Consider the following 69,871-nt stretch of genomic DNA (forward strand, 5'->3'; position numbering starts at 1 on the left):
ACAAAAATGTTGAAAGTCTTAAGTACTCAGCCTTTAGGATTCTGACTCAGAGGACCCCCATGGAGCTCAGAAGCATCTGGAACCAGACTCAAACTGGCTGACTTAACCTGAATACCACCATTTCTCTGGTTTTATATTGTAGTCTTCTGAAAAGTTTGTATGTATAGGTGAATTCAAGTTAAACTGTATTATTTTAATCAGAAAAATTTAAAGTGGTAAACTTGTTTTGCTATCTATTTCAGTGTAAGTGACCATGTATAAATCAACTGTAGCCAAGAAATTCATTTGCAAATCATGTATTTTAGAGCGTATCTTCTGGTCTTCCCTGTTCTGTAGTTCTCACCCAGCCTAAATAAACATGTTTCCTAGGAATGATTATCTTCATGAAATACTATACATAACAAATGATTCTATATGTCTTAATCACTGTGCAACAGTAACTCTCTGGAATGTGTGCTCAGAGTTCCAACTTGGAAGTGCCAAGCATGGTGGATGTTCCTATTGGTGACTGTACACCCTGTACTTTTTATTTGGACAAACAACAACACAGGCTGAAATATATTAACATTTCCATCTCTACGAACTTATATGCCAGGAAAATAAATTAATACACCAATGTGAAGACGAAATAGAAAAGAAGAGCCATTTTATAAATTACTATTTCTGATTTTTTACCAAAAAAAAAAAAAAAAAAGCCTGATACTGGCCTACTGCTAACATTTGTGAGGCCAGAACAAGAGCACAAGTGGGATCCCTGGCCCACAGCTCCACCTAGCTCCATTTACCACCCAGAAGGCCTCATATAAATGTATTTGGAGCAACTAAGCCACAAGTTCAAGCTCTGTCCACAACCCTCCCTCTTAGCAAAAAGCTACCATGTGGGCATCTTTTAAGCCTAGGGGTGTACATACCTGCAACAGAAGTCTGCCCTAGAGAGGACTGACCTGGGAAGAACTTTTATAGATCTGAGAATAAGTGAGGACTATATGGGCAGGGAATTCCAGGATTTAAGACTCCTAAGACATGATCTAGAAGGAGGGATGGAGTCCTTGTCTCCCCAGACTCCTTGCTACATAGAGAAAGGTGCAGCCAGAAAAAGGCCGAGAGTATGGCTCTCTAAAGCTTGTGAGCAAGTAATGGCCAAGAATATATTTCTTCCAACTAATGTATGACTGACTAAAAGGATGAAGATTTTGGAGGATGAAATATATGAGAAGATGAAAGGAAAGGAACTGTTGCTCCATGAAATCCCAGTCTAGGAGAGCAGAACTTTGCTCTTGCTTCCCTCAAAGCAAAAATCAGCTGCCTTATCACTTGCCTGTAAATTTTTTTTCCTAAGGAGAGCTCACAGCACTGTTTGCTGTGATTTCAATACTGAATAGGAAATACAGGGGAATAATCAATAATCCTTCCTAAAGAGTCAGTTGTTCTTCTTTTACTTAGAATCAATAGGAAAAACCATCATAATTTTTAAAATCTAAGGATTTTTTTTCCCAATGAATGAAATAAAGGGAAATCAAGATTTCACCTATAATAGGAAATTTTGTTTCAATATTTATCTTTGACACTATTGTAGTGGTTTTAGAAAAGGTGGATGTAAACTTTTAATATTCATTTCAGTAAGAGTGGTATTCTTTACCTCCCCTTGAGTATGGGTAGGCTTGTGACTATTTAACCAAAAAGAGACACTGGAAATGAGACTATTTAACCTTTTTTTTAAAGATTTATTTATTTATTTATTTATTTGACACATAGAGAGAGAGAGAGAGAGAGGGAGTGCATAAGAGAGGGAAGAGCAGTCTCCCTGCTGAGCAGAGAGCCAGATGTGAGGCTCAATCCCAGGACCCTAGGGTCATGCCCTGAGCTGAAGGCAGACATTTAACCAACTGACCCACCCAGGCACATGACACTTTTACTTTTGATGCCAAACCATAAAATGCTATATAACTGCTACCTTGTTTGCCAGAATAGTTGCTCTTAGAGCTCTGCACTATCATGTAAGAAGTTAAGCTGATATGGGAAACAGAGGCAGAAGAAAATTTATTAAATTTCCTTACCTACTGACAAGCCCTTAAAACAGGCAGAGTGACTCTCCTCTAGGGACTCAACTACCCCACCTTAAGGCTTTGCTAAGGGCAAAGGACAATCCTAGCCTGACCAACCCTCTACCCCCATCCAGGATCCTGTAAGTCTACTTTAACAATTCCTTTGGAAACTTTATCTCTAAACCTCCAAGATGGTGTCAACAATCATTCCCAAGCATAGGACCCACTGATATACATATAAAGGGTCTCATGAGAAGGTTTTATTACTGGTAATGAATAACCATTTCCCCAGACAATAGCTAGCCCCTCAAGGTCCTAGAAACCTTGCTTCCAAAATTCCTTAGAGACTTACGCCATCCCTAACCCCCTCCCCAACTTACCAGTATATAATAGGCCACTCCTCACACCCCCGGGGCAGCAGCTCTTCCTACCCATGGGTCCCATCCCCATGCTTTAATAAACCACCATTTTGCACCAAAGATGTCTCAAGAATTCTTTCTTGGTCATTGGCTCTGAACCTCACCCCACCAACCCTCACCTATGTTCTAGAACTTCATCAAAGCTACAATGAGGCTGCCATGCTGTGAGAAAGCCCAAGCTACAAGGGAAGAACATGTAGCTCCCTGGTTTCCCTTACAAGTTGAGTTTAGTCTTCAAGTCAACACAACCTAGGCTCCCAACCTGAGATTAAAAATGCCCTAAGGAAATTTCAGCACCCAGCTACTTGAGATCCGAGTCTTTCCAGTTGAATGCCTTAACATCACAGAGCAGAAAGAAGCCTTACTCGCTTTATTTTTGTCTGCATCCCTGATCCACAGCAACTTTGAGGATAATATATTTCTGTTTTCCACCAGTACATTTTTAACAGTTTGTTGCATAAGAATAGGTAACAGATGGGTGCCTGGGTGGCTCAGTGGATTAAAGCCTCTGCCTTCGGCTCAGGTCATGATCCCAGGGTCCTGGGATCGAGCCCCACATCGGGCTCTCTGCTCAGCAGGGAGCCTGCTTCCCTTCCTCTCTCTCTGCCTGCCTCTCTGCCTACTTGTGATCTCTGTCTGTCAAATAAATGAATAAAAAATCAAAAAAAAAAAAAGAATGGGTAATAGACAACAATTGCCTCAGTGTATGTATGTGTTCTAAATATGTATGAATATATGTCAACTATTGCAATAAATAATTCAGCTATTTATAACTAGATTATAGAGTCAAATGTATGTTTAGTGAGATGGAAGGGACAGGAAGGCACTAGGACTAATACTGTGGGACAAAAAAATTTAGAAAAGGAGAGAAAAAAGAAGAAACTTTCTTCCATTTAGAATTTTTACAAACAGCCCTTATTCATCTGTATCATGACTTTGTTAATCATTTCACATGGCATTTGATTATCAAGTCAAAAAGAGACAATATGCCTTAATTCAGTTTGAAAATCATTCATACCTCTGTAGTGTTTCATTATATTTTCACTTCAGAAACTCGTCATATTGGCATTCAGAATCCCAGGTTCTTTTGTCTCTAAAAGTAAGCCACAAAACATAAAATTTGACTTGTGTTTATTTTAGAGGTTTCACTTACTCTTCAGGGGATGGGGGAGTATTAAAAGTTGGCTGCTATACCATTGTTTTTTGGCAATCACATCACAAAATATCTCATTATTACTTATGTCAGGGCGTTCTCACTATCTGGGAAATTTCATGGGAGAAATGCTTTCAACCAAACACACCTTGGTAGTTGAATGGGGCAGATTCAACCCAGCTACAAAACAAGACTTTGCCTAAGGCAATTCAGAAATGCATCCCAGTTCCAGGCATGCCTGTATTTGTCATCTTTCTTTTCTTTTTCTTTTTTGTTTTCTTTCTTTCTTTTTCTTTTTCTTCTCCTCCTCCTCCTCCTCCTCCTCCTTCTTCTTCTTCTTCTTGAATGTGTTCTTAGGTACATTTATAGCAAATTAATCATATTTAATTTTGTTTTCTTAGAGAAAAATCTAGATGAGACATTTCTAGACAAGCAAAAAGCCAAAATGATTTTTGGAGATTAGGCAAGTCACACAAATGTGTAAAGCAACAAGAGGGAGTAATGGGGCTTGTGCTGAATTGGAGACTATATGCTCCAACTACAGATATTCAAATTCCTCAAAAAGTAAAGATCAAAGAAACAAAACCCCAGCACTAATGACAACACCAAGAATTCTGCTGGCTAAACAAAATACTTTGAAAGTAAAATTCCAGACATGAAATTCAAGTTTTCCACTTCATTGCACACAGTAATTAGTCCCATCTTAAAAAGTGAATTATTATATTAAGGATGCAAAAATGAGACAAAAGGGCTTTTTATACCTAAAAATTAAACATTTTATATATAATTCTTCAATGTAATGAGAGGAACACCAATTTGTTTAAATAACTACATATCTTCTATGAACTAGGGAGGGTCTGCTGCTTCCCATTATATTAAAAGTTGATAACCATTTTGATTCAAGTGAAAATCATCACAATGAAACATAAATATAGATTATGCCTATTTTATGCCACAATAACATAGGGGTAAAGAAAGTGTTAAACACACATTATGAGAACACTATTTCTTCTCTATTCATTTCATCTACTTTGCAAGAACTATAGTTGCTCTTACATTCCTCCAGGATTTTTCTGGTCCCTGGCTCCTGTTGTAGTTTCTTATTTCCTCTCTTTCTTCCCCACTCATGGAGGCATATCTCCTCTGATTGTCATTGTAATCATTGTAATCATTGACAGTTCCCATCTAAAGGCCATGATTCCTGACATGATCAGTATTTGGGTAAAACTAAGAAGAAGAAGTTTTTTAGTTGTATCTGACTTTGTGGTGTGAAATTCTGAATGACAGGGATACAGGGAAATCCAAATAATAGTTCCCATGCAGCACAAAGAATTACTCCACCCCCATACTCTGGCTCACCATCTATAAGCCAAAGCTTGGGCTTAGACTTTCTTTTGCTATTGAGTAAGAATATTTAAATCTTTAATGCCACTACAAACATAACTATGCAACTTGCAGGTAAGTCTAAACTCACTATCTGTATAACCATATATTAGAGTTTCATTATAGCAGAAAGATTTTTGGGGGGTATTTGCCAATGTCATCTTTTCTCAAAACCTCTACCAATAAAATCCAGGAGACAAAGCTTCCAACTTAGAAGTTATAAGCCCACCCATTTATGACTCTTATCAACAAAAATTTGGAAATATATTTATCTCAAAGTTTAACAAAACAACAAGACAATTGTCTTATATTCCAGAATCAACAAAATATATGAATAGTACCATAATCACTTTTCCAATTTATATTTGTAAAAAACCTTGCAGTTAAAATAAATATATTCCACAACCCTTTAGTGAATGCTTAGCTTGTGACTTTACTGTGCTAGGAACTGGGGGAAAAAATAGAAATAGATAAGAGTCAATCATTTATAGACAAAGCAAATTACTTATGTATCAACGCATAATCCAGAGTGGTAAGAAATACAAGAGGTTAAAAAATGTGTTCTGTGTTTCAACAAGAAAAGACAACATAATAAACACATGATACATACATGTATATAGAAACTTTCTTACTTAAGACTGTGACTTTCGAGGGAAGAGTCAAGATGGCGGAGAAATAGCAGGCTGAGATGACATCGGGTAGCAGGAGATCAGCTAGATAGCTTATCTAACCATTGTGAACACCTACAAATCCAACGGGAAATCGAAGAGAAGAAGAGCAACAATTCTAGAAACAGAAAATCAATCACTCTCTGAAAGGTAGGACCTGCGGAGAAGTGAACCCAAAGCGACGGGAAGACAGACTGCGGCGGGAGGGGCCGGCTCCTGGCAAGCGACGGAGCAACGGAGCACAAAATCGGGACTTTTAAAAGTCTGCTCCACTGGGAGACATCGCTCCAGGGGCTAAACCGGGGGGAAACCCAGGCGGGGTCAGCATAACCCCAGGTCCCGCTGGGTCACAGAAGGACCGGGGGTGTCTGAGGGCCACGGAGCTCGCAGGTATTGGAGCGGGGAAGCCGGCTACAGCAACAGAGCTGAGGACTGAGCTCTCAGCCCGGGTTACCTTGTGCTGGTTGCAGGCTGGGTGGGCTCGGAGCATGGCTGGAGGCCACGGAGATGGAAACGACCGGGCGCTTTTCTCCAGGTTCCAGCAATTGACTGCTTTCCTCAAGGCGCGACCGCAGGCCAGGGAGGTGGGGCGGTTGGGCTCTTTTCTCTGAGGGTGCTCTGAGGAGCAGAACCCCAAGCTCTTGGCTCCTCCGGGCCGAGAGGTTGGAAGGCCACCATCTCCATGCCCATCCTCTGGAACTCTATGGAAAGCACTCAGGGAACAAAAGCTCCTGAAAACAAACCCTAGCGGATTACTTAGCCCAGCCCCTGGAAAGGGCTGTGCAATTCTGCCTAAGGCAAAGACACTTGAGAATCACTACAACAGGCCCCTCCCCCAGAAGATCAACAAGAAACCCATCCAAAACCAACTTTAGTCACTAAGAACAGCGGAATTCCACAGCAGGAGAAAGCAAATCTTATCTGGACAAGATGACAAGGTGGAAAAACTCACCTCAAAAAAAAGAACAAGAGGCCATACTGAAGGCTGGAGACCTAATCAATATGGACATTGGTAACATGACAGATCTAGAGTTCAGAATGACAATTCTCAAGGTTCTAGCCAGGCTCGAAAAAGGCATAGAAGATATTAGAGAAATCCTCTCCGGAGAGATAAAAGCCCTTTCTGGAGAAATAAAAGAACTAAAATCTAACCAAGTTGAAATCAAAAAAGCTATTAATGAGGTGCAATCAAAAATGGAAGCTCTCATTGCTAGGATAAATGAGGCAGAAGAAAGAATTAGTGACATAGAAGACCAAATGACAGAGAATAAAGAAGCTGAGCAAAAGAGAGACAAACAAATACTGGACCATGAGGAGAGAATTCGAGACATAAGTGACACCATAAGATGACACAACATTAGAATAATTGGGATTCCAGAAGAAGAAGAAAGAGAGAGGGGAGCAGAAGGTATATTGGAGACAATTATTGGAGAGAATTTCCCTAATATGGCAAAGGGAACAAACATCAAAGTCCAGGAGATGCTAAGAATGCCCCTCAAAATCAATAAAAATAGGTCCACACCTCGTCACCTGATAGTAAAATTTACAAGTCTTAGTGACAAAGAGAAAATCCTGAAAGCAGCCCGGGAAAAGAAGTCTGTAACATACAAGGGTAAAAACATTAGATTGGCAGCGGACCTATCCACAGAGACCTGGCAGGACAGAAAGAACTGGCATGATATATTGAGAGCACTAAATGAGAAAAACATGCAGCCAAGAATACTATATCCAGCTAGGCTATCATTGAAAATAGAAGGAGAGATAAAGAGCTTCCAGGACAAACAAAAGCTTAAGGAATTTGCAAGCACCAAAGAAGCTCTACAGGAAATATTGAAAGGGGTCCTCTAAGCAAAGAGAGACCCTAAAAGTAGTAGATCAGAAAGAAACAGAGACAATATACAGTAACAGTCACCTTAAAGGCAATACAATGGCACTAAATTCATATCTCTCAATAGTTACCCTGAATGTTAATGGGCTAAATGCCCCAATCAAAAGACACAGGGTATCATAATGGATAAAAAAACAAAACCCATCAATATGCTGCCTACAGGAAACTCATTTTAGACCCGAAGACACCTCCAGATTTAAAGTGAGGGGGTGGAAAACAATGTACTATGCTAATGGACATCAGAAGAAAGCTGGGGTGGCGATCCTTATATCAGATCAATTAGATTTTAAGACAAAGACTATAATAAGAGATGACGAAGGACACTATATCATACTCAAAGGGTCTGTCCAACAAGAAGACCTAACAATCTTAAATATCTATGCCCCTAACATGGGAGCAGCCAACTACATAAACCAATTAATAACAAAATCAAAGAAATACATCAACAGTAATACAATAATAGCAGGGGACTTTAACACTCCCCTCACTGAAATGGACAGATCATCTAAGCAAAAGATCAACAAGGAAATAAAGGCCTTAAATGACACACTGGACCAGATGGACATCACAGATATATTCAGAACATTCCATCCCAAAGCAACAGAATATACATTCTTCTCTAGTGCACATGGAACATTCTCCAGAATAGACCACATCCTGGGTCATAAATCAGGTCTCAATAAGTACCAAAAGATTGAGATCATTCCCTGCATATTTTCAGATCACAATGCTCTGAAGCTAGAACTCAATCACAAGAGGAAATTTGGAAAGAACGCAAATACATGGAGACTAAACAGCATCCTTCTAAAATTTGAATGGGTCAACCAGGAAATTAAAGAAGAATTGAAAAAAGTCATGGAAACAAATGATAATGAAAACACAACGGTTCAAAATCTGTGGGACACAACAAAGGCAGTCCTGAGAGGAAAATATATAGCAGTGCAAGCCTTTCTCAAGAAACAAGAAAGGTCTCAAATACACAACCGAACCCTACCCCTAAAGGAGCTGGAGAAAGAACAACAAAGAAAGCCTAAACCCAACAGGAGAAGAGAAATCATAATGATCAGAGCAGAAATCAATGAAATAGAAACTAAAAAAACAATAGAACAAATCAATGAAACTAGGAGCTGGTTCTTTGAAAGAATTAATAAGATTGACAAACCCCTGGCCAGACTTATCAAAAAGAAAAGAGAAAGGACGCAAATAAATAAAATCATGAGTGAAAGAGGAGAGATCACAACCAACACCAAAGAAATACAAACAATGATAAGAACATACTACGAGCAACTCTACGCCAACAAATTTGACAATCTGGAAGAAATGGTTACATTTCTAGAGACATATAAACTACCACAACTGAACTAGGAAGAAATAGACAAGCTGAACAGACCCATAACCAGTAAGGAGATTGAAACAGTCATCAAAAATCTCCAAACAAACAAAAGTCCTGGACCAGACAGCTTCCCAGGGGAATTCTAGCAAACATTTAAAGAAGAATTAATTCCATCGCTTCTCGGCCTTTTGGCTAAGATCAAGTGTAAAGAAGAATTAATTCCTATTCTCCTGAAACTGTTCCAAAAAATAGAAATGGAAGGAAAACTTCCAAACTCATTCTATGAGGCCAGCATCACCTTGATCCCAAAACCAGACAAGGATCCCACCAAAAAAGAGAATTACAGACCAATATCTTTGATGAACACAGATGCGAAAATTCTTACCAAAATACTGGCCAATAGGATCCAACAGTACATTAAAAGGATTATTCACCACGACCAAGTGGGATTTATTCCAGGGCTGCAAGGTTGGTTCAACATCCACAAATCCATCAATGTGATACACTACATTAATAAAAGAAAGAGTAAGAACCATATGATACTCTCAATAGATGCTGAAAAAGCGTTTGACAAAGTGCAGCATCCCTTCTTGATTAAAACTCTTCAAAGTGTAGGGATAGAAGGCACATACCTCAATATTATCAAAGCCATCTATGAAAAACCCACTGCAAATATCATTCTCAGTGGAGAAAAACTGAAAGCTTTTCCGCTAAGGTCAGGAACACAGCAGGGATGTCCGTTATCACCACTGCTGTTCAACATAGTACTAGAAGTCCTAGCCTCAGCAATTAGACAACAAAAAGAAATTAAAGGCATCCAAATTGGCAAAGAAGAAGTCAAACTATCATTCTTTGCAGATGATATGATACTATATGTGGAAAACCCAAAAGGCTCCACTCCAAAACTGCTAGAACTTATACAGGAATTCAGTAAAGTGTCAGGATATAAAGTCAATGCACAGAAATCAGTAGCATTTCTTTACACTAACAAGACAGAAGAAAGAGAAATTGACTAGTCAGTCCCATTTACAATCGCACCCAAAACCATAAGATACCTAGGAATAAATCTAACCAAAGAGGCAAAGAGTCTATACTCAGAAAACTATAAAGTACTCATGAAAGAAATTGAGGAAGACACAAAGAAATGGAAAAATATTCCATGCTCATGGATTGGAAGAACAGATATTGTGAAAATGTCTATTCTACCTAAAGCAATCTATACATTTAATGCAATCCCTATCAAAATCCCATCCACTTTTTTTAAAGAAATAGAACAAATAATCCTAAAATTTATATGGAACCAGAAAAGACCTCGAATAGCCAAAGGAATATTGAAAAAGAAAGCCAAAGTCGGTGGCATCACAATTCCTGACTTTAAGCTCTATTACAATGCTGTCATCATCAAGAAAGTATGGTACTGGCACAAAAACAGACATATAGACCAATGGAACAGAATAGAGAGCCCAGAAATAGACCCTCAACTCTATGGTCAACTAATCTTCGACAAAGCAGGAAAGAATATCCAATGGAAAAAAGACAGCCTCTTCAACAAATGGTGCTGGGAAAATTGGACAGCCACATGCAGGAAAATGAAATTGGACTATTTCCTTACACCACACACGAAAATAGACTCAAAATGGTTGAAGGACCTCAATGTGAGAAAGGAATCTATCAAAATCCTTGAGGAGAATGCAGGCAGCAACCTCTTTGACCTCAACCACAGCAACTTCTTCCTAGAAACATCACCAAAGGCAACAGAAGCAAGGGCAAAAATGAACTATTGGGATTTCATCAAGATCAAAAGCTTTTGCACGGCAAAGGAAACAGTTAACAAAACCAAAAGACAACTGACAGAATGGGCGAAGATATTTGCAAACGACATAGCAGATAAAGGGCTAGTATCCAAAATCTATAAAGAGCTTATCAAACTCAATACCCAAAGAACAAATAATCCAGTCAAGAAATGGGCAGAGGACATGAACAGACATTCTGCAAAGAAGACATCCAGATGGCCAACAGACACATGAAAAAATGCTCCACATCACTCGGCATCAGGGAAATACAAATCAAAACCACAATGAGATACCACCTCACACCAGTCAGAATGGCTAAAATTAACAAGTCAAGAAATGACAGATGTTGGCGAGGATGCGGAGAGAGGGGAACCCTCCTACACTGCTGGTGGGAATGCAAGCTGGTGCAACCACTCTGGAAAACAGTGTGGAGGTTCCTCAGAAAACTGAAAATAGAGCTACCCTATAACCCAGCAATTGCACTACTGGGTGTATATCCTAAAGATACAAACGTGGTGATCCGAAGGGGCACGTGCACCCGAATGTTTATAGCAGCAATGTCCACAATAGCCAAACTGTGGAAAGAGCCTAGATGTCCATCAACAGATGAATGGATAAAGAAGATGTGGTATATATACACAATGGAATACTATGCAGCCATCAAAAGACATGGAATCTTGCCACTTGCGACAACGTGGATGGAACTAGAAGGTATCATGCTTAGCGAAATAAGTCAATCGGAGAAAGACAACTATCATATGATCTCTTTGATATGAGGAAGTGGAGATGCAAGGCTGGGGGGGTGTTGGGAGGAGGTAGGAAAAGAAAAAATGAAAAGATGGGATTGGGAGGGAGACAAACCATAAAAGACTCAATCTCAAAAAACAGACTGAGGGTTGCTGGGGGGAGGGGGGACGGGAGAGGGTGGTGGGGAAATGGACATTGGGGAGGGTATGTGCTATGATGAGTGCTGTGAAATGTGTAAACTTGGCGATTCACAGACCTGTACCCCTGGGGATAAAAATACATTATATGTTTATTAAAATAAAAAAATTTAAAAAAATAAAGAAACAAACAAACAAACAAAAAAAGACTGTGACTTTCCTTTACATTTCCTTCTATCTATCCAGAAATGTGTATGTGTAAAATATGTGACATGATAAAGATGAGGTTGTTAAATCAATGAGGGAAGGGTGATCTGATCAATTAAGTGTATTGAGAGAACTGTTTAGCTAGCTCATTTGTTCTGAAAAGTCACATGGATTCGAAATGTGGCTAAAAGTTCCATATAGGGAAAAAAGCAGTAAAGAATGTGAGGACCATTGTTTAATAGTTGTACCTGGCATAATTGTACCATAACATACCTGGAGGAGCAGAACAGATATCTTGGTGGCCAGAATAGCTGTCAGAAGGTATAAGAGTACACCTGAACAGAACCTGCCCAGTTACTTTCCCCCAATTTACTATAGATATATGACTTTAACCCCCACTTTAGAATTAGTAAGGTAGAAAAAAGAGACTGAGTTAACTATCAGAATTCCTTCCACAGGGAAAAAACACAAAGAAGAGGAAACACTCCCTACTAAAACTCTTTCAATATTTGTTCTCCTTTTTCCTTTGCTTAATCATTAAACTATGATCTACTAGGGTTAAGGTCATTCCTCTTGAATGAGATTAGCAGTTTAAATAACAATTAACCCTGGTGCCTCCTGTGCAAAGCCACTCTTCCAATACTAGTCTATCCTTTGGAACTGCTGATGGGAAATTAGATTTTACCTTTAGAAACCTATGAAATTACCCAAACAGCACATTAAGTAAGTCAACTGAAAAGCCTTTCTATAATTTACCCTATATTCTATTTCTCAACCAAATTAGTCTAGCCCAGTCCAGTCCAACCAATTACCATCAGGTGATCAGAGATTCTGCAACGAAATTAAATGATACAATTAGGATAAAATGCAAAAAAAAAAATGCTAAAAAATGCTAATAGCATAATGGTAACCCTAATTTGACTATGTTCTCATTCTTTTGTCAAATTTCTAAAGGAAGTTGAAGGCTAAACATTAAATCCCATTGCAACTCCAAGCCCAAAGAAACTAAATAATTTTTTTTTCTGCCTTTTGATAGAAGTCCATAATCCAAAGTCCAAATTTCTCTCAATTTGTAATTCTCAAGAGTCACAGCCAGATGGATTCTTAGTAATTTTGTAGATCCTGGGGTTCTTTCAGTAGTTGTAACCTAAATTTTGTTGTTAGAATGACCTAGTTTCTTCAGGGTCTCAGAAAATCTAAGGAAAGTTTCTGATGTGAACTTCATTTAGAAGTTCAAAGAGTTAGTAGCACACAAAATAATATCAGAATCCCATCACTGCCTATACTACATTTAGAAAAAAAACTATTCCCTAAAGCAACTATTCCAGGCAAACATGGGCTTCTGAACACTAATATTTAGTATTCATCAAGACCATAAAATAAACTCGCTGGTATTCAAGGAAAGGAGAAATTATTCCTTGTTTTAACCTTTCCAGGGTGTCAATTACTTTGACAGTTACCTGGATACCATGTGAATTTTTCAGGATTCTCCAGAGAAACAAAGACCAATATATGTATGTATGTATGTGTTTATATTCATACATATACACATTGTTGGGTCCCCCAATAATGGGACCATGGTCAAAGGAGGGAGACTGATACAAAGCAAAAGTCAAGCAAAGCTTTATTTTGCGCCAAGCATCAAGAATCAAACCGACCATCAAACAGACTGGTCAGGGCCGCCCCTTACAGAGAAGGCTAACCTCACAGACTAACCTTTATAGAGCAAAGACCATGTGGTTGAGCCTGGCCACACACAGGTGGTCAATGAGATTTTAACACACAGAGAAAGCTGCACAGTCATGCTAGGTCACACATAAGTGACCAATTGAATTACAATTTACCCTATAGTAGACATTTGAACTAGCCTATCACCTTGGTCAGAATTGGCATCCAAAAGGTGGGGCCCACACTCCTTGGTAGCTAGGGAGACAGTATGCGTGCTCTACTGATTGGATGTCTCCACCTGACCCAACTCATCCTTGCATTTGGGCTGTTATCTCCACCTGACCTGACCCACCCTTGTATTTGGGCTTTTTTACCTGGGACTGGTTTCCTGGACTTGTTTTTAAGTAAGTTCTCCTGGGGAGGGGGGGCAGGGTCAATTTAAGTTTTACTGCATAAACAACAAAATGGCTGTTCAACCAAGGTGAGGCCACTATGGCTAAATAGGCTTTTACAAAATATATACACATATATCCCTATATATCCATATATGTGGATGGGAGTATGGGTGACTGCATATGTGGGATGTAAAGAGATTTTTTTAAGCTTACATATTTATTTTCTAGTAATCTCTGCACCTAATGTGCAGCTTGAACCCATGACCCTGATATCAAAAGTCACATGACCTTCTGACCGAGCCATCCAGGCACCCCTAAAGAAATTTATTTTAAGAAATTTATTCACATGATTTTGGGGAACGGTTAGTCCAAAATCCATAGGTTGGCAGACGAGGCAAGAGTTGATGTTATAGTCCTGAGTCTGAAATCTGTAGGTGTCAGGTTGAATGCTAGGGCAAGGTGTCTATGTAGTTTTGAGGCTGAATTTTTTTTTTTTTTTTTTTTTTTTAGAGGGGCTCCTGGATGGCTCAGTAGGTTAAACTTCTGACTCTTGACTTTGGCTCAGGTCATGATCTCAGGGTAATGAGATGGAGCCCTGCGTAGGGCTCCATGGTGAGCATGGAATCTGCTTAAGATTCTCTCTCTCCCTCTGCCCCTCCCATTCCCCCCCTCTCTCGCTCTCAAAAGAAAAAAAATCATTTGGGGGAACCTAGCTTTTTGTTCTTAATGTTTTTAACTGATTGGAAAGGCCCACCCACATTGTAAAGATAATCTCCATTATGAAGTCAACTGATTAGAAACATTAATCACATCACAAAATACCTTCACAGCACCATTTAGACTAGTGTTTGACCAAACCTCTGGCCAGGTTGACACATAAGATTAACCATCACACCATGCCCTGTAAATTTAAATTAAGCTGTGAACAAATTCCCAGAAAGATGTTGATTTTCACACAAGATTAGAGAGTGGTGAGTACATCAGAGAATCCATCTAAGCTTCTCCTTGTTAAATATGTCAATAGCCAACTTGAAATCATGTCATGGGAGGAGAGTAGACTTTTGAGTTTGCATTCAGCACCAGATGGGTCCAAAGTTAGCTTTTCTACTGCTCCTCTGTGGCTCTAGCACAGAATAAATTTGAGTTAGTGGTTCTACCATTGTCTAGATCCTGCTAAAACCTGATTTTTAGAATATCTTCTTTCTAGAAGATATTTCTATATCTTCTAGATTTCTATAACAAGGAATTCAATTCCTTTGCAGTTAAGAAGCAGCCAATACCATTAGGCCACCCAATGACTAAAAAGCCTAAAGGGATCTTTTCTCTATATGACATGCTTGTCTCAGCTGTTCCAGTCGAGGAAAAGCAGGGCCTGCTGAAGGAACTCGGGGCCATACTTTGTTAAGACCCTATTTTTGATGCTTTTGTGTACCTGCACCTATAACTGAGTCTTTGACTCTACTAAGACAAAGCAAAAAGTTCTGCTGGCATCTGCAAACTCTGTCTCACAGACCTCCATGCCACTCATTTGCTGCCTTTGGCTTGGGTCCTCTTCTGGCTCTTACCAAGACTGTTCTCACTGACTGTACCACCATTGCCCAAGACCTGTTTAGAAAGAACCACTCACTTAAGGTTAAATCATATGTAAGCTGAAATTACCTCTAAAGCCACTATACTGATTTTTAAGGTCATTTGTACTGATTGATACAAAGCTTCTCACCAAAGCTGCAGGGGTCCAAACTGGCCCAATACAACCCTTACTAAAGCACCAAGTCACAAATCTCTCCCTTTATACCAGGGATTAAGGAGCAGAAACAAATGCCCTTTTCATTCCAAAAGCCTCTGCTCATGTTCGCTTTATCTAAAATTTTGTTATCTCATTTCTCAATGTTCTCAGTCCAAACACAAGTGGGTTCTTTACAGATCAGCTAAGACTACTCTTCTTGGCCCAGCTTCTGTACAATACTAAGAAATAAGACAAATGATTAAAGACAAAGCTAGATTATTGCCATTATTATTGACAGAGGCCAAGCTGGAAAATATGATGTTAGGTCTTAGTCAAAGAGAATTATTAAACCACAGAGTTAGGCAGAATTTATCTCTCAAGAAAGAGTACCGGCTCACTCCCAGGAGAAGAGAGTAGCAGTGAGAAAACATGCCAGCCATTCTCTCAAACTTCCCAGTTAGATAAGATATTTCACCTCTCCAGGAACGAAGTGAATAAAGGAGAAAGTAGCAACTCAAAATTAAAACAATCACGCTCCCTTCACTTTGAGGAAATCTCAGAAGTGTCCTCACTATCGCTGGGCAATGCTCATCCATTCACTCACCTGCCCCAGCAACTAATTTTTTATCATTTTGAGATTTTGGCCATCCCTAAAGATGGCATGGCCCAGACTGAGATGGTGTTTCCTGGTGCTTAGCTGGAAACCATGAGAAGCACTATTGTCCTGGGAATCACACAGTTGGGATGAGTTTGGCAGTTCAACTATTTCTTGGTTCCTAGTATGGTTAAATCCTTGGAAGGATACTTTCTGAACCTAAAATCTAATTCTAATTCTAACTACATAGTTAGAGAAAAGTATCTAAAGAAAAGGCTATGGTTAATGCACTCTGTTGAAATAAAATAAAGGGCCAAATTGGTCTTTAGAGACCATCTAGCAAAAGAGTTCCCATAGACCTGAGACATAAAGTGTAGGTACTACATGACATTCCTCAAATTATCTTTTTGTTGTTATTCTTGTGAGTCCATTACATTAATTGTCAATTAAAAGGGGCACAGACAAAATGAGTCTAAGATTTGAGAAACTGAGAGTAATAATAACAAAAATAATAAAGTGAGAGAATGTTGGATACAGTCTGTGGCCAGTTATTGGAGACAGATGACAAGGTATAAAATAGATGGTGACAATTTTAAAAATCTTTTATTAGATTTCTTTGAAGAAGAATTATTTACTTTGAAGACTATATTTCTACATCTTCAGACTTTCCTCTAATTCTGAGCCCTGAGACTAATTATGAACTATTATTATAAAAGAAAGAAATAGTAAGTAAGAAAAGAGAGTCATGAATTTATTGTAGGTGAGGTAGATAGAGGTTTGTTCAGTACATAAGTTGTTTTCCTCTTCTGTATGCAGTCTCCAAGTTTTCTTTTAGTTAAGAAAATAATTCAGGCCTCAGATGCTCTCAGTATATTCTCTGTTAGATCAGTTAAGGAAATAATTATTTTCACATATCTTTGGCAGATAAAAACATATTCATAAATTGTCATGTGCATGATCATGTGAATCAGTGTTTACATATTTTAGTTATTTTCTTACATAGTATTTCAGAGGTGAAAATTTATGCATCTGAACTTCTATAGACCTTAATTTTTAGCCATGGTTGGCCTACATTCTGTCTGAATGAAATTATTTTTATAAATAACAAAATAAATGAGCCTGGGAATTGGTAGGTATACTTAGAACTCTTTTTGTAGTATGTCTTAAAACTACACATATCATATCTAGTAATTTAACCCTTAGGTTGAACTCAAGGAAAAATCACCAAAAATATGTATACAAGAATGTTCATAGGAGTAGCATGCATAAAGAACAAACTGGAAATTCTTTCAATGCTCTTCAAGAGCAAATAAATATTTGTATATTCCCACCAAAAAAAAATGTATAGTAATGAAAATGAAACAAAACTAAAAGTATAAGCAACATCGATAAATCACCCAATTTTAAGTGTTGAGGGAAAAAGTTAGAAAACCAAAAATCCATCTGTATGATTCTAATAACATAAATTTCAAAAAAAGCTAAACCTAACCTATGGTATTGGAAGTCAAGGTTGTGGTTTTCATTGTGAGGAATATTGACCACAAAGAGGCACAATGGAGGGGAAGGCTCTGGTGTGCTGATACTGTTCTGTTTCTTGAGATACGTATCTGGTTACCCAGATGTGTTTATTTGGTCATATTTCTTAGAATATTTAAGTTTTGCACACTCTTCTGAGTGTATATTATGCTTCACAAAATGTAATACTGTGTTGACAATCAAAAATTCCCATATTGCCATAGAATATCTGTAGTACTGAACATTATGCCTTCACCAGTAGGTTGCATTGAATTTTACTTTATTGACTTTGTTATGCATTCCTGCCTTTTACTGGTTTACTTTCCTTGTGTTTTGGTTTTGTTGTAGATCCCCAGTGTGCTTCAAGCACATATACCGATCTATTTAGAAATTTAGCTTTTATCCAATGGAAGGAATAATACACAGGAAATAAACAAAAATGTTAATGAAATGGAATTTGCACCAGTTTTTCAAGCTAGTGTAAGGTCACACATTGAGCAAACTGTGCTGGAAAAGTTACTAATTTCTTTTATTTTGAAATGTATGTAGTATACATTTGGCTAAAGGCCTGTGGTAGAGCTGTATAATTCACTAAACTTCAAAAACAAAAATTCACTGAACTTGTTCCTTTCAAATTATATTAACTCACCAGTTTTAAGTTTTATTTACTTATTTTTTTTTACATTTCCAGATATAAATCCAGTCAGTACAAGAGTGTCTTGATAGCTGTTACATCTATCTATCTATCTATCATCTATCTATCTCTCTATCATCTGTCATCTATCTATCTATAGCTATGTATTTCTATGCATCATCCATCTATCATTATCTATCTCTATCATCTATCTGTATGACCCATCTATTATCTATCTATCCATCTATCACCTAATCTATTATCTATCTATATCATTTATTATCTATCTATCTATCTATCATTTATCATCCTATCTGCCTATCTATCATCTATCCATCTGGTAGTTACTTGGAAAACAATAGTTTGTCTTCATCACTTGGAAAATGCAATAGGTAATATAGCCCCTGAATTACCTTTGGTATTTAAATAAAATGCATAGTCCGAGCTCACTGTCTAGGCTACCTTAGAATCTCTAAGGAGAACCACAAGAATTTTTACTTTCTTTATAAGTGTTTTCAATCTACTCAAAAATTTTGATACTCCTGTTCATAGGACTAGAGAAAGAGGGGAGATATAAGGGATACAAGTTACAAGGAAATATTTTGTCCTTTTCCTCCCCTATTCAAATTTGCATTAGAAGTTTCTCAACAAGATTTATGACAGCATGTTCTCTTCCTCCCTGAATAAGAGAGAACAGGACAGAGTACAGTCAGTCCTCGTTTTATGAATAGGCTGCTTTACAAAAACTATGTTATTAGTCATGTATTTGGACTCTATGCATTGTACCAGAAACATTCCTTTCTAATTAGTGAGTTTTTAAATCAACACTCAAAACATACATTAATTTAGATGAGCTTGAACTGTGCTATCTTTTTAAAAATGATAAACAAATACCAATTATACCATAGCTTATAAGGGGAAGACATTCTCACAAATCTAATCTTTCACAGGTTTGCAGGCAGTGTCTCTGCAACAGTAGGTCTCTGAAAGGGGATAGAGCTTGGAATGTTTACATTGTCAGCTTGGGTATCTTTACATGAATATGTTTATGATAGTATTTTGAGAGTCAATCTAATATCTAATATCCAAAAGAGATTATTTATATATAATTCTATGTATTTTCAGAATTGCTAAGGATGACATTTTGGAGTAAAACAGACTTAGATTGAATCCTAAATTTAAGTTTCAGTTTTCTCACTTTATCTTCTTCCAGTTTTATTAAGCAATAATTGATACATATCCCTGCATAAGTTTAAGGCATGCAGCATGCTGGTTTGATTTACATATCATGTAAATGAGTCCAGTGGGTCCAGCTAAGATCCATATTCTCATATACATACATTAGAAAGAAAAGAAGAAAGGAAAATAAAAAGAAGAAAGGGAAAAAAATTCTCCTCTGATGAAAATTCTTAGGATATACTTTCCTAACAACTTTCCTATTTATAACAAGCAGTGTTAGCTGTAGTTATCATGTTGCACATTACATCTCTAGTACTTAGTTATCTTATAACTATAAGTTTGTACCTATAAGCACCTTCCTAAAATTCCCTCTCCCACCATTCTCTGCCTCTGGTAACCTCGAATTTCATTTGTTTTGCTATGAGTTTGTTTGTTTGCTTTTTTCCCTTGGATTCCTCATATAAGTGAGATCATATGGTATTTGTCTTCCTCTGTCTGACTTATTTCACTGAGCATAATGCCTTCAAATTCTATCCATGTTTTGCAAAAGGTAAAATTTCTTTATATTTTATGGCTATACAGTGTATGTATATATATGTGTGTGTATATATAGATATATATATATATATATCACGTTTTCATTATGCAGTCATCTGTTGATGGGCACTTAGATTTTTCCATGTCTTGCCTATTGTAAATATTGTAAAAATATGTTTACTTTATATACATAAGCAATGGACCCTTAGGTTGTTCCCATATTTTGGGTATTGTAAATAATGCTGCTTAGAATGTGGGGTACAGATATCTTATCAACTAAGTGTTTTTGTTACCTTTAGGTGTATTACCAGAAGTGGAATTGTTGGGTCATATATAATAGTTCTATTTTTAATTTTTTGAGGATTTCCCTTACTGTTTTCCATGGTGGCTGTACAGTCCCACCAAGAGTGCACAGAGTTTCCCTTTTCTCCACATATACAACAGCATTTGTTATCTCTTATCTTTTTGATGATGGCTATGCTAACAGACATGAGGTGATACCTCATTCTTATATTAATTTCCATTAAATTAATTTCCATTTCCTTAAGGACTAATGATGTTGAGTATATTTTCTTGGCCTTTTGTATATCTCCTTTGGAGAAATGTCTATTCAGGTGCTTTGCCCATCTATTATTTGGAGTATTTTTTTGTTTCTTTCTTCTTGTTGTTGTTATTCTGCTGTTGAGTTGTATGAGTTCTTTATGTATTTTGGATATTAATCCTTTACCAGTTATATGGTTAACAAATATTTTTTCTTATTCTGTAGGTTGTGTGTTTGCTTTATTGATGGTTTCTTTTGTTGTGCAGAAGCTTTTTAGTTTTATGTATTCCCACTTATTTATTTTTATTTGTATTTTATTGCTTGTGCCTTAGGTGTCATCTCCAAAAATTCATTACCAAGCCCCATGGCAAGGAGAATTGTTCCTATGTTCTCTTCTAAGGGTTTCATGATCTCAGGTCTTACATTTAAGATTTAATTCACTTCAAATTAATTTCATGAGTGGTGTAAAACATAGATCTGGTTTCATTCTTTTACATATGAATATCTATCCCAGCACCACTTGTTGAAAAGACATCTTTTCTCCAGTGACTATACTTGGCTCCTTTGTCAAGTATTAGTTGACTATATATGCTTGGGTTTATTTCTGGGCTTGCAATTCTGTTCCTTTGGTCTATTTGTCTGTTTCTATGCCAGTATCATACTGTTTTGATGACTATAGCTTTATAGTATAGCCTGAAATTAAAAAGAGTGATATCCCCTGCTTTGTTCTTCTTTCTCAGGGTTGCTTTGGCTGCTTGGGATTTTTTGTCATTCCATACATTCTTTGAGCATTTTTTTTTTTTTACTTCTGTAAAAAATACCATTGGAATCGTGACAGAGATCTTGATAGAGATTGCATTGAATCTATAGATGGCTCTTGGTTGTATTTACATTTTAACAATATTAATTCTTAAAATCCAGGAACATGGGATGCCTTTCCATTTATTTGTGTTCTCTTTGATTTTTTTTCATCAGTATATTATGGTTTTCAGCATAGAGATCTTTCATCCTTCTTAGAAATTAAGACAAAGTATTGTAATTCTTGGGAAGAAAATTCTTTCAACATCAGATGGACTTCAGTTCTTTGCTTGGAACAAATAACAAGGAAGGAAGACCTAATAGAGTTGTCATCCAATAAGTTGTTAACATTTTTGATTCTTTTGGTGATTTTTGATGTTTCATTTTTGTCACATAAATTGGAACCACTTGGGATATATATACACACACAGAGAGAACATACATACATTACATATGTGTTATACACATATATGTATATATACATACATGCACATACATGCACATACACATATATGTATATATTAAGAGATTTATTGCAAAGAGTTGGTTTGTATGATTGTAGGACCTAGTTAGGCAAGTCTGCAATCTGTAAGGCAGGCCTTCAGACCTTAAGACAGCAGCTGATACTGCATTCCTTAAATGGAATTTTTGAATTTCTTCTTCCTCAGGATATCTCAGTTCCTACTGATTGGATCAAGCCCACACAGACTATCAATGATAAGTTCCTATATAAAGTCAACTAATGGTAGATATTAACCATGTCTACAAAATGCCTGTACAAGAACACCTATATCCAAGTTTGGTGAAATAGCTGGGTAGTATAGCCTAGACAACTTGACATATAAAACTGATGATCACATATACCAACCTCAGTGAATTAATATATCAATAGAGTGTTGTGGTAAGAAGGAGTCTGAGGCTACAATTTAATCTAGCATGGAAAAGTGCCTTGATCTTTAATGCAATACATATATGCTATGTTTATTTAATTCACGTCATTTGATGTGTATTGAAATAGTTTATGAATTTGCAAAAAAGAGGTTTACAAATGAACTTTATTAGATGAATTCAAGTGACTCTAAATGTCATCATTCAGAACATGGAGCCAAGCATTGTGGAAGCACTATAGGTAAAAGCCTGTCCTTTTCTTCAATGAACAAAGCTTAATTTGTTGATAGGTAGGTCACTCCAAAGAAATAATGGTGCTTTAGGATAATAACACTTTAGTTAGTAACTTATGGATAAACTATCCAGGGGACAAATACCAAAGACTCGGATAGAAGAAGTTTCTTTGTGAAAGGGTGGTAAGAGAACTCTTGGCTGAAGTGAAATCAGATTTGGGCTTTTACTCTAAAGAAGTAGAAATGTGGAATTCTGGGTGTTTGTGAGAATAAGGTTGGAAGGAAAAAGTCCTGATGTGAACAGAAGCGCTGGTACAGGAAGCACAAAGAACATTCAGGCGCTGATTAAAACAGTTTGGTTATGGAAGCAAGAGGCAAGTATAGCCATAGAGCTTTAGAATATGGAGGAAACATGAACCAATTACATTATTTTACAGATGAAAAACTAAAATCTGATTTGTTTGGTTTTCCAAAGTTTAAGCGTTTCACGAAAGGAAAATCCATGTTTAAAATGCCTTTCCCTTGGGAGTTTTGTGGCTCTTTTCCTTTTATCAATAATGACACCTACTCTGAATAAGTGCTAGTACTTGCTTCAAATGCCCTGATGTGAAATAATTTTTAAGACACATTTTGATTTCTTGGAAAATAGTTTTTGAATTAATTAGTGAGGGGCCATGGATGTGGGAGTAATTTCATCATAGATATTTGCTATTACTATCCTTACAGTATTGCTTTGGTAAGAGAAAAGTAGAATGAGATTATTGTAATTTGTTTGTTTTAAAATTATATAGATGATTGTTGAATAGGAAAAACTATATAGATGATTGTTGAATAGGATAAAAGCATTATTTTAGGAAAATTAATTTGGTGGCAGTTTTTAAGGATATCACATACTTCTGAAACTGGAATTCTAGTAGGAGTGCTACCATGTGGTGTGAAACATGAGTTGATGAGAGCAAACAGTATGTTGGCATTTGGATCAGATGCAACAACCTATAAGAAACGTAAAGGAAAATCTAAATTCTATTTGTTTCTCTACTTTATGTACAATGCCTAGAAAAATACCTGGGGCATAGTTAAAATTTACTCAATTTGTTTGAATAAAGTCCAGTTACACAAACTATTTCCACAATGGAAAATTAGGGAAAATAGAAATTATCCTATCCTACTGGGGAAGGCAGTTAGTGCAGCCTATCTATCACCCAGATTAAAGACTAGTTCAGACAGACACTTCTTTATTTTTCAAAAGTAAACTATATAATCAGAAGTTTGTGTCACATTAACTTAATAATCAAAATAAAAAGGGCAAATACATCATGATTGGCTTTACTTCCTTGTTGTCAAGCGTATTCTAGAAAACTGGAACTAGTTCACAATACCCTTAGGTATTCAAGATTAACTACCACTAAACATATTTCTAAGGAACATACAAACAAATTTCATACTCTGAAATAATTTATAATACATATTATAATAAACCTATCAAAACAACTGTCTCCAAAAACATATATATATATGTGTGTGTGTGTATATATATATATATATATTTATATATTTATATATTTATTTATATATTTGTATATCTCACTCCCAGAGGTTTGCAGTTGGCATTAGATGAATCCCCTGCTGGAGCTAGGGAAGAGAGAAGATACATGCTTGAGGCACTATTCCATCTGCAAATTCACCTGTGAAGGCAAAATACTGTCATCAGATTTTATCATACCTCTCTCGGTTATGGCTCAAGGGGTCTATCATGTGTCAGAACTCTTCTCCAGAACAAGTTAGGCCCGGGGGGCTCAAACCAAGCTTGAGTCTGGGAGCTTGGGTGTGGCATACAAGTTGGCACATGTCGATAGTACCTGCAGGCAAAAGACCCTGCTGTACATGGAGGTATAGATAACTACATCTAAAGCAGAGCTGGAGCTGAGAAACAAATGTTCCAAGGAAGAATTTATCAAAGAGCCCAAGTTGAAAGCCATATGCGTGGGATGGTACACAGAAGGGATATGGGGTCTGAAGGGCAAAGTGGAGATTCAGCCCAGACACTCCCCCTGAGGTAGCAGTTTGGGAAATTCTACAAAAAAAATTCACAAAATGAGGTAAGTGAATTTCCCAGATGGGGACAATCCCAGGGCAATAGTCAATTCTCAGAATTTTGGAAGAGGCTGTTGAGATTAGGGAGGATACTCCACAGGAAGCAAGTTGCAGACTCAGTCCAGGCTCTCAGAGCAGAACTGCAGTTGCCATGGGAGAAACTTAGGGAGACCAATGTAGACAGACCTTTCATCTGTGGAGACCCAGAAATTAGATGCTCAGCAATTAAAATTTTGGATGCTAAGAAATTAGGTATAGGAACAACATTTCCAAAACCTGAACCCCATTATCTAGGACACAAACTGTGTTATCCAAATAGTGGCACTGTGATAAGACAAGCGATGACTCAGGGAACAACTTGAGACCCGGAAGACAACTGTGGAACAGAGAGTCCTGGGTCAAGTTTTCACCAAAGGGAATTGGGGCAGAGCTAGGCAATGTAGTGTGCAAATAACATTTCTTGGACCACGTTAATAGGGAGGGGAACTTCATTCTAAGCCATAACTCACAAAGGTTGAGTAGGATTAAGTACTCTCACTGTTGTCCATACTCGTCTAGGAAAAGGCAGGAATATCCTACAAAAACGTTAACAATTGGCCCTTAATTTTGGGACTTTGGAAACAGAGTCAGGAGCAAAACTGAGACCTGATTGATGACACACACACACAAATCCGTTTTAAAAGCACATTTTCTCCTTTATAAATTGATTTGATTTCCCAAGTCAGGTCATAACTGCCCCCCTTTAAACAAATTACAGCTCTATTCTTATCCAGATTGGTCACGTAGGCTCTTTAAATCTCTGTGCGGAACTGAAGCTCCGTTCCAGACATTTCCTTCTTGTAAATGACATCAAATTTCTCATTTTGGGCCACCGTGAAGTAATTCTTCCAGTCACCTGTTGTCCCTAAAAATAAATAAGAAAACATGTGAAGGAATAATGTATTTCCATTATGAAGGAAATCGAATGCATACCAAAAGAAAGGGTGCATAGAGTTAAAGAAAGACTTTCCTTGTATTTGAATAATTTAAAATGCCATTTCTCCTTCACTGGTCATTCCTGCCATCTAGAAACGTGCTTTAGAGCTAAATAGAACCTGACTTTTTTTTTTAAATGTAATTGACATACAGTATTATATTTGTTTCCATGATACAGCATAGTAGTTTGACACTTATATCCATTAAGAAATGATCAGCATAAGTGGAAATGTCATCTGTTATTATAATATTATTGACTATATTCCTTATGTTGTGCTCTATATCCTCGTGACTTATCTATTTTATAACTAGAAGTTTGTTCCTCTTAATTCCCTTCATTTATTTCACCTACTCCTCCATCCTTTTCCCCTCTGGCAATCATCAGTTTGTTCTTTGTATTTATGAGTCTGTTTCTGTTTTGTTTATTTTTTTTAGATTCCACGTATAAGTGAAATTGTATTGTATTTGTCTTTCTCTGTCTGACTTGTTTCACTTAGCATAATAACCTCTAGGTCCATCCATATTGCTGCAAATGGCAAGATTTTGTTTTACTTATATATTTTTTATGGCAAGTAGTATGCCCTTGTATGTATATACCACATTCATCTACCGATGGTCACTTGGGGTGCTTCCATATTTTGCCCATTGTAAATAATGTTACAGTGAACACAGCGGGGCATGTATCTTTTTAAATTAGTGTTTTCACTTCGTTACCTAGTAGTGGATTGCTGGATTATACAGTACTTCATTTTTAATTTTCTGGGGAACTTTCATATTGTTTTCCACAGTGGCTGCACCAATTTACACCCCACCAGCAGCGCACAAGTGTTTCCTTTTCTCCGCATCCTTGCCAACATTTGTTTTTTCCTATCTTTCTGATACTAGCCATTCTGACAGCTGTGAAATGTCTCATTATGTCTCATTATGATTTTGACCGACTTAAAGATACATTCTGAAAAGGGTTAATTTTCCTGTCTAAATTTATGGACCATACAACAGTTTCCTGAAAGAGGTTGTTTTAGTGTTTCTGCTTGTCATGGATCATAGGGTTTCTATTGAACATTCAATAAAAGGTCAGGGCAGATTTTATTTCACGAATTAGTTTAGGAAACTATACAAAGAACTGGTCATCAACACATATAATCCATGAACTAGAAAGTTGATAAGTACCATTTCCTATGAATTTATTAATGAAGATGGTATGATACTTAAGGGATACCATTTTCCCTGAGTTCACTAGTCTTATACTGTACTTGCATTTTATTTTTTTGTTTTTTATTTTTTTTAAAGATTTTATTTGTTTATTTGACAGACAGAGATCACAAGTAGGCAGAGAGACAGGCAGAGCGAGAGGGGGAAGGCAGGCTCCCCGCCGAGCAGAGAGCCCGATGCGGGGCTCGATCCCAGGACCCTGAGATCATGACCTGAGCTGAAGGCAGCGGCTTAATCCACTGAGCCACCCAGGCGCCCCTACTGTATTTGCATTTTAGATGAGAAGAATAGTATTTAAAGTTAAACGTATAACATTCCTGAACCATCTTTACAACAGCAAAAGTTTTGGGAACAAATTTGCATTTAGTTTCTTATACTTGGATGCTCACAAATATTTATCTGAAAAATAAATTCTTATACTGTAAATGTGTTTGGAGATAAACATAGGCTTTGTTATTTTATGAAATATTAAATATATCCTGTTGAATTAAAGCTACGTTAACCCATGATGGCTTGGTGAAGATTTCAAATCCTTTCAATGAAAAACATCCCTATAAACAATGTTTATTATGGTTACTATACTTTGTTCTCTATTCACCAGATAGTAAGAGCTCTATGAAATATGAAAGTAGTGTATATTTGGAATAGCCCATATGTAAAGATGTCATTAAAAACAGAAAGCACAAATTAAACAATAAGGAGTCATATATAAAGTATTCTAATGATTTTCTATTTTGAGTATTAATTACATAATATACACAAACACATTTGCTTCACTAAGAGGGAAGTATAAAAATTTTTTTGATAAAGTAAATGCTGGCGAAAGCCAAGATTTTTATGTTTTGTTGCAATTTGGGACATAAGTATAACCACTGGACATCATCTGCTCTCTCCCTACTTTTACTATTGTGTGATTAAATTATGACATTTATTTAACTGACATGGCACCCCTCAAGACTGAATATACCCAGCACTTTGTTCATAGTCACTCTGGACCCTGTTTAGAATCCATTTACATGCATGCCTCTTGCATTACATTATGAGCTTCTTAAAGCAAATGCATGTGTCATTCATTGTTGCATGTTCTAGAGAATATGTGCTACATACAGGTGTTCATAAAGAGTGTTTCCTAAACATAAATGAATGAATAAATGGGTATTTTTTAAATGTTTGTTGAGGGCATGAATGAATAAATGAGTAAACAAATCTTGAACTATTTAGATTAAAAAGATGTGGTACTTTTTAATGCATAATTTACAGTCAGAAAAAAAAATATTTCAAATACCTATACGTCATTTACCATAATCCTCCCCCAAAATCTATGTCACAGATCTTATTACTTTCTCCATATTTTCCATGATGTAACCAGACCTTTGGCAGATTGATTAAATGTATTCAAAGTTATAGATTCAGGGAATGGCAAAGCCTGCTTAAACCCCGGATCAATCTGACCACAAAGGGGGTTTTGGTTTTTTTGTCTTTTTTTTAAATCACTTCCAGAGGGGATGTAAAGACCATCTCTATTATGAGACTAGCATGCAGTCTTTTCTACTTGAAGTTGGAGAAACTACAGAATTGAGATACTAAACTTACTTAATCTACCTCTATACCCTAATGAGGTATCACGGGGTGGTATCAGTTTTTATGTGACTGGAATAAAACCCTCCTGGAGGTTACATTCAGATAATCTGATAAAGTGAGAAATTTGCCTTCTATAGTAAAGGAGGTTTGTTTTTTTTTCCTGATTTTTCTCCATCAACAAAGTGTGTTTATGTGAGCATCAGACTTTGTTTAGACACCATTTACAATGAAAAATTTACTTTGCCTTCTTATACCAGAGGTTAGTTTTGAAAAGTTAAATGTAATGTTTTTGAAAATTTAAAAAAAAAATTTGAAAACACCAGGACTATTTCTTATTTTGATAAGTAATGTAGAAAAATGTTTAAAAAAAAATTTAACCGTATAACCCTTTGAAAATCAAGGGTTTTCAGCCATATGTTCATATTTACAGTACATTTCTAGAGTTATGTTTACTTCCTAGCATGCCAATTGAAATTCTACCCCTTCATTTCTACTTCAGTAAAGAATTTTGACAACAGAAGATGACATTATTAGGTGGATGGCTTCTCAAATTTGTTTAAGTTAATAATTTGTTAAATGTATTATTTTTATCATTAATAAAATATTTTTGACACAAATAATATACAATTAGCCACAACATGCAGGATTTGCTTCAGTGGAATCAATAGCAAATGCCATATTCCTCTACTGTAGTCTTTTTATGTTTAATTTGGATTCCATGTTTCTTATAATTCAGATAGTATTTTTAGGGAGCAAAATCTTCCCAGAGGGTAAAGAAAAGTCCGTCCTCCTTGTGAATCCTTAACAAAGTGACCACTGTTTTCTTTTTTTTTTTTAAAGATTTTATTTATTTATTTGACAGAGAGAGAGACCACAAGTAGGCAGAGAGGCAGGCAGAGAGAGAGGGGGGAAGCAGGCTCCCTGCTGAGCAGAGAACCTGATTCGGGCCTCGATCCCAGGACCCTGAGATCATGACCTGAGCCGAAGGCAGAGGCTTAACCCACTGAGCCACCCAGGTGACTGTGACCACTGTTTTCTAAGTGATGTGGAGACTTTAAAGTAGATGGTCCTGTATTGAGTGACATTAATTTATTACTAAGAAGAGGGAGGCCTATGCCTATTTAGGCAAAGATTTAAGATACAGAAATAACAATTTTGGAATGACTCATCAGAATTGACAAAACTACTCCCATTTAGTAGCACAGTAAATAGAAGAAGAAATATGCATCAAATACCCAAGGTATTCTGGTATTTATAGATACCAGGTTTATAGTGGTATAAACATGGGTTTATAGTGTATTATTTCCTTTAGTAATTTCTAATCTAGTTCAGTAATATTTATGGTATGTCTTTTTAGTGTCCTTACATTACAGATGAAGAAATTGGTGACAAAACTGGCTAAGTAACTTGTTAGAGATCATTACACCTCCTTTCAGAGTAATTCACAAGAAAGTGAAAAGGGTAATTAAACTCAGCAAAATATTTACCTTTACGCATAAAAGAGGACTTGCTATGATCCATCACTGTACTTGGTAGATGTGTATAATTCACCAGCGGGTTATCCTTCATCATTTCAAATGAGGTGTGATGGACGATCTTATCTAAGACCTCATCATTCAAATTCTTCTCTAGAAATCTAGCAATCTTCTTAACTTCCCGCTTCAGATTCTATTAGTGGTTAAAGAGACATACCCAAGAAAATGGTAAGCAAAAACATCATTAATATAATGTGAAAACTATAATATTTATAATCTGTTTTCTTAAATGTTGGTTCTGAATATTCAATCATTTTTTTAATTAATCATAAAAATGAAAAAATCAATGATTTATCTTTGGCAAAAAGAGATGAAATATTTTATTTCTCCTAAATTTCATATTTTTAATTTATATTAAAAGTACAATAAGAATAAAGCTTGGACTAAATATTAATATTTGGAGGAAAAAATAACAGCTATTTTAAGCTCAGGTTGTAATCAGATTTGAAGAGTAAATATTTAGGGACCAAGCATGTCTTTACTCTTGCTGCCTTTATTTATTTTTTCTTAATCAAAATTCTTTTCTTGTTTTTAATAATATTTCAAAACAAAAATAATAAATTTCTGAACAACTTCAAGTATGTTTGCCTTAGATTACCTATCTTAGGCCTTGCCAGGACATAAATTATTAAAAATAAGCTCCAGGAGCATCTGGGCGGTACTGTCACTTAAGCATCCGAATCTTGGTTTCAACTCGGTCATGACCTCAGGGTCATGAGATTGAGCTCCAAGTCAGGCTCCACACTCCCTGTGAAGTCTGCTTCAGGCTCTCTCCCTCTCCCTCTCCCTGTCCCCTGACCATACTCATTCTCTCTCTCTCCCAAATAAATAAATAAATAAATAAAACCTTAAAAGAAAACAAAACAAAACAAAACTCCAATGAAGGTACATTAAGTTATTCATTAATTATTGGGGATAGAAAGAGCAAATTCTGAGAATCAATCATTTTCCAGATTCTAATGATATAAACTTAATATCTGCAACTTTTAGGAAGCTAAACTAAATTTTATATGGATATGCCTAGAAATATTTTGAGATGGTGATATCTACACTAAGTTGAAAATCATGAGTCAGAATTTACCATGATGTGTAGTCTGCTGAGATATTGGAGAGTGAATTTCCAGGAGGAAAAATAGTCAAAATACTTGGCAGTATAGGGTCTCATTGTATTTTGAAGGGAGGGAAAAAAAGCAAAGTGGTTAAAGTTAGGTTTGAGTTATTTATAGGAATAAGAGGGACGATAAAGTTGGAAAGATAAATTGAGGTAAAAATGAGAAAATCCGTGGATGTCCCACTTAAGGACTTGGACTTTATATCTCATGCAGGGAAGCCACAACATTTAGTGATATGTCATTTACTTGCACGTGTGTGTTCATGTAAACACATGTGTATGTTTTGGCAGGGAGTTTCTTACAAGAGAAGTTCTGGCAATACTGTGGCAAATACTCAAGGGATATTCCCACTTTTTAGGTGTTTTTCATAAAACCACCTCAGTTTCACAGCTGCATATTGCCTGCAAATTGGAAATTAACTGCCTCAAGCCCAGTATAAATGGGCAATAGTAAAGTTTTGATGATAGATTCTCTATGGGTTGCAAAGAAGTGTGATGGAAGGTGGGAGCCTAGGCAGAGCAGAAAAATTCAGAGGACTCTTTGTTAAGATGTGAGAATACCCTGGGGTTTTCTTAGAAATACTTGGATCAAAGGAAATTTTACATGGGGTGTGGTTTTTGATATGCATAGGAAGACTGATGTCTCTAAGATGTTATTATTGCTCATTCATTTATCTATTCATTCAAGCAATCAATTATTCATACAAGTGATTCTAAGAGCCCCTATGTATGTTATATTCTGTGCTGTGAATGTAGTTACAAGAATGATACATATTGTACCTTCCATCATGAATCTAAAAGTTTAAAATGTATCCTCATTTGTAACTCCAAGCTTTTTAAAATAGAGGAACTTGGTTTCCACATAAAATGTGTGTGTGTGTGTGTGTGTGTGTGTGTGTGTGTGTGTTTGCCTAATTTGGGTAAAATTGCCTCAGACTAGGCCTGGAACCTTGCAGCAGTATTTGAACTGATACTAGCTCATACAGGAGACTAGACGAATTCTTTTGAGTTCCCAGACTATGAGAGAGATAGTGAAAGAATAAAGGAGAGGGATTTGAGTTATAATAGGTAGGGCATGTGAAACAATGGGGCGTGCACAATTTGGTGGAATCATATCCACTATATGGAAGTCAGTGAGAACAATGTATTTTCAAACTTTGAAAATTAATGGACATGTATGTAAGTGATGAGTCACTAAATTCTACAACTGAAGCCAGTATAGCACTGCCTGCCAACTAACTGGAATTTAAACAAAAATTTACAGAAAAAAAAATTAATAGACAAATAAAAATCATTAACCAAAGAGAGAATAAAAAAAAGAAAAAGATTAAATGTTGGAGAGAGAGACAAGATGAGTTTAGTTTTGAATGTGTTCAATTTAAGAGTCATTTTAATAAAAGCATGGGTCTGAGTTAGGGTAGATGTTAAGATGGAGTTTAGGGGAGTCATTAGCACATGAAGAGTTTTGGCAACAGTAGGCATGGCTACCATCACCAAAATGTAGCAAACAGCTTACAAAGAAAGGTGACTAAGTGACAGATGGAGGTCTACAGGAAAGCCAGGAAAATGTGATAACCTACCAAATAAATGTAGGAAAGAATTTCAGCAAGAGAAGGTGGTCACAATAAACACAATGGTTAAAAAGTGTAAGAAGGTAAAAATGTCATGGATTTCACCATTAGAAGTCACTAACGATCTTAGCAAGATTTGGGTAAGCAGGCATGGAGAAGAGACACAATAATCACATCATTTTTTTTCTTTATTCCATAGATTAAGCTGAAAATATATATTAACCCTTTAACCTAGGATGTAATGGGGGAATTATCCAGAATGAATTTCTACCATTTTACCTCTTTCATATCTTCATAGTACAAGAAAAGTATTGGGTGTTCTTCCTTTTTCTTCCACCAGCTCTTAACATGATTAAACCAGGAACCATAAGCCACTAAAACCAGAGAAAGTTTATTACCATAAGCATTCATCAAATTAAAGGTTTGTTTCTAAACAGTAAGTCAAATTATACAAACATTTTGGGGAATTTAGTAATCAAGGGAACTGAATATATAAGGCCAAATAAAAATACATATTAGCCATTTATGGATATACAGTCAGATTAAAAATATATAAAGTACAAAGGAAGCACCTGAAATGAAAATACATTGGCCTCCATATGCGTTTTACTTAGCCTCATATGGAAGGAAACCATTCTACTAAATACTCATAATAACTATCTAAATACTATAAAGAGATATATAAAAGATCTAACTAAAGATTTGGGTAAGTTAAAGAATTTCCATTGTAACTAGAACTGAGAATGAATTCCTAGCAACTGAAAAAACATTTGAGAATATTTTCATCAAGCCAATGTTAAATACCAAATTTACATATTGATGTCATAGTAAAATATTAGATACAGTTGATCTAATTTTTTTAATGCTATTTAAATGTACTTACTGGCTTGGAAAAGCAATGTTTTGATAGGAAAAGTCACACCAGTAATAGTTATTAGTGGTATTAAAAAGGGAAAGTGCTTATTAATTTCAAGCCCAAACCGACCCACCATTTCCAGTCATGAATCTCTCCAGATACTCTTCCCAGGGACCAGGGACAGGTTCCAAATTATTCATTAAGTCGAAATGGTAATATGAGACTGCAACATCCTTGGCATTTCGAGCCAGATAAATCATCTGCAGGGAAAAAAAGAAGAAAACCACATGGATTTGAAATCCATGAAATTAAAAACAGGAAAAATCAGAGAAAATTAATGAAACAACGAGCTGTTTCTTTTTTAAAAAATGAACATACTTGATAAACATCTAGCAAGACTAAAAAAAAGAAGACACATAACTAATATCAAGAAAAAAAAAACAGGAGGTATCACAACAAATCTTAGAGCTGTTACAATTATAATGAGTATGAAAAGATGCTCGATATCACATGTCATCGGGGAAGTGAAAATTAAAGCAACAATGAGACACCACTCTGTACTTATCAGAATGACCAATATCCAGAAAACTGACACCAAATCCTGGTGAGGTGTTGAGCAGCAGGAGCTCTCATTCATTACTGATGGGATTGCAAAAAGGTACTGATATTTTGGAAGACTCTTTGGCGATTCTTACACCACTAAACAGTTTTACCTATAATCCAGCAATCACACTGCTTGGTGTTTATCCAGAGTTGAAAAATAAAGTCCACACAAAAAACTGCAAGTGGATATATAGAGCAGCTTTATTCATAATTTCCAAAATGTGGGAGGAAACAATATGTGCTTCAGTAGGTGAATGAATAAACTGGGATACATCCAGACAATGGAATATTATTACACAGCACTAAAATGAAATGAGCTATCAAGCCATGAAAAGACATAGAAGAACCTCAAATGTATATTACTACGTGAAAGAATGCAATTTGAAAAACCTACATACCATATGATTATGCCTTCTGGCTTTTGGAAAAGGTCATACAGTTAGATTTCTATTCATAAGAAGGTGTAAGTATTTTCATTGCCTCCATGAAAACTATGGAGTCAATAAAAAAGATCAGTGGTTGCCAAGTTGGGAGGAGAGGATAGGTGGAGAACAGAAGATTTTTAGGGCCACAAAAGTATGCTGTAGGATACTATAATGAGATATAGACATAGATATATAGATATATATATATATCATACTATATCATACTATAATGATATATATATGTCATTATACATTTGTCCAAATCCATTGAATGTATAGCACCAAGAGGGAAGCCTAATGTAAGCTATGAATTTTAGGTGATTATGATGTGTCAATGCAGGTTCATCAGTTGTAACAAATGTACCGCACTGGTGGGGGATAATGATAATAGGTATGCATGTGTAGGGGCAGGGGACATTCGGGAAATCTCTTTGTCTTCCACTCAATTTTGCTGTGAACCTAAAATTGCTCTAAAAATAAAATTGCTATAAAAAATACAGTCTGTTCAAAGAAAGAATAAGAAGAGAATTATGGGGGTGCCTGGAAGGCTCAGTTGGTTAAGCATCTGCCCTCATCTCAGGTCATGATCCCAGGGTCCTGGGATAGAGCCCTGTATCAGACTCCCTGTTCAGCAGGGATTTTGCTTCTCCCTCCCCCTTTGCTGCCTCTCACTCAAATAAATAAATAAAATATTTTTTAAAAAGAAAGAGAATTATGAAACACTTTTCATTACAAAAGTCCACAACTTAGAATTCCTCACCCATCACAAACTAGCAAAATTCAGTTAAGTTGAAATAGATAATTAGACTAGCCCCACAAATACTGAAGAAATTGAATTTCAAATTTAAAAGTTCCCTAGAAGCAAATATCCAGACACAAAGGTTTCACTGGAGAGTTTTGTCAAATAACCAAACACGAACTGACGTCCTTAGGTTGAGTTTTCAGAGGAGGCCAGCATATCTGGGATAGCTGGGGTATGATAGCAGCAATTCTGTGCTGAGATGGGGATCCTGTTGCTACATACCTTTGACAAACTTGATTATGTAGATTTAGACTGAAATACATCAATTTTTAACGGAAACACTTTCTCATGTAATTCCGTTCTCATGGTATCAAACAAAATATTTGAGCAATTGCTTATTATGTGCATGACCAAAGGGATAAGGTCACATTAAAAAAATGACTTGCAGTTCGGAATGTACCTTGCAGTTGTTCTCCCAGAAAGACTTAGGAAGGAGATCAATTGGTAGATGCGTCTTCACAAGCCGCGGTGATGGATTCTTTCCTAATTGTTCTATTCCTGGGAAAATTTGAGTTTGATATATAGATACATTAGAGTCTTCAAGGAGCCAGCATTTCCTGATTTTCTCTGACCTTTTAAAATATTTTTGAGAAGTATACAATGCTGCTAAATTTTGAATCAATCACAGGTATTATCAGGCAATATTGCATAATGGTTAAGAGCATAGTGGTGAGGTTAGCCTCCTTGGGTTCAAATCCTAAGTCTGTCGCTTACTCATTGTGACATTTGAAAGTATGCTAGTCTCTGTGTTTCACTTTTTCCATTTCCAAAATGAGAAGTAATAATATCAGTGTTAGCAATTTGGAGTTTTAGCATTGCTTGCATTATTATAAATAATTATGAAAATAGTTTCTGTTTCTCAAAGAGATATGGATAACTACCAATTCTCATAGCAGCCATTGTTCCGCACTTGCTCTTACGGTAGAGACGGTGTTATGTCTGTAGAGCATCACTGTTACACCTGCCTTTTTTCATTATTTCCTCTATGAGTCATATGTACATACGTGCAAAATGAAAATGTTCTGTAATATTTAGGTGTTAGCTGAACTCACCAAAAGCAAACAACTAATATGTGGGAGGATTTGGTTTCAAATCAAGTCACTGGATAAGGGGTATGTCAACTTCCCTGAGAAGGAAAATATCCACTTATTTTGTCTAGTCAGAGGGAGGATGTTCCCAGGAACCTGGATCTCAGAAATAAGTAACTTGGTCAGTCTGGAAGCACTTCTGGGATGCAGGTACATTCAGAATTCCTGACATAGACTAGGAAAAGTGGAGATGACCTTTTTTTTTTAAATTATTTTTATTAACATATAATGTATTATTTGCCGCAGGGGTATAGGTCTGCAAATCATCAGACTTACACACTTCACAGCACTCACCATATCACATACCATCCCCAGTTGTCATAACCCAACCACCCTCTCCATACCCCCCTTCCCCCAGCAATGTTCAGTTTGTTTTGTAAGATTAAGAGTCTCCCTCCCAATCCCATCTGTTTCATTTTTTCCTTCCCTACCCACCAATCCCCCCACTCTCCTTCTCAACTTCCTCATATCAGAGAGATCATATGATAATTATCTTTCTCTGATTGACTTATTTTGCTCAGCATAATACCCTCTAGTTCCAACCACATTGTTGTAAATGGAGCCAACCCTTTTAATTTAACTATTCTTTTAATGCACTCAGTGGCCTTTATCACACCCCAGATATATCTTTTAATGATGTCATATCCTATAGAGTCATCAACACTTAACATCTCTTTCAGATTTCGTATCCAATAAATCTTAGAGTCCTATGCATAGTCTCCTCAATATGACTTATACCCAGTCTCAGCTCTAGATTACCTGTTAACCTTACATATCTTCTCACCTTTTGCATACAAAGGCACACCTGCTCAAAATTGCCTCTGACTCACTCATTCGAAATAATCTTATGCTCCATTTGTTTACAGAAAGTTATTACATATGCTAAAAAGCCACTCAATCTCTATTAAAATATCCTTTCAAAATGTTCTAGGGGCATCTGGGTGGCTCAGTTGTTGAGTTTGCCTTCAGCTCAGGTCATGATCCTAGAGTCGTGGGATGGAGCCCCACTTCGGGCTCCCTGCTCAGTGGGAGGCCTGCTTCCCCCTCTCCCACTCCTCCTGATGTGTTCCCTCTCACTGTGTTTCTCTCTAAATAAATAAAATATTTTTAAAATAAATTTTTAAAAAATAAATAAATAAAATAAAATGTTCTATATGATGTTTACTTGTGTTACAGTCTATTTACTTGTTTATTTATTTGTTGTCCGTTCCCACACTTCTTCCCCACCCCACCCCCACCCCCAAACACACACACTAGAATGGCAATTCGACAAGAGCCAGGACGTAGCTCATTTTGAATGTTCTGTAGAGAACAATGCATAGCACATAGTTGTATCAGCATGCAGTTGTATTAGGAAGAATCTCTTAATTTCAGTGTGGATAGAGTTGACTAATTTAGGAAATAAAGGTCAAGGATGCTAGTTAAATTTGAATTTCGAGTAACAGACACCTTTTAGTGTGAGTATCTTCCATGCAATATTTGGGATATACTTGGGTTAAATAAAATAGCTATTTATCTGAATTTCAAATTTAATCGAGTATCTTGAGTTCTATCTGGAAACATTAATCATATACTTATAAAATTCCACCAAGTATTTTATTATGCTACTACTAATCTGGCAACTACAGCCACTTCATCTAGCATATAGAAATGAGAAATCATCATTTTCCACAACCCATTATTGCTCAATGCCCATGACATGAACTTTTACATTTTTTTAAATGAAGTTTTCCCCTTATCTTTTGTTCTCCTTCACTCCCTCAACTTCATTGAAAGGTTTCTCAGACTTCGGGTTGTAATTGTTTTGCCATGTAAGGTCTTTGATGAACTCTTTACTGCACAAATATGAATGTTAGGGATATGAAATGATATTATACACATTCATATTCAGGTTCCAGAGTGAATCTGAGTGACAATTTACCCTCATTTACCTGCTGAAACTCACTCTCTGTGATGCTGCTTTGATTCTATCAATTTTTCATTTCCTTACTTTTTTTTTTAAGATTTTTTTTTTTTATTTGACAGACAGAGATCGCAAGTAGGCACAGAGGCAGGCAGAGAGAAAGAGGAGGAAGCAGGCTCCTCCCTGAGTGGAGAGCCCGATGCGGGGCTCGATCCCAGGACCCTTGGATCACGACCTGGGCCAAAGGCAGAGGCTTAACCCACTGAGCCACCCAGGCGCCCCATTTCCTTACTTTTTTATGGCTCTGGAGTCTTATTTCATTCTTGCACTACTTTGTTTGCTTGTCCCAGAATAATTATTTTAGCTCCAAGATTCATCATTTGCGCTGGCTTCAGGCAACCACACAGAAGGAATAACACCCTCTCAGTTGGTTCTTCTCTGCCTATGGAAGTAACGAGCTCTGGTAGGGTGGGGAATTTGGATTCTGCTCTTTAAACTGGTAAAAACATTCATCACCATACTTCTGTCTTCCTATCCCAGTTTCCAGCAGCATTTGAAGGCCAGGACTCACTTCTTGAATCCTTCTCACTTGCCTACAGGACACCATACACTTAATTTTCTCTTAGATCACTGAGTAGTTCTTAAAAACTATAAGCCCTATATGATCTGTCCCTGTCTAGTCTCCAGTTTGTTTGGTTTTTGTTGTTGTTGTTGTTGTTTGTTTTTTGTTTGTTTTTAAATCTCACTTTTCCCCTTTCGTTGTCGTTTCGTTCCTAGACTACACCAAGGTCTTTTCTGCTTCTAGGCCTATATACCTAACACTCAACTTCATGAAATATGTTTTCTCCAACTATGTGCATGACTCTACATCTCAATTTAGAGTAGATATCCCTACATGTCCAATCTAAAGTAAACAATTTGTTGTTCCCTATTCTTTGGATAAGTGAGCCCAATAATCACATATTATTGGTTTATTTACTTATTTAGTGGCACAATATTACTATAAACTCCTTGGGGATAGGGCATTGAATTTACTAATCATTTTATATCTAACCTTTGGAAGCACTCAATAAATATTTGTGGGATGAAATATGAATTGTATTAATAATAAATTTATGTTTGAGAGTTGTTGGTACTTCCTTACTTATTCAACTACAGCAATGTTCTAAATTAGAAATTTATTAATCTAATCTACCACATTCGATACAACAAAAGTCAGTAAAAGATAGGAACTTTTTTTAAGTTATTAACCAAATTTTTAGTTATTTTCTACAACAAAACTCTTTCATCTTAGGTCATCATACCTGGATATACAATGAATTAAAGTACAGTTTCTCTATATACCTCAGTGATTGTACTGCTTACAAACTTCCACTTTATCTTACCAAATTGACTCCATTTTCTTTGAATGAAATCATAAATACAATAATTAATATGCTATATAAATAATATTATAGGGAGGAGACAAGAGAGCAGGAGAGTAGGAGACCTTGTTTCATCTGGTCCCTTGAATTTAGCTGGATATCTGCCAGATCATTCTGAACACCCATGAATTCAGCCTGAGATGTAAGAAAATATATCTCAAACTCTATAAGCAGAAAAGCAACTGCTTTTTGCATGGTGCAAGGTGTGGAGTGGTGAATCTGAGGGGAGATATTGGAAGATAAATGGAGGGGAGGAGGAGTCTCTGTAAGTTGGCCACAGGAAAGTGATGATAACACTGGAGGGCAAAATCAGAACTCCTAGAAATCTACTCCAGTGAGACATCCTTTCTGAAAGAGGCTCAGGGGATGAAAAGGGCAGAATTCTAGGTAGGTCACTGTGGTCTCAGGATTCCAGGAGACAGAATGAACAGGGGTGCCTGAACCAGCAGGTGCCCAAGCATTGGAGTGGGGAAACTGGTTACAGTCAGCGAGCCCAAGAAGGGATTTTCAGCTCAGGTCACCATAAGCCCAAAGGGGGGGCCAATCAGGTGACCACTTTCTGCCTGAGCACCCTGAAAAGGATTGGAACTCATAAGCCATTTACATTCCCTAGGAAAGGTGAAATGGCTATGCACACTACTGGGCAACAGCTCTCAGGGTTGTGGGGGCCCCAGAAAGGACAGTAGGGTGACACCCAGCTGTGCCCTAGAAGCAGCAGAGCAGAGTACACGCATGATCCCACAACAGCTCACAAATCCCAAAGGACAGTAGCCCCAAAAGGAGTCCCTGGGACTCCCCCAAGGGGCATTACAGTAGGCTCATACCACAAGAGTCTGTGGAGTTTGGCACAAACAAAAGTGAAAACTATTTGTCCCAGAGGATTTATTGAAGAAGTGGGAATGCAATCTTTCAGCTCTGAGTCAGAGATCTGGGTATGGCCATTTTTACTCTGATCCTCTGTAGAGATGCAGAAAGCCTCCAGGGGAACAAAAGTGACACAGAAGACCAGCTTACACTGAGCCCAGACCCCTGGCAAGGGGTGCGGCAACTCTGCCTGGGCAACCTGACACCTGAAAAACAGCATAGCAGGCCCTTCCCCCAGAAGACAGACTGGAAGAATAGGAGGACAAGTTTATGGATCCCACAAGACTGTAAAACTCCAGAGCAAGGGGAAAATAATATATTAAGCTCTTGGTGTTTTCTCACAATTTGTTTATCTTTCAGTCTAAATTTTTCCATTTCTTTTTTTTATCATTTTCCCATTTCAACTGGATTTTTTTTTCCCTGTTATCATGTTCTTTTTTTGATTAAATTTAAAAAAATTTTTTATAAACATATAATGTATTTTTATCCCCAGAGGTACAGGTCTGTGAATTGCCAGCTTTACACACTTCACAGCACTCACCATAGCACATATCCTCCCCAATGTCCATAACCCAACCACCCTCTCCTGACCCCTCTCCCCCCAGCAACCCTCAGTTTGTTTTGTGAGATTAAGAGTCTCTTATGGTTTGTCTCCCTTCTGATCCCACCTTGTTCCATTTATTCTTTTCCTACCCCCCAAACTCCCCATATTGCATTTCCACTTCCTCATATCAGGGAGATCATACGATAGTTGTCTTTCTCCGATTGACTTATTTCGCTAAGCATAATACCCTCTAGTTCCATCCACGTCATCACAAATGGCAAGATTTCATTTCTTTGATGGCTGTATAGTATCCCATTGTATATATATACCACTTCTTCTTTATCCATTCATCTGTTGATGAACACCTAGGTTCTTTCCATAGTTTGGCTATTGTGGACATTGCTGCTATAAATATCTGGGTGCACATGCCCCTTCAGATCACTACATTTGTATCTTTAGGGTAAATACCCAGTATTGCAATTGGTGGGTCATAGGGTAGCTCTATTTTCAACTTTTTGAGGAACCTCCATGCTGTTTTCCAGAGTGGTTGCACCAGCTTGCATTCCCACCAACAGTGTAGGAGGGTTCCCCTTTCTCTGCAACCTCGCCAGCATCTGTCATTTCCTGACTTGTTAATTTTATCAACTGGATTCTTATTTTACCAACTTATGTTTATAAGTCACTTTTTAACTTTTATTTTTCACATCTACATTTTATAGATAATATGCTTCATTTTAGTCTTTTTTCACTCTATTCAATTTTATACACACACACACACACACACACACACACACACACAGAAGTTTTGCTTTCTTTGTAACTTTAAGATGTAGTGTCTTCTAACACACCAAACGAAATTCAATCAGAAAAAAGTGGATCACCTGGCTTTGCCCACCCTATGAGATTATAGTCTCTCTCCCCATGCTTCTTTTTTTTGTTTTTGTTTTTGTTTTATTTGTTTTTCTGTTGTGGTTTCCAACCATTTTGGATTTGTCTAGGATGTACGTTCTGGTCAAAAGACATAGTGTATCAGGTTGGATTTAAAAAAAAAAAAAAAAGATCCATCCATACACTGTGTACAAGAGACTCATTTTAGACCTAAATACACTTCTAGACTGAAAGTGAGGGGGTAGAGAACCATTTACCACACTCATGGATCTTAAAAGAAAGTTGGGGTAGCAATCCTCATATCACACAAATTAGATTTTAAACCAAAGACTGTAGTAAGAGATGTAGAAGGACACTATATCACATTTAAAGGGTCTATCCAACACAAAGATCTAACACTAACAATTGTAAATATTTATGTACCTAACATGGGAGGAACAAATTATATAAGCCAATTAATAACCAAAGTAAAGATACACATTGATAATAATACATTAATAGTAAGGGACTTCAACACCCTACTCACAGCAACAGACAGATTATCTAAGCAGAAGATCAATAAAGAAACAAGGTCTTTGAATGACACACTGGATGAGATGGACTTCACAGAGATATATAGAACATTCCATCCTAAAACAACAGAATACTCATTCTTCTCCATTGCACATGGAACTTTCTCAAGAATAGATCACATACTGGGTCACAAATCAGGTCCCAACTGATACCAAAAGACTGAGATTATTCCCTGCATATTTTCAGAACACGATGCTTTGAAATTTGAACTCAATCACAAGAGGAAATTTGGAATTTCCTCTTGGAGCTTAAAAAGCATCCTGCTAAAGAATGAATGGGTCACCCAGGAAGTTAAATGAGAAGTTACAAAATTCATGGAAACTAATGGGAATGAAAATACATCAGTTCAAAACCTCTGGGATACAGCAAAGGCAATCCTAAGAGGAAAGTACATGGCAATACAAGTCTCTCTCAAAAAATTAGAAAAATCCCAAATACACAAGCTAACCTTATACCTAAAGGACCTGGAAAGAGAGAAGCAAATAAAACCTAAACCCACCAGGAGAAGAGAAATAATAAAGATTAGAGCAGAAATCCAACAAAATAGAAACCAGAAGAATAGTAGAACAGATCAAAGAAAATTAAAAGGTGGTTTTTTGAAAGAATTAATAAGATCGATAAACCTCTGGCCAGACTACCCAAAAGAAAAGAGAAAGGACCCAAATTAATCAAATCATGAATGAAAGGAGAGAGATCAAGACCAACACCAAGAAAATACAGACAATTTTAAGAGCACATTATGAGTAAGTATATGCCAACAAATTAGGCAATCTGGAAGAAATGGATCCATTCCTAGAAAATTACTAAAACTACTAAGACAGGAAGAGGCAGAAAACCTGAATAGACCAATAAACAGCAAGGAAATTAGAGCAGTAATCAAAAACTTCCTGAAAAACAAGAGTCCAGGGCCAGATGGCTTCTCGGGGGAATTATACCAAACATTTAAAGTAGAAATAATACCTATTTCTACTGAGGCTATCTAAAAAAGTAGAAATGGAAGGAAAACTTCCAAACTTGTTCTATGAGGCTGGTATGGCCTTGATCCCCAAACCAGGCAAAGAGCCCATCAAAAAAGAGAATTACAGACTAATATCTCTAATGAACATGGATGCCAAAATTCTCACCAAGATACTAGCCAGTAGGATCCAACAGTACATTAAAAAGATTATTCATCATGACCAGTGGAATTTATTACTGGATTTTAAGGGTGGTTCAACTTTCACAAATCAATTAACATGCTAGATCACATTAATCATTAATAAAAGAAAAGTTAAGAACCATATGATCCTCTCAAATAATGCAGAAAAAGCATCCTTTTTTAATTAAATATGGCATTCTTTTTTGATTAAAACTCTTCAGAGTATAGGAATAAAGGGAATATATCTCAGTGTCATCAAAGCTATCTATGAAAAGCCCACAATGAATATCATTCTCAATGGGGGAAAACTGAGAGTTTTTCCCTTAAGGTCAGGAACATGACAGGGATGCCCACTCTCACCACTTTTGTTCAACATAGTACTAGAAGTGCTAGCCTCAGCAATCAGACAATGAAAAGAAATAAAAGACATTCAAATTTGCAAAGAAGTCAAACATCACTGTTCATAGATTTCATGATACTTTATATGGAAGACCCAAAAGACTCCAGCCCAAAATTTCTAGAACCCATATGGAATTCAGCAACGTGGCAGGGTACAAAATCAATGCACACAAATCAGTTCCATTTCTATACACTAACAATGTGACTGAAGAAAGAAAAATTAAGAAATCAATCCCATTTATAATTGCACCAAAAATCATGAGATACCTAGGAATAAAGCTAACCAAAGAGGTAAAGGATCTATACTCTAGAAATTACAGAATATTTATGAAAGAAGTTGAGGAAGACAAAAGAAATGGAAAAACATTCCATGCTCGTGGATTGGAAGAATAAATGTTGTGAAAATGTTTATGCTGCCCAGAACAATCTTCAATGCAATCCTTATCAAAATACCATCAACATTTTCCACAGAACTGAAACAAACCTAAAATTTATAGGGAACCAGAAAAGATCATAGGAATACAAATAGCCAAAGGAATGTTGAAAAAGAAAACGAAAGCTGGTGGCGTCACAATGCCTGACTTCAAGCTATATTACAAAGCTGTGATCATCAAGACAGCTTGGTATTGGCACAAAAACAGACACATAGATCAAAGAAACTGAACAGAGAACCCAGAAATGGAACCTCAACTCTATGGTCAACTAATTTTCAACAAAACAGGAAAGAATATTCAATGGGAAAAAGACAGTCTCTTCAATAAATGGTGCTGGGAAAATTGGACAGTGACATGCAGAAGAATAAAACTGGACCATTCTCTTACACTATACACAAAGATAAACTCAAAATAGATGAAAGACCTAAATATGAGACAGGAATCCATCAAAATCCTAGAGGAGAACATAGGCAGCAACCTCTGTGGCCTCAGCCAAGCAACTTCCCACTAGACATGTGTCTAAAGGCAAGGGAAACAAAAGCAAAAATGAACTTTGGGGAGTCCATCAAAATAAAACACTTCTGCATGGCAAAAGAGATAGACAACAAAACTAAAAGTCAACCTATGGAATGGGAGAAGATATTTGCAAATGATACAACAGACGAAGGTCTGGAATCCAAATCTATAAAGAACTCCTCAAACTCAACTCCTGAAAAATAAATAATCCGGTCAAGAAACAGGCAGAAGACATGAACAGATGCTTCTCCAAAGAAGACATCCAGATGGCCAACAGACACTTGAAAAAAATGCTCCACATCACTTGTCATCAGGGAAATACAAATCAAAGCCACAATGTGATACCACCTTACACCAGTGAGAACGGCTAAAATTAATAAGACATGGAAAATAAATGTTGGCAAGAATGTGGAGAAAGGGGCACCCTCTTAGATTGTTGGTGGGAATGCAAGCTGGAACAGGCACTCTGGAGAACAGTATGGAGGTTCCTCAAGAAGTTAAAAATAGAACTACCCTATCACCCAGTAATTGCACTACTGGGTATTTACCCCAAAGATACAGATGTAGTGAAAAAAAGGCACCCCAATGTTCATAGCAGCAATGTCCACAATAGCCAAACTGTGGAAGGAGCTGAGATGTCTTTGAACAGATGAATGGATAAAGATGTAGTTCATATATACAATGGAATATTACTCAGTCATAGAGAAGATGAATACTTACCATTTACATAGACATGGACGGAACTGGAGGGTATTATGCTAAGTGAAATAAGTCAATCAGGAGCTCCCGTGGTGCAATCAGTTAGCACTTGGTACTTATACAAAATAAGTCAATCAGAGAAAAGACAATTATCCTATGGTTTCATTCATATGTAGAATATAAGATACAGCACAGAGGATCATAGGGGAAGGGAGGGAAAACTGAATGGGAAGAAATCAGAGAGGGAGAAAAACCATGAGAGAGAGGCTCTTGACTCAGGGAAACAAACAGCTTTTCTGGAGGGAAGCTGTCTGGGGGGATGGGGTAATTGGATGATGGGCATTAAGGAGGGCACCTGATGTGATGAGCACTGGGTGTTATAAGCAACTAATGAAACATTGAACACTAAAACGAGAAATAATGATGTAGTGTATGTTGGCTAACTGATTTTAAATTAAAAAGAAAATCTGGTTTTGAATTTTAAAAAAATAATAAAAAATTTTAAAATAATAATATTATAAAATTATAATTCCCAAGTAGTTTAAAATTACCTGAAGTTCTTAGTCCAGGGACGGCCATTTCCAACATTGGCACTTTAACTGTTATAAAATCCCGCTTACATTTTTCAACATCTCCATTATTTAGAACCATGTCCACAATTTCACTAGCCCAAGTGGTACCTGCGGTGAAAGGCAACAATTTTTAGAAACCATCACTTGAATGAGGGGGGGAAGGGGTCCCTACAGGTAGTCTGCCATCTTAACACATTCTATTAGAAACTTAATTCCGCAATTTCCCTTTCTGTGCCCCAAATGCTCATTTTAAATATACTCAAATGTATATGGCGGGACCAACTGATAGGAATATTAATTTTATTGAGGATGATAATGATTTTGTAGAGAGGAAACAAAGACTGAAGCCGGATCTGCCTCTGTCAGTCCACAAAACTTACCTGATTTGGGGTATGTGGCTATCACGATGTCTTCTGGCCTGCTGTGGAACTGTTCAATCCTTTCCCAGTTGTTTGCAAAAGCATAGGTCATGGGATAGCCGTGAACCAGCTTCAGATTTTTTCTGAGGACGTCTTTTGGGGAAATCATTTTGGTACCAGGTTGTACAAATACTTAATAGACTATTTTCTGACAGTCCAATCATGGGAAAATAAAGAAGATCAAAATCAGAAACGGAATAACTAAGGCTGTTCTTAAGACCCTATTACTCAACGCAAGTGAAATTGGCCTTTAACACTCAGCATGCAGAGATCTAAATACAAAGGGCATTTTTGTGGGTATAAAGTTGTAGATTGCAAGAGCAGCAACTGGCTCAGTGACAAGCAGCGCAAAGGTCTTTACTGGAAGTTTTTTTACAGAAATGAAACTGCATGTCTTAGAACTGAAAATCAGATTTTACAGAAATATGCTAAGAATGATCTGAACTTGAGGCAAAATAAACTACCATTCATCATTTCACTTCCATTGTACCTCATTTCTCCTTTTTGGAAATCCATTGTCTTTCTTACCTTTGTTCTTCTATACCTAATGGTGAGGGAACAGAAGGCTGGCTGAGGACAAAGCAAAAGGCTGACACTTGCAACCTCCCCCCACCCCCACTCCTGGGTGGGACATATGTGACATTCTTTGGGAATCTCCCACCCATCCCACCCATTGTAATGTTAATACCTTGCTAGAGGGCAAAAGGACCTTCCTAATGGCAAGGCCTCTGGTATCCAGTATCTTTGTAGGTACTCTTTAGCATGTGAAAGTTCTCTTGAAACCTCCCTTTTCCTTCCCTCCCCCCAACTCCAGGGTACAAAGCCTGCCACCCCTCACAACCCTGGGACAGCAGCTCTTCCAGCCCAGGGGTCCTGTCCCCATGCTTTAATAAACCACCATTTTGCACCAAAGATGTCTCAAGAATTCTTTCTTGGTCATCGGCTCCAGACCTCACCCCACCGAACCTCACCTATATTGTAGAACTTCATCATATAACACATTTGTTTTCTCTGCTTCTAAGATTTTCTTTTTCTTTTTTTTTTTATTTGAGTGTAGTTGACACACAATGTTACATTATTTCAACATAGGTGTATAACATAGTGATTCAACTTCTCTATACTTAGCTCTGCTCCCCACAGGTGTAGCTGCCATCTGTTAGTGTACAACATTACAATAATACCACTGACTATCTTCCCTATGCTGGACCTTATATTCCCATGACTAAGATCACTGGTTTTTGCCAATAGAATTATCATCTGCATTAGTGTGGTCATTTTCAAAAGTGGTGCGTTTGTGTGTGTGTGTGTGTGCATGTTTCAGACTTACTGAGCTTCTTGGAATTGTGGCTTTAAACTCATGTCTTCAAATAATTTTTCTGTCTCTCTTTCCTTCTGGACCCCAGGCCACATGTAGTTATTCATAGCTCACTGATGCTCTATTCCTTTTTAAAAATCCTTTTTTCTCTTTGTGTTTCATTTTGAATAACATCTATCCTTGTGCCTTCATGTTCACTACTAACCTCTTCTGCAATGTGTAATGTGATGTTAACCCCACCTACTCCATGTTTACCTTAGACCTAGTTTCCCCTCAGGATTATCATTTTGGAAATGATTATTTTTTTGTTCTCAACTTTTCATGCATATTGAATACGGTTATAATTCCTGTCTGAAGGCCTTGATTTGCTAATTCCAACATCGTGTTAGTTCTAGGTTGCTTTCTCAATTGGATACATTTTTTTTATTGTGGTTTTTTTTTCTGCCTCTTTGCATGCCTGATTATTTTTTATTGGATGTCTCGTCTTGTCTCCTTGAAGTGTGGCCTGGGAATCCCTTCAAGGCAGTAATCTGGGGAAATCATATGGCTCAACTTTTGTTTGTTTGTTTCCTATCCACTGTCTTTCACTTGGTTGCTTCCTGCAAAAGGTGAATCTGGTTCCTGTTACTCCCTCTTGCTTAGAAACTATGATGGTTAATTTTATGGATCAGTTTCACTGCACCATGAGATGCCCAGATACATTTGCTTAGGTATTATTCTGAGTATTTCTGTGAGGGTGTTTTTGGAAGACATTAATATTTAAATTGGTATATTGAGTAAATCAGATTGCCCTTCTTAAAGCTGAAGGCCTGAGTAGAATGAAAGTCTAACCCTCCCTCAAATAAGAGAGAATGCTTCTTTCCTGACAGTCCTTGAATTGTGACATCAGCCTTTCTCCTGTCTTCACACTGGAACTAAAACATTGACTTTTCCTAAGTCTTGTACCTGACAGCTTTCAAACTAAAACATCAAATCTCTTGGTTTTCTTAGGCCTTCAGTCTCAGACTAGAACTAAATCATCAGCCGTGCGGGATCCCCAACTTGCCAACTTATCCTGCTGGATCTTCAGCCACATAAACCAGGTATAATAAAGGTATAATAAATTTCTTTATACACACACACACACACATATACACACATATAATGCACATATGTATATATAATAATATATATTATATAATGTACATATGTATAATAAATTGCTTTGCAAACTCTTTAACAACTATTCTAATCATAATCATAATAATAATACTAACTCTGAATTAGAATCTCATTGCTAGGTCTTCCAAAATTTTTGAGTCGTGGGAGGAAACTATATTATTATTCTCTATTCTCTAGAGAAACAGAAACAATATTATAGATCATGTATATACATGCATATATATATATGTGTGTGTGTGTATGTGTATGGAAAGAGAGAGAAAGAGAGAAAATTTATTATAAAGAATTGGCTTATGTAATTATGAAGGCTGAAAATTCCCTAGATCTGTAGATGGCAAACTGGAAACCCAGGACTGCCAATGGTTTAGGTCTAATCTGAAAGCCAGCAAGTTTGAGACCCAAGAACAACCAATGCTTCAGTTTGAGTGTGAAAGCAGAAAAAAACTGATGTCCCAGCTCAAAGTCAGACAAGATGAATTCTCCCCCATTCCCAGGAAGGTCAGCCTTTTTATTCTATTCAGGCTTTCGACTGATTGGATAAAGCCCATTCACATTAGAAAGGGCAATTTGCTTTATTCAGTCCACCAATTTAAATGTTAATCTCATCCAGAAATACCCTCACAGACCTGGAATAATGTTTGGCGCAATATCTGGGCTCCCTGTGGCCCAATAAAGTTGACACATAAAATTGACCATCATGGAGAATGACTCATTGTTTATTTTTTCCCCTTCATCTCCACTGAACTTTGTAATTGAAACTTTGCTTTTACTATTATTTCTCATTTTACAACCCTCCTCTCAACACACATAGAATGTGAACATCCTAGAAATAGGAAGAAATGTAATATGTAGAAGTTAAAGCATTCTTCATAATCTACTGTTCCATTTATTTCTGAGAATCTGTCAGTAAACGATAATAAATAATATATACTACATATGAATAGAGTTTGAATTAATAACAATTTGAATTATATAATATCTTAGATGAACTCTCATTGCTGCTAGTAAAATAAGTATAACTGGGCTTCGAAGATTGCCACCTAGAGGTTTTATCACATAAATATTTTGTAAGTAATTTGGTGATTTCAAAATTCCTTGAAAGTATTTTAAATAGTGATTGTACTTATTAAGCTTTCAATATTTACTTGTATAATGGGAGCTACAAACAAAATCACTAATTTAAAAGCTAGCTGCTGCTTAAACTGTTATCCCTAAAATTAGTTTGTATAGAAAGAGGAATGTTCTTGGTTAGGAAAATCTTGTTGATACAACAGCCTGGTAGTTTTTTTTGTTTGTTTGTTTGTTTTTAAATATTTTATTTATTTGACAGAGAGAGGTCACAAGTAGGCAGAGAGGCAGGCAGAGAGAGTGAGAGTGAAGCAGGCTCCCTGCCTAGCAGAGAGCCCGACGTGGGGCTCGATCCCAGAACCCTGAGATCATGACCTGAGCTGAAGGCAGAGGCTTAACCCACTGCACCACCCAGGCGCCCCAGCCTGGTGTTTTAGAGATAACTCTTCTACACATTCTCTAAAAAACATTCTAGAAGAGAGAAATTTGGACAAAGATTTCTTCATTTTACATTGTAAGATATGCATTGTATATCATAATTTTATATCTTATAATTAATAGGAATGCACACAAAAATGTGTGTCTTTTTGTTTCCCCAGTAAAAGTTGTTATTAAACCATGGGTTTCTTTAAACATAAAGGCATCTCATGCTAGAAAAACAGTAAAAATAGTTCAAATTTTTTTGCATCCTTTTTACGCCTCATAAAGTAAAGGAACTGGGTCCTTCAGAGGCTTGAAGAAGAAAACATTGACGGGAAAACAGAGGCTCTGCGCAGGACGACACACATAAAGTCAGAGCAGGCACGTTTCTGAAGTGAGATGCTGATGAAAGCTGCGTGGCCAGGGCATTTTAGGAAAATTATATTAAATCTTCCATATTAAATGTTTGCCTTCTGTATGCTTCTTAATTATCTTCTGTTTTGCGGTGAATGTCTCATTGCCTTAGCAGTCCCTTGCTAGTGCAAGGGCAGAGTCTAGTAGAAGAAATTCTCCAGCATGAGTTACTGTGGAATATTTCATCAGCCTCAGGAAGGAAACAAGTAAGGTGGTTGGTCAGGAACCCAGCAGAAGCAGGAAGTGGAAAGAAGTGAAATTGAGTGTGTGTATATATATATTTATACACACACACACATACACACATACACATATATACACACACACACATATATATATTTATATGTATATATATTTATATGTATATATATTTATATACATATTATATATGTGTATATATATTTATATACACACACACACACACACATATATATATATTTCCAAACTGGGAGGTAACACTGTCCCCAAGATCTTAGAAGATTCTGAGTGGGATATGCAGGTTCAATCATTCACTCATTCAGTTCATTCAACATCTACTTTATTTGAAGTACAGAGCTTACAGACTCAATTTCACTTCTTTCCACTTCCTGCTTCATATATATATATATATATATGTATATATATACACACACACACACACATACACACACACATATATATATACACACACACACATACGTACATAGGAATGAGGGACAGCAGAAGTCAGCATAGTATATTTGGATATTAGATTGAATTACATACAATAAATGAAACAGTTTTCCTTGAAACATTTTGTTCTACTAATTTTTTAACTGTTTCTTCCCAGATTATATAAATGTAATATTGATCCCAAATATCATTTGAATGCTTTTATATTTTGAATTATATTCTGAATTAATTGAGGAAAATGAATGAGGCTCTCTTTTTCTTCTTTTTCTTCTTTTCTTCTTCTTTGGCTCCAGAATAGAAAATTCAGTAGTGATATAATTACACTAAACAGCTCTTAGTCTACATACAGATTATTAGGGGAAAGCAAATAAATACAGAGCACACAATTCCCATTTTTATAGTGTCTGCTACAAATCATGTGGACAGATTTGTTCCCCACTTAGTGAGTGGTTAACATTATTTTATACATTTATAATATCATTCATGGGTCCATTCATGTCTTCACTCATCCTTTTTCATTTCTTTATTAATTTTGGTTTATTTGTACTATTGCTTTATATTTATATAATCAGTTCACAATTGCTATTCAAATACAGTTCATGTACAAGCACCACGTACTATTGGAATTACTTGAGAGCTTGTTAGAAAGGCAACATCTCAGGCCCCAATCTACAATCAGAATTTACATTTTAACAAAGTCCCCAAGTAATTGCCATGCTCAAGAAAAGTGGAAAGCATGACTTTAAACCACTTTTCATCTACTCTTTAACAATGTAGGGTATATATAAATGATTTATCAAAATGAATTAACGTCTTCTAGAAAATAAATTGTATTGACTGGGCTACCCACTCTGATGATAAGTCTTACTTTCATCTTGTGGATGAGATTAAGGAACAAGTTCAGAGTCTGCTCAAAGGCACAGAAGTGTGTGGCAACCAGAAATAGACGAGTTTCCCAGCTCTGAGCCACTTGGTCATAGGGCAAATCTACCATGGGTGAGATTGCGCCAGAGTCAAAGTGTCTGTGATTTTCTCTCATCCAAATTAGGGTGTTCACAATTTGTAAGGAAATTTTACTTTGACAAAGCAAACTTCCTTGAACAAAAACCTCAAGCTTTTCATGCTGCAAAAATGTTGTCAGAGAAGCATGGATATGAGTAACAAGATGAAAATAAGGCAGCTGATTCTGAATACATCCTAGTCACATCTGGGAAGTGGGTGTAACCGATACAGGAATCTAGGAGCAGTAGTCCTGATCTGCACTTGTCCTGACCCATGGGTGATGATGAGTTCAGAATTACATGGGGAGACAGATGCTGATGGGTAAGCGTGGAAGACATAACATAAATAATGTCACTGAGCCAGAAAACTTGCAAGATGGTTTATGAGTGACATTTAAAATTATAAATATTAGTTTATAAATATCTTTTATATTCTACCCCAAACTGACAGTTTTATGTGGTTATATATGATGGGCTACATGACACCACAGGTCTTCCTAGTTGAGTGATAGGCTGAAAATTACAATGTCTAGAATTGGCTTCGAAAAAGATCAATGGTTAAAAAAAAGAGAAAGAGAGAGAGAGAGAAATGAAAACACCCCTCTTAGGAAAAACTAAAGGAGATATCTGACATTAAAACCAAATGGTTGGGATGCCTGGGTGGCTCAGGCAGTTAAGTGTCTGGCTTCGACTCGGGTCATGAACCCAGAGTCCTGGGATCTGGCCCCATGTCTAGCTCCCTGCTCAGTGGGGAGTCTGTTTTTCCCTCTGCCCGGGCCCTGCTTGTGCGCTCCTTCTATCTCTCTCTTTCTCTTTCTCTCCCTGTCTCTCAAATAAATAAACAAAATCCTCTGCCTTCAGCTCAGGTCATGATCCCAGGGTCCTGGGATGGAGCCCCGCATCGGGCTCTCTGCTCAGCAGGGAGCCTGCTTCCCCCTCTCTCTCTCTGCCTGCCTCTCTGCCTACTTGTGATCTCTGTCAAATAAATGAATAAAATCTTTAAAAAAATAAATAAACAAAATCTTTTAAAAAATTTAAAAATAAAAATAAGTAAAAAAATAAAACTAAATGGTTCTTTTAATGAGAAAAGAATATTTTTTTAAAGATTTTATTCATTTATTTGACCGAGAGAGACAATCAAGAGAGGGAACACAAGCAGGAGAGGGAGAAGCAGGCTCCCCACAGAGCAGGGAGCTCCATGATGTGGGGCTCTATCCCAGGACTCTGGGATCGTGATCTGAGCCGAAGGCAGACCCTTAACAACTGAGCCACCCAGGCACTCCGAGAAAAGAATATTTCTTCCATTTTTTTCACTCTAATAAAGTCCAGCTTTATTCCTTTATGAGCCTTAGAGTTTCTTAAGAAGACCCCCAATCCTGATGTACTTCAGAAAAGTCCAACTGAACCTAGAAAAGTGAAAGTGATCACGGAAAGCCTGATAGATTGGGCACAGCATAAACAACAATACCGAGTTTCCTATGGGAAAATTGGAATTAGGCAAAAGCATTTACATTGCAAGTTTGTGTTCAAAACTGAAATCACTCGAGAAGCCCAAATGTTCTGCAGATGTCAGACAAAAACTTCAATAAAAGAGATTTGAAAAAGCAAATTTTACCTCACACTTCAATCTCCTTTTTCAGTTTTCATTTTCAGCCAGTGGTGCTGGTGCTGACAAGAACCCTGGGAGCTGGTGGGAGTCCCTGGAAAGCAGGGCCAGGGGAGACTGGGGAGGCTCACTTCTGTCACCAGGAGAAAAGTAAGTTCAGGATTTGATCTGAGAGCAGTAATCAGTGACTTTACAGACAGTTAAGATATAAAAAGGTTGAACTATACACACATGCACACGCATAGAGGCACGTACTGCTGTTTCAACAGCTGGCGGAGCCAGGAAGCCCTGAGAAGGAAATGGATCAGGGTGGTGGCCCCAAGTAAGCATACTCAGAGCGCCTGGATTTGAAGGTTTCCTCAGGGTTGCAGAGAGTCTGAGAGAAATGCATAGGGCAAGTATCTGAAGATTTCTAAGAATTTCTAAGAATTTCTAAGAATGTCTTCTAACAATTTTGATCATGATGAAAAGTCACTGAGTGTGTGAGCATGTTTGTGTGTGTTCACGTGGAAGAAACCCGAGTTTCCAATGTCCTGGAAAGGGGAAATATATACAAACATCTACTAAAGATAATACTAAACAATTTCAGCAAGCAGAAACAGGGTCAAACTGATGGTTTCTGTCACTCTAATTATTTCTACAACCTCTCAGTATTTTTTTTTTTTTTGGTATGCTGAGTCACATATACACAAAGAAGGATTAAACAAGAAGCTTGTGTGTGGAGGGGAAGAAACTTTGCCCCAGAAATATGCTCCTGTTCTCTACCCCTGTTATCTGAGCCCCCCGTGAGATTCTCTTATGGTCTAGTTGCTGTAATCAACCCTTTAGGTAAGGGCCCTTAACTAGACAGATACAGCTAAAACCACCAAGGCTTTGCTGTGGAGATTATACCTATGCAGAGCTGGGAAATACAAAAAATCCCAGAAGGAAACTAGCACGTCCTTTAAGACCCTCCATTTTACTTACAGATGTTTAAGGACATTTTAAAAATGTGTTTATGTCTCTAAAATATGTTGCCAGCAGATTCCTAATTTTCTTTGAGAGCTGGTGTTGTTTCATTTTTGGTTTGTGTGGACGGTAGGAGTGTGTGAGAGAACAGGGAGAAAAATGTTTTTGTGTGTGGGGTGTCGGGTACACAAATCTGGACAACATCAAGACCGAGCATAGTAATGCTAATCTGGCTCTTGGGGATCCAGAATTGTTAATTTTTCCGAGACATTCTCTGAGCTAGTTCGTCCATTTTTTGTATGATTTTATGACTCTGTAAACTAAGGTTGGGATTTTTTTTTTTTTTTCCTTTTGATGACACATAAAGCCCATAAATCCAATGACTCCCTCAGATCACCTCCCCTTCCTGCCAGGCCTCATGTAATCAAATGACACGTTCCAAAAACGCAAGATCAACACAGTTCTTCCATTTGCAGCAGTGGGCCACCAAAAACAAAAGCTCCTGTTATTGTATTGTCAATTAGGTAGATAGATCCATGACTGAAAATGAATTACTGCTGTTAGTTAAAAAGCAATTACATAGGCAAGATAATAGTGGACACCTAGACTGCTTGGAATCAGGCAAAATTTAGAGAACTGTGGAATCATACCTCAAGAATTACAGGAATTATACCTTCATTTCTTAAATGAACTTATCAGTGAAACAGATGATTACGGTATCCCAGCTGCTATTAGTGAAGCTTGGAAAACAACATCAGGTACATTGAAAGCAGTGGGAGCACCAAGAGGGTGGTCTACAGAACCAGACTCCCTGAGCTTTAAATCTCCAGCTCAGTAATCCACAGCTTAATGACTAAGGCCACAATTTTAACCACTCTCTGTGCTTCCATTGTTCCATTGGGATGGAGAATGCCATCTTATTTAGCTTTAATTATGGAAAAATACATATCACATAAAATTTACTCTCTTAACTGTATTTATTTATTTATTTATGAGAGAGAGAATGAGAAAGAGAGGAGGGGCAGAGGGAGAGCGAGAGAGAGAATCTCAAGCAGGCTTTATGCCCAGCGCTTGATCTCATGACCCTGAGATCATGATCTGAGCCAAATCCAAGATTCTGACACCTAACCCACTAAGCCACCGAGACACCCCTTAACCATTTTTAAATGTGCAGTTCAGTAGTACTAAGTATATTCACATTCCAATGTAGCCAATGTCCCGAACTTTTTTTATCTTACAAAACTGAAACTCTATACCCATAAAAATATAGTTCTCCACTTCCTCTTCCCCAAGCCTCTGGCCTACTCTTCATTCTGTGTCTATGAATTTGAATTTCTAGATATTTCATGTGAGTGGGATCATACAATACTTGTTTTCTTGTGATTGACTTAATTTACTTAGTATAATGTGCTCAAAGTTCATTTATGTTGTAGCATGTGTCAGCATTCTCTTCCTTGTTAAAGCTGAATTATATTCCATTATACGTACAAATCCCACTTTGTTTATTGAGTTATCTATCGACGAACACTTGGTCTGCTTTTGTCTTTTGCTTATTATGAATAATGTTGCAATGAATATGGGGTGCAAATTTTTCTTTGAAATTCTGTTTTCAATTCTTTCAGATATATACCCAGAAGTAGACTTGCTGGATCATATGGTGATAAATATTTAAAAGTTTTTGAGGAGCCACCAGACTATTTGCAGTAATATCTGTACCATTTTACATTTCCACTAGCAATGCACAAGGATTCTAATTTCTCTATGTAGTTCTTCTGATTATTAAATGAGTTAATACAAACAACATGCTTAGAATCAATCCTGGCAATGGCATCTTTCCAAAAAACTTTATTATTATTAACATGCTTGTTAAAAATTCAGCATTTATTATTACAGAGATACAAATGAGTTATAACCTTGGCATCTGTCCTGTCAGAAGTTTCTAAATAATACCTAATATAATCATACTACCGGCAGCATATAAAATCCAATGATATGAAGCTTAAAGGAAAAAAAATCATTGAATTTTTGTAATTTTAAGAGAATTCAGGCTTAGCATAAATACAAGAAAAAACAAATTCTAAAAGAACAAATTAGAAGTTGCTTAAGTATTACTTGAAGTCCACATTAGAATTATCTTGTGAGTTTACACATCCTAGGTTTATAAGGGAATGGGGAAGTTACGTACTGTAGACATGGGTCATGCTGTCTACACAGCAAAGAGAAAGGTGTGTCAATTACCTTAGTCTGTTGTGTCAAATACATGAGAAGAAAAAGTACCGGTAAAGAAACTTTCCATATAATAATTAGGTTTTTGTTATTCTTGTTTGTATGTTTGTTTTCATTAAAAGTGTACAAACTAATAAGCGTGTGTACATTTGCCCTGATGTAATGAAGTTTTGTACAGAAACCAGACTCTGAGTGGGAGCTTTCATCAAAACCACATGCACAGGGTGCCTGGGTGGCTCAGTGGGTTGAGCCTCTGCCTTCGGCTCAGAGTCCTGGGATCGAGCCCCCCATCGGGCTCTCTGCTCAGCAGGGAGCCTGCTTTGCCCTCTCTCTCTGCCTGCCTGTCTGCGTACTTGTGATCTCACTCTGTCAAATAAAATAAATAAATAAATCTTTAAAAAAAACACACACACACACATGTACATGGCACCAACATCCACTGCATGCCCTACTTCTCATGGTTGCTCTATAATGACAAAACCATTGACACTGTATGGCACTGATGTTCATCTGGTAAGGTTTCTGTATTTGGGCTGAATTCTCAGTTGTTTGGTTTTGTTTCTACACACAAAAATAACATTCCAACAAAGAACAGTACATTAATCTGTCTTTACAAAGCGTGTTTATTGAACTTTTATTTATTTATTTATTTATTTATTTTTAAAGAATAAAATCTCAATCAACTGCTACAATGCAAATCTAAATCTTTTTGTTCGGTTATTTTGTATGGGAAAAATTATTGCAAGACAAATCAAATTACTGGTTTGGAAGAAAACTGTGGAAGCTAGGAGAAGTTTCAGGTTAAATATAGAATAAAATCAATCATTTGCCTAGGGTGTTACAAATACTGGGTAACAAATCAGCTTCAGAAAACAACTTGTGACATCCAAGTCATGTGGGCTTAAGTAATAGAGATGGTAGAGAGAGTAAGAAAGGTTTGTGAAAAGATTCACAAGGAATGTATTCCTTTTTCCTTGAGATTGGTCCTGTGTGCATATCAACCATTCTAAACAGAAGTGTTTGAGTTTAGATTCTCTCAGTGCCACTGCCCAATAAAATAAGTAAATAAGTAAATAAGTAAATTCTATGAGGTGTTATAAATATTAGGAAATTTGTTTATGGCAGGTAGGAAGAAAAAAAAATTTGAGAGGCACTTAACATTGTATAATATTTGCTTTTTTCTATTAAGGGAAATAATATTTGCATATTGCAAAAGAATTCTAGAAGGTGCAGAAAATATGGTCTTAAGTTTGTTCTAAATTTCACCTACAGAAACAATCACTATTAATACTGGGGTATTTAAAGACTATTCTAAAATATTCTAAAAACCTTTAGATTGCCCCCCAAAAATGAAATTATTTTATACATAACAGGGTAAGCTGAATTTAATTTTTTTTTTTTTTTTTTTTTTGGAAAGAGAGACTCAGGTCTCCATCTCAGGACCCTGAGATCATGACCTGAGCTGAAATCAAGAGTGAATTTCTTAACTGACTGAGCCATCCAGGCCCCCCTAGTTTTATTATTAAGAAAAATTATTTCCTCAGAAACATTTTTGGAAGCAGAATTGTTTTTTTGTTTGTTTGTTTTTATTTCTTTTTAAAGATTTTATTTATTTATTTGGCAGAAAGAGAGAAAGATCACAAATAGGCAGAGAGGCAGGCAGAGGATGGAGGGGGAAGCAGGCTCCCCGCTGAGCAGAGATTCCCAATGTGGGATCCCAGTACCCTGAGATCATGACCTGAAGGCAGAGGCTTCTGGAAGAAGCTGCAGAGGCTTCAGAAGAAAGCAGAAGGTGTCCACTGAGCCACCCAGGTACCCCTGGAGGCAGAATCGTTAATCAAAGGTATGTACTTTGTAAAGTTCACACTAATTTAAATACTGGTTGGCAGAATAGCAGAATACCAATGCACCTTATCCATCTTAGTGACCAACATTTAAAATGGCAAAACTTTATAGGATTGTATAATCTTGTAGGCAAAAATCGTCAGTCATCTCATTGTTTTAGTTGGCATTTCCTTACTTATATCAGGGTTGACTTTTTTTTTAGGCTATCCTGATTTAATGTTGTTTTTAAGGGGGTAGGCAAACTTATTAATTTTTTTCTATTTTTCTACTAAAATATATATGTTCTAATCATTTTAAGATCTCTTTACATATTAAGGACAGTAATCATTTTTCTTCCATAAATAGAACAAATATTTCCCAAACTTGTCATTTTAATTCTATTTCTTTTCTTGGCAGGAATTGTGGCATGCAATTTACCTTTGCATAATACCTTAGTGTTTATTAATATATTGCAGTTTTTATTACATATATTATAAGAAGGTAACTTCCTTGAAGACAAAGAATATGTCATGCTTTTAAAAATTGCATATGCAAAGCGATTACAAAGAAATATTGAATTCATGCTTGCTTTTTATATCACCATTGGTAAGGAAAAAAACCTTTTTAAAAAAATTATTAATTTGGGGCGCCTGGGTGGCTCAGTGGTTTAAGCCGCTGCCTTCGGCTCGGGTCATGATCTCAGGGTCCTGGGATCGAGTCCCACATCAGGCTCTCTGCTTGGCAGGGAGCCTGCTTCCCTCTCTCACTCTCTCTGCCTGCCTCTCTGCCTACTTGTGATCTCTCTCTCTGTCAAATAAATAAATAAAATCTTTAAAAAAAAAAAAATTATTAATTTGTTTGTTTGTTTGTTTATGGAAAAGAGTCTCTAAGTTGTAGCCACACATGCTTATAATGACTGCAGTGCATGGTATTCTTTACTGCATATTTTAAAAAATAATATTCTCAAATTGTGAACCTAGTAATACTGAATAAATGTCATAGATTTTTAATTTTTAAATTTTTTGAAGATTTTATTTATTCATTTGAGAGAGAGAGTGCCCAAGCATGAGCAAGCAGGAGGGGCAGGAGGAGGGGTTGAGAAGCAGACTCCCTGCTGAGCAGGAAGCCCCCCAGGTGTCACAGATTTAGATCCAGGACCCTGAGGTTATAACTTGGGCCCAAAGCAGACGCTTAACTGACTGAGCCACCTAGATGTCCTAAATTTTTTAAGGAGCAAGCTCAAAAATGGGAAGTGAGAGGAAATGTTAGAACTGGAAAATGCTGGTGTGCCTGGGTGGCTCAGTGGGTTAAGCCTCTGCCTTCAGCTCAGGTCATGATCTCGGAGTCCTGGAATCGAGCCCCACATCAGGCTCTCTGCTCAGCGGGGAGCCTGCTTCCCCCTCTCTCTCTGGCTGCCTACTTATGATCTCTCTCTCTCTCTCTCTCTGTGAAATAAATAAAATCTTTAAAAAAAAAAAAAAGAACTGGAAATGCTATTTTTGTGATCCTTAACTCAGATTATGTTGTTTTTCCTAGTTTCCTTTTAAATTTTGACCACTTTTGTTTTTATTTTCCTGATATGAGTGCAGTTTAATATTCTAATATCTATGTTCCTCAATTTCTTTGTTTTTATACCAGTGATTTCTACTCATATATTTTTCTCAATTACCCTTCTTACAAATGCATGAATCAAAAGGAGAAGCCAATCTTTTGTGCAATTTTTGCTTCCCTGTAAATTCTTGGGCGTAGAGCCATTGTTTTCCTTCCATGGTAGAAATAATTATAAGAGTCACATCCTTGAAATTCCTTGTGTCATCATAGTCGTCCATCTGAGAAGGCAGGTATTAGGATGGAGGTGAATCTACTTCCCTCTCTGAAGGCAAGTTACACTGACATGTGTCACCAAAATGCTTTCTCCTCACTTCCCTCTTCAGAACTGGAGAAGTCCCTCATCTGAATATTAACATCCCTGTATACCTTAATCATCTTTAATGAGCAAGAAGAATGATAGCAGTGAAGGGTCATTATTGGATAAGAAATATCCACAAGAAATAAAAATTATTGACATTGCGAACTAAGTGAATATCCAAAAGTAGGTTGACAGAATCTGAATCTTCTTTCTTTAGATGTCTTCAAAAACAAGGGCATCCACTTGTCTAACACCAGTTCAAAGTTCTTTGATGATAACAAAACCTGGAGTTACTCCTCTTCATAAACTAATTGTCTTTCAAGGTCTTACTTAGGGACATCAGGTTGAGAAATGCAATATGAATGACCTGGAATTGTAGAGTATACAACATACACAACTGTACTTGCTGGTGCTATACACTAGCACTAATCCCGACCTTTAGAATGGACTTGTTAAATGTCTTGATGAATGAAAGGCTTTTAGATTTATGTTAATAACCATAGTTAGATGATATAGTAATAGCAATTTTTAGTCCTAAATATAGGAAGTAGAATAACTTTATTTAGACAATTGTGTTTAGTAAATACTAGCATGTAATTAATCTCACAATTATTTTTACCTCTAATTGTTAATTTTGCCTAAAGTCCAAGTAATCAGCCTTCAATGAGAACATAGTACAGTGATGAGATCATGAACTTCTGTATCTGGAAGGTAAACAAGTTCAAATTCTTCCACTTACTTGTCTCTTATTGGCTAAACTCTACTGAAACCAAAATGAGCACAGAAGTAAATTCTCATATATAACTGCTACCAATCAAATATATACTGTCTTCTTCCTCAAGAAGGGATGTTTTCTGGTTAGGCAAGACAAGGTTCTTGGGGCTGTGTGTGTGGATATGTATCCTTTCTTTTTTCTTTTTTCTTTCTCATTGTTAGTAAAAGTGATTTTACAGAACCATAGAGTGTAAATGTCTCAGCACCAAAAGTTGCAATCTTGGGTGTTACAGCAGTGTTGACATTTTTAGTTGCCAAAGAGAAAATCCCAGTTTGACAGCTGTGGTTTTTGTATATCACCCTGGCCTTCTCTTGCCCCCAGAGAGGGAAATAAGAAAACTTCCTAACTGATGTCTGGTCTTCTTCCCATTTAACCACAACCCCCATACTGCTCCCCCACCCCAACACACACACTCCCTTTCTGGGCAGAAAGGGAGGATAAAACAGTTGCTTTCCTAGGAACGAGGCCAACACACACACAGTCTGACTCACAAACATACAAGGAGCGTAATCCTGCTCTTGTTCATCATAATGTTAAAGGGCTTGATTCGAAGACCTTCCCTCCTCTTATCCCAAGTAAGGAAAGAAGCAAGTAAAAACACAGGTTGACTCTTTCTTTCCTTTAGCAGACCTGGGAAAGGTGAGCAGCTGCTTCCACTGTCCATACTTCTGCCTGTGGTTTCCATTTCCTGGAAAAGAAACAACAAAATCTCCCTGAAGGAAGTGAGTTTTTGGCCTGAGACCTCATGGTTATCTCAGCAAAACATGGAAATGATGTTTTCTGTTAACATTTAATTTGCACTTTAATATCTCAACCTTTGCCCCCATGACTTCTCCCTCTCTGATCTCTAAAACTTTGTAGATACCTGCCCCATATCAGAATTCTGTCTACCCAAGGCCTCAGAAAATGTGTGGTTGGGCAAGATTTCCTACTGAAGATGTTGCTTGGTATAAGTTTTTTAAAAAATGGATATTTAATAACTTGTGTTTCCAATTGACATATTCTGATGGACATACATCAACAACAGAGTCAAAAATACTATATAACTAATTTTTAAAGATATTTTCTTTGAAATATCTCATAGCTGAACAAGTTCTTAGAATAGTTTTCTGCTGTCTCTTAATCACCTACCTTCTAGAGTTTTTACTCAAATTGCTTTTGCAAATAATTGCCATCATTTACTGCTTTAGAAGAAGTTGTATTATTAATGCTTTTAGGAATTTTAACTCTTATAACTCAATGAGGTAAACATATAAAAGGGTAACTAGTCTAAGATGTTTTCTTTATGACTATTTGAAATATAAAACAAATGGTTGTTTTTATTTTACCTTCATGAAATAAAATGTGTTTTTTCTTTAAAAGGCGTAATAATAAAGTTTTCATTTTGCTTTTGGTAAACTCAAGGTGCTACTATATCTTATAGTTATTGGCCTTTCCAAAGTTCAGATTCATTTGTTAACTGTGAGGACTTCTATGGTTTTGTATATTTCTAAATAAATAAAGAACTTAATGTCATGTCACTTGGCAATAGTATATCAATTGATGTAGCAGTTTGAATATACACCCTATAAATATCTCAATGTACTTAGAAAATAATAAATAATATATCTCAATGTACTTAGAAAATAATAAAGAAATTTAACCAGGAAGTAAACAAAATAGTGATTCAAACTTCTGTAAATATATATGACTCATGTATTTGCTACTCCTGGTATTATTTTTAACTTTTCCTAAAGAACTGTAACTCTCTGAGACAGCCTGACTACACTGAAAATCTGTAAGGAGTAAAGGTAAAGAAAGTATAGAATGTGTATTATAACACACACACTCACTTCATTCACATTGTCTGTGTGTCTTTTGTCTGGGATATAATCTGTTTTGTTGTGTCATGACTGCATTTTTTTTTTAAAGATTTTATTTATTTATTTGACAGAAAGAGATCACAAGTAGACAGAGAGAGAAGAGGAAGCAGGCTCCCTGCTGAGCAGAGAGTCTGATGTAGGGCTCGATCCCAGGACCCTGGATCATGACCTGAGCTGAAGGCAGAGGCTTTAACCCACTGAGCCACCCAGGCACCCCTGACTGCATTTTTAAATCCACTTCACCGGTGCACCTGGGTGGCACAGTTGGTTAAGCGTTGGACTCTTGATTTCAGGTCAGGTCATGATCTCAGGGTTGTGGGCTTGGGCCCCGTGTCAAGCTCCATGCTCAGTGAGGAGTCTGCTTGAGATTTCTCTCCCTCTGCTCCTTCCCCTGCTCTCTGTCACAAATAAATAAAACAAATCTTTAAAAAAATTTAAAAAAAAAAATCCCGTTCACTATCTGGTCTGCACCATTTTCAGCCAGTTAAGATAGATTTTAGGGCTAAAGGTCAGAACTGAAGGTTTAACCTGGTCTCTGTCACTTTGTTATCAGGATGGCCTGAGAAATATTCCTTAATTTGTCTAGTGCCAATTTTTTAAGTTATAAAGCACTAACTTTGGTCAGAATGAAGTAGGATTGTGTAGCAAAACAGAATTGCCTAGGTTCAAATACCATTTCTACTGTTGGGCGTTAGGGAAGCTACATCCGATTGCTATATTTCAGTCTTGTCTTAGATAAAAAGGGGACAATACTGTACTAAATTCATAAAGACAATGTGCAAATTTCAAAAAGTGTTTGTGAAGTGCTTCATACCGTGCTCCCGTGGTAGGCACCACTAAGCGAGTATGAACTTGTATCATCATTCTTCCTGCATTCACTTTTTAATTCAATAGCAGGATGGGCTGGAGCAATGGATATGACTTATGAGCAGTGACTAGAGCGAAATGAGCTATTTCACTGGATTGTTAATAAGCCAGAGGCCGTTCTGCTCAGAGTTTTGTCCACAAGAGGAATAACTTCATTCCCATGGTATTGCCCTCCACAGCAGGCTTCCCTCTCAACTCTGCTAAATCTTCTTTGCTTTAGAGGGCAGTCCCTAGAAATTATGTTTGGGGTTTTCCATTTCATTGTTTCAGGAGGTTCCATCAGGATACTCAGCATTCCTACTATGAACCGATATGTGCCATTAAAGTGTCAGTGCACGTGTGCGTTCTTTCCCCTCTCTAGTTAGTCTTCTTTGAATAGCCCAACCCCCAAAACTCAGACACTATCTGCATCCACTCCTCTCTACACTGTTCACATTTGCTCTAACCAATTTTGCTCTTAGGAATTTCAAAGCCCACATAGTGCTTTGAACATAGAAACTCGTACTACAGGCACAGTGATAAAAATTGTAACTTCTGTTTTATTCAGAACTCGCTTTCCAAAGCAAAGCACACCATGGATTGCTCAGTTAAAATATGGTTTTGATTTGTCAGGTCTCATATTCAAATCTTTAGCAGATTTCTACGAAGGTAATGTAAGTGGAACATGCATATTAGTGCAAATTATTTGACTGTCAGAACCATAATGGCACAGATGTTACTCTTTTTTGACGTTGCCTTTTTTGATGTTGCCAGAGTGTTTACAGTCTGAGAGTGAAACAGAACATATGGCTTCATATCTATCAGCAAGAATTCATAATAAAGTTTGCTTAATACAAAACGGTTTCTTTTCTTTTCCCAATTTCGCTCCAGCTAAATACTAATGGAGTCTGGTTTCATGGGCACATTTAAAAAATATATATTTTTATTTATTTATTTATTTGAGGGCAAGCGAGCACAGGAGTGGAAGGGAGGGGTAGAAAGAGGGGGAGAAGGAGACTTCCTACTGAGCAGGGAGCCCCACTTGGAGTTGGATCCAATCCCAGGGCCTCAGGGCTCATGACCTGAGCCAAAGGTACATGTTTAACCAACTGAGCCATCCAGGTGCCCCTCATGGGCACATTTTTGGGAGTGCTGCTTGCAATAAAAACCGCCACATTCTATCACTAAACTCCACAGTGCCAAAGCGAATGCTGCTTCAAATTGCATTTTTAAATTTTTATGTGGTCCTTTTAAAAAAAAAAAAGGGTTTTTTGGCAAAGAATGCATAAAATCTTTTATTTTGTGCCATTATGTAGTAAGCTCTAGTCATCAGGAGTTGTTAGAAATCAGAAGGAAAGAATGAAAACACAAAACAGAATTTTTAGGAGTAGCAAACAAATATTCAAAAAAAGATCTCTCTGGGATAAAATAGAATTTATCACAACAAATATTGCAGAACTAATGAAATCAGGGAAACCCCACAGTGAAAGATGCTACCTTCTAGTAAGACTGTGAATTGGTCTTTTTTAATATTACATTAGAATTTGTTACCATAAGCCTGCCTTCATGTGAGTCTGTGATCAAATGTGCATTATTTCCATAGACCTGCAAATTAAAGCCTGGCTATTAAAGCTGCAATGAAATGATTCCAGGTTAGTAGTAGCCACTGATGCCTAATGCAAATATTAATGCAAATACAAATATTCTCTAAAGAATATTGTCTTAAATATGGGTCTCTCATATTGGACAGGACTCTAATATGTAAAGCTCACCCAATTATTACCTCACAATAAAACTGCATAGTTTAGGAGGAAATAATCCACTACAAAAAAAGAGATTGTAGAAACAAAGATGATGGATTTAAGTCTTTTAACATGTGAAGTATTGGTTTCATCAGATAGTTTAAATCAGTTATGATAAAATATTTTAAGAAATAAGATATCAATAAAAATTAAACTATTAAAATGACTACACAGCTGCAAGAAAACACTGAAAGACAATTTTAAAAATTAAAATCATAGAAATAAAAAATTCAGTAGGTGGTCATACAACAAAACAGTACAACTGAACGACACTAAAAAACTGAATAGTCCGTAAAATGAATGACAGCAAGAGAGAATATGAAAGGAGTAAGAGGATAGAGATGTAGAAAATAAGATAAGATAGGAAATTCTAACATATGTGTAATTAAAGTTCCAGCAGGAGAGAATAGAAAGAATAGGAAAGATAAGTTATTTAAAGAAATGATGGATGAGGGGCGCCTGGGTGGCTCAGTGGGTTAAAGCCTCTGCTTTCGGCTCAGGTCATGGTCCCAGCGTCCTGGGACCAAGCCCCGCATCGGGCTCTCTGCTCAGCAGGGAGCCTCCTTCCCCCCTCTCTCTCTGCCTGCCTCTCTGCCTACTTGTGATCTCTGTCTGTCAAATAAATAAAAAATAAAATCTTAAAAAAAAAAAAAGAAATGATGAGTGAGAATTTCCAGCACATATGAAATATGTGGCATCCCGGGCTCAAGATATACAACATGTTGCAAACATGATACATATTTTTTTAAAAATCCGGTTCTAAAACTGCAAGCTTCTGGACACAGACCTTATACCTTTTACAAAAACTAACTCAAAACGGATCACAGACCTAAATGTAAAATGAAAAGCTATAACTTCCTAGAACATAACATAGGAACAAAATCTAGATGACCTTAGGCATGGTGACAATTATTTAGGTATGATACCAAAGGCACAGTCCACACAAGAAAGAATTGATAAACTAAAATTCATTAGAACTAAAAGATTTTTTGGTCTTTGAAACACACTGTCAAAAGAATGAAGAGACAAGCCACAAAGTGGAAGAAGATATTTGTAAAAGACATATCTGATTAAGGACTAATTTCCCAAATGAACCAAAAAAACTCTTAAAAATAAGTAAACAAATAACCCAATTAAAAGGGTCCAAAGACCTTGGCATGCACCTCAGCAAAGAAATTATACAGATGGCAAATAAGCATATGAAAAGATTCTCCACATCATATGTCATCAGGGAAACGCAAATTAAAATATCAGTGAGATACCACTAAAAAAACCTAGCAGAATGACCAAAATCTGGAATCCTGACAACATCAAACCCTGGCAAAAGGGACTCTCATTCATTGCTGGTGAGAATGCAAAATGGCACATCATCTGTAGAAGACCATTCGGCAGTTACTTCTAAAACTAAACACACTCTTATCATCTGATCCAACAATCACATTCTGTGGCATTTTCCAAAAAAAAGCTGAATATTTATATCCACATGAAAATATGTGCAGGGATGTTTATCGCAGCTTTATTCATAATGACCAAAAGTTGGAAACAGCTAAAATATCTTATGGTAGGTGAATGGATAGTTAAACTCCAGACAATGAAGTATTATTCAGCTCTCAAAAGAAATGGACTAGCAAGCCATAAAAAGACATGGAGGACAAGTAAATGCTTACTACTAAGTGAAGGAAGGTAATGGGAAAAGGCTATCTACTCTACGATTCTAATTTTGTGACATTCTGAAGATGGCAAAATTATTGAGACAGTAGAAAGACTGGTTTTTGGCAGAGGTTAATAAGGCAGAGGGGATGAATAGGCAAAATGGGATTTTTAGGACAGTAAAACTATTCTGTGTGAGAATGGTAGGTAATTAATATATGTTTATGTATAATTATAGACACAAATTATATACATGTTTCATATATTTTATTTGTAAATATTATTCCAAGCTTATATATAAAATATCCATTTTTTTTAGGTTAAAAAATAAATCTGGGGGCGCCTGGGTGGCTCAGTGGGTTAAAGCCTCTGCCTCTGGCTCAGGTCATGATCTCAGGCCCCACATCGGGCTCTCTGCTCAGCGGGGAGCCTGCTTCCTCCTCTCTCTCTCAGCCTGCCTGTCTGCCTCTTGTGATCTCCGTCAAATAAATAAATAAAATCTTTTTTTTAAAATATAATGTTTTTTCCACTTTCTTTGGCATAGTATTTATGTTTTTTTTCCACTTTGAAAAATAAAAATACTAATGTGGACAGGATTCATTAAGCTAGTTGATTTTGGTTTAAACTGTTCAAGGAATCACATGTAATTTCTCTTGCTAAAAAGATTTAGAGAGAAATACTGATTTTTCATATTAAAAATGTTTGTCTCCCTAAAGAATTGGAAGCAATGGAAGGTTAAGTTTCTTTCCCTCTTGGATGCAGTAGACTTGTAGGAGAGAGACCACATGCATAAAAATAGAATTCTCTCTCTCATTCTCTCATTCTCTCTCTCTCCTTCCTCTTTTCCCTCCTCCTTCTCTCCCTGTCTTACTAATTCTTTAAAACTATTTTAATGAATTCTTCCTTTGTTTTCTTTAACATTTAATATGAAAGTTCTGGTCCATATCTATTACTGTTTTGATTCTAATAATTCTCTCCACATCTTCCTGGTCCCTATCTTTTGGTATATAGACCAGTGATAGTTAATTGTTTAGAAAGTTCTAATTTATAAAATTCTAAAGAAAAATGCCCCCTCTTTCTCCTTAGCGACAAAAACAATGTTGGCAGGCAATGTATACTCTGTCTCTCACAGCTGAAAGAAATATCACATCAGAATTTCTGAGATATTTCATGTCTGAACAAGATAATTAAACACTTAATAGTAGTCTCATATCTCTCTTTGACCTATTCATTTGTAAGCTCCACAAAGAAAGAAGCCATGTGCTCTGCATTTGTTTTTATGTTTGTTTGTTTGTTTGTTTGTTTCTAACATTGATTAGTGTAGTGACAGAAACATAGATTCATATGTTCATTACTTGGTTGATGGAAATCAGTGAAAACAAAGTATAGGAAAGTGTGGATTAGAGAAACAGTCCCTTTTAATGATCCCTTAAGAATTCTCTTTATTTTTTTTAAAGAGTTTATTTATTTGACAGACAGAGATCACAAGTAGGCAAAGAATCAGGCTGAGAGAGAGGAAGGGAAGCAGGCTCCCTGCTGAGCAGAGAGCCCCATGAGGGGCTCGATCCCAGGATCCCGGGATCATGACTGGAGCCGAAGGCAGAGGCTTTTAACCCACTGAGCCACCCAGGCACCCCAAGAATTCTCTTTATTTTTATAGTTTTAATTTTTCTAAGTGTTGATGT

At 36.8% G+C, this 69,871-nt stretch overlaps 1 protein-coding gene across 1 annotated transcript; it reads right to left on the reverse strand.

Annotated features, from left to right (window-relative positions):
• Positions 1-25,246: 25,246 nt before the first annotated feature.
• On the reverse strand, positions 25,247-46,995 carry LOC308339295 (sulfotransferase 1B1). The gene is made up of 7 exons (XM_080797815.1): positions 46,670-46,995; positions 46,269-46,397; positions 35,648-35,745; positions 33,551-33,677; positions 32,841-32,935; positions 29,832-30,012; positions 25,247-25,480 (listed from the first exon to the last, which is right to left on the reverse strand). The coding sequence occupies exons 1-7, from the start codon at positions 46,815-46,817 to the stop codon at positions 25,368-25,370; spliced, it is 891 nt and encodes a 296-aa protein (XP_080653941.1). The 5' UTR covers positions 46,818-46,995; the 3' UTR covers positions 25,247-25,367.
• Between the last annotated feature and the right edge of the window lie 22,876 nt (positions 46,996-69,871).

Source organism: Martes martes, assembly GCF_963455335.1.
Source record: "Martes martes genome assembly, chromosome: 2".
Taxonomy (NCBI): Eukaryota; Metazoa; Chordata; class Mammalia; order Carnivora; family Mustelidae; genus Martes; species Martes martes.

Bases quoted from the DNA above. Each gene is read 5' to 3' on its own strand.
- LOC308339295 (XM_080797815.1), bottom strand. From the start codon at position 46,817: ATGATTTCCCCAAAAGACGTCCTCAGAAAAAATCTGAAGCTGGTTCAC. The intron at 46,398-46,669 runs GTAAGTTTTGTG...CTTTCACCGCAG, and splicing joins AGCCACATACCCCAAATCAG to GTACCACTTGGGCTAGTGAA. The intron at 33,678-35,647 runs GTACATTCCGAA...TTTTCCCTGCAG, and splicing joins TCTGGGAGAACAACTGCAAG to ATGATTTATCTGGCTCGAAA.